Raw genomic sequence first — 72,089 nt, forward strand, 5'->3', positions numbered from 1 at the left:
ATTTTCCACTTTTGTCTCTGATATTGTTTTCTGTCATTAGCAGTGCTGTTCGTGACACAGATGTGTGATTTTATGAACCCATTGTACCATTACTTCTCTTTCCATGGTAGCAATTTAATTTATACTTACATATATAAGTATATATTTATCCTTACTAGACGTACTCTGCAATGAACTTGCTTCCTTAATGGACTAAGTTCACTAAAAGAACACAAGGTAATAATTTATGCTTTAAATGTAGCAGCAAAATGTAGTTCATAAATCTCACATTACAGGATATTTGTGAGAAATTGTTGGGAACTAATTCTGAGAAGGGAATACATTTTATTGAGTAGTTTCAAGCAGGCTGAACTTGATGTCTGTAAATGCATGCAGCAGAAAATTCAGGCCAGAGACTATCTGCGGGATATGTCTGCTTTAAAACTCATATTGTCGATTAAGTGGCCATGTTTTATGTTTCAATATCACGACGCTGACACTGACGTGAACTGGTCAGATATCAAGTGGCAGGTTTCTTTCATGCTGTCAAGTACTTCACGATGTCTTAATAGCAGGAAGTCAAATGGAAGTGTGATCTTGAATTCCTTCATTACTCTGAACAACTTTTTCGACTTTAGCATACTTGTATTTATTCCCTGATAACTGTGCTTAGTTTTCTGTTGCTGAATTGCCTCAGGAATTGGGATCTGCTCTGGAGAGCAGTGAAAGGACTGCCCTGCTAGCACTCCCCCCACCTCTCCAGAGCAGAGAACATCTCTTGTGGTGGAAATTATCAGAGCTAATGTGTGAAAAGGGGGAAAAATCATTTTAGAGCTGCGACATTGGTCTGGTCCAGATCACCAAAAAGGCCAGTTGGATTATTCTTGGTAATCACAAAAAAAAAAAAAAAAAAAAAAAACCAGCAGGGAGGACATGAAATCTTAAGATCCCAAGTTTAAGTGACCTCTGGTGTACCTTGCAGAGGGGCTGTCTGTAGTTCAATTTCTATTTTAATTCTTTAATTCTCTTTCTAATTCCCTCTTTACTCATTTATTCCATGACTTTGCTCATTGTTTGCGCCACCTAAAATTAAGCCACTTGAATCCACTGTGGGCCTCCACAAACATCTTAAAGTCAGACTGCATCCCTGCATCTTGATTTTACATTTCTCCTCTTCGATACCAGCTTTTACTAGCAGCCCAGTTTAAATTCTTAATTTTATCCAATTCCTCTAAATGCACAATGATTCTTCAACTGGAAAGGAAACAGAGTAGCTCTGAATGATCCATATGTTGAAGTACTGTATTTTCATCATTTAAATGATAAACTTCCCATCAAATATCCACAAACGTACATTCATGACTCCCATCCAATGATCTATTGGCCAGAGGCACATACATTGTTTTAATTTATTTTGGAGTAAAGGTGCTTTCCTGCCGAGTTTGAATAAGCTTGCTATGTACCAAACAGATGTTCAATAAAAGAGAGACTTTACTGAATATGACATATAAACACGGGGAAAGAGGATGAAGGAAGGAAAATTACAGGAAGTATGGATTCCTGGTTCATCAAACAACAGGCCACAGTTTGAATTGGGGTCCTTTTATAGATGGAGAAGTAATGAAACAGAAGGACTGGGGTTGTCTTGGGAGAAGGTAATATCTATGCTTTGCTTCTGGTGGAATTAGCTTTGGGGAACCCACTGAGATACCACACAGCTTCCTTTGCAGCAGCGGGATGGTTTCTGGCGTTGCTAAGCTGTTCCTCACGTCATGGAAAAAAATCAAATCCTAAAAAAATCAATTGCGTGGTCTGGGAGAATTACGGTGTCTGGAGGTGTGTGTGTGAGGGTTTCTTCCTGTGGCGTAAAATACCCGGTTTGGCTCTTGCCAGAGAGAAGTCTTGCATCTATCAGGCCTTTCCAGCACGGTGCTGCTTGGGGAGGTGTTCAGGAGCGCAGCCGGCCTGATTCATCCCCGCAGAGGGGAGATCAGAGAGGGAATGCTGCCTTTGAGATAAGGACGTCCTCGCTTTGAAAGGCTTCTCCTTTGTGCGGGAGCCTTGCGGTGGGATGTCCACACACCAGGGGACGTCTCTCTGCATGGGACACCTCCTCCCGAGAGGGACACGAGGGGGGAAAAGCACCTGCTGTGCCTTGGGGAAAAAAGTTTAACCTTGGGGAAAAAGATGAGTTTTTGGATGCAAGTGCCAACGTGAAACTTTGTGCCTGGCCTTCTCCAGATCCACCCTGGCTTTGAAGCTAGGTGCAAGCGGGGCAGCACAGCCATGTATACAATGTGCCAGAGCTTTCCTGATGGATTATCAGACCCAGTGCCACATCATTTGAAACAGTAACATGCTAAAGCCTCACTGGAAACTTTCTCATTTTCAAGTGCTTGCAAATGTGAACTCCGATGCAGATCTGGCAAGGAAGATTTTTTGTATTTTAAGCTTAGGATTTTGCCATGCTTGTCCAGGGGCAGTCTGTAAGTGGTTTTACCTCATTTTACCTTCCAATACTGATTTATCAGGGTAGTAAAAACCTGAAGTATTTAAATATCATTGTGGGCATTTTGGTAAAATCTGATGATACAGAAGGCGAACTGCTTTCTGCAAATCATCAGCACTCCCATCCACATCACTTAGTACAATCAAAATCAGTCCTAATAATAGTGGTAATGTCCTGGCATGCAGCGCAGGACAACCTACACAAATGTCTTTAAGCTGCTGATGGTTTCCAAGGAAGGAGAGCAGCCTCAGTTTATGCTGGGACTCCAAAACTCTTGGAGCAAACCCTGTGTTTATGTCATCCCTAAGTCAAAAGGAAAATTGCGATAAGGCATTGGTTTGTTTCTTTGTTTTCTGTTTAATGTAGTCTTTTTGAGAGTCTCGTTAGCTGTTTGAGCTACTGAATGTTTTGATGGTGTCCTAAGTGCATAGACAAACGCAATTTCCTGCAGGTGAGGGGAAGCGATGCGAATGGCACAGGCTGTGTTGGTGAGGTCTGTAAATGAGTCCTGGCAAAGGGAATCCCATCTGGGAGCAAAAATTTATACAAATTACACCGAAGAAGCCAATCAACTTCATCAAAGCTGCTGTTTTAATTGCACCTTAGATGATAATGTCTGTTTAACACAGCCAGGCAGAGGACCTGGTGGTGGAGGTCTCTACATGTGTGGAGGCTCTTCTGAGAGTCACCCGGTGCTCTCTGAGATGCTCACTGATGTTATTGAAGCTTGGGGGCTTGCTGCAGCTCCTTCTCAAAGGTCAGGTTCCTGTTCTGATCAAGAGCAAAACCCCTATTATCAATTGTGATTAAGGTAAATCCCCGTGTGTGTTATTCAGATGGGAGCCATCAGCCATATTCAATGGCAAACTTTCTTTCAGCAAGTTCTCAGTTATAAAAGGAAACTTGCTATCTCTCCCACAGGCAGAGTATTCTGAGCCCTGCTTAAAACTCCCACATTCATTAAAAAAAAAAAAAAAAAAATCTTCCTTTCTACTACTGTGCATTTTCATTTTGATGTGTGCAAAATGGTTATCAGGTATCTCTAAGCTCTCAGCTTCAGGTGTAAAAGTCCAGATGTATAGTTTGCGAGGAACAGCTGAGCATAAAAAGAAAAGGCTTTCCTTCTGAACAGACTAAATACATTTGCTTCTTTCCCCTCTAACTCACTTACCTCTCAAGGTTAAAAAAAAAAGAAAAAGAGTAATTCCAGGCCAACTGCTGCTGCACATGCACAAGTCAGGCCCAGCCGCCTTCACATAGAGCTGTGGCCTGGTTGCCGCAGAGCAAAAATGTCTGCTGGTGTAACGTGGCTGGCTAAAGTAGTGGGAAAGGGGTATGGAGGCATCCAGGACAAACTTGAAGTTCAGTTTTGAAAAAAAAAAAAAAGTGATGAGAAAGTAACTCAGCCATGGAGCTGTGGTTGGTGGTTGCGGGGGTGGGAGCAATATTGTCCCTTTAATGATGGGTTATTTTATTGCCCAGTCCTCAGCACAACCTCCAGCCGTGCAGAACCAAGCTGCAGGAGCCTGCAGCACGAAGCAGCACAGAATTGCTTAGACAGCCAAGAGAACCAGGGCACCGTGGTCACCTCAAGGCTGATGCTGAAGTTTCAAGGCACCAAACCTGGCCAATTTTTTGAACAAGACGGACTGGTGTTTTTTGTAATTCCCCTATTTCAAACACATATGAAATGAGCCCTCGATGAGAAAGGTCTGATTACAAATAACCTGCAGGGAGATGAAAGTTTGCTTTTAATATCTGTTTTTTAAAGTCTTCTTTAGACTTTCAAGAGGCTTCAAAAGAAGGCAAAGACTAGAAAACAGTTTGATTTAATACTGTTAGATGTGTGAAATAAAATGCTGGACAATAAGACATGTGAAACAGGCAACAAGTGCAAATGACTTAAATCAAATTAAAGAGCTAATTTAAAATAATGGAATTAAAACCTTTTTTGGTTGTTTTTATTCATCTGCTTTTCATCGCTGTTTGCAACAGCATTTTTTTTTTAATCTTTTTTTTTTACTTTGAAGAAAAAATTTTCCTCACCATAAAAGACAATGATTTTAATCAGTATCTGAAATGTCATTCCATGGGGATGGAGATGCTAAATGCCAGCCAGGAGGAGAAGCACCACCAGCACAAACCAGCAGGACGGTCAGACTGCTATATGGCCTTTGCCTACGAAGCCCTCTGGTCCAGCATCGTGATACCAGGTTATTTTATCTCCCAGTGCAGCAGGCCTGACTGGCATCACTTTACTTCCATTCTCTGTGCTACCCGAAGGAAATAGTTTTATATCATATGTGGGATATGTGCTCCTACAGCTTCAGCGTGCAGTGAGCAGCAAAGAGGTACGGGCAAACTGGAGCCTGTTTTGAGACCAGGTTTTGCTCAGATCACCCAATATGTAGCTCTGATTTACAAAAAGGCTGTAAAGACTTTCAGCACAGCCTTCCACTGAGAAGAATGTGAAAAGCCAATGGAGAAACCATGAGGACAATTCCCCTGCCAACGAGAACACTACTTTTTAAATGAAATTATTTCCCCGGTGCACTGCCTCGTTGCCGCAGGGAGAAGAGAAGCGTGTGCGCCTGCCCAGCGCCTGGCTCTCATGGTATGCGGAGACGGCGTAAAGAAATCATTTACAGGACTGAAAACCAAACCGTCACCACTCACAGCTCCTTAAGTTTGGTGCAATATCCAATCAGTCTCAGTGGGGTTTTTCAGGAAAAGGAATTAACAAAAAAAAAAAAAAAAAAAAAGGAAAAAGGACGAGACAAAATGCACCAAGCCCAGCGCATTCCCATAATGAAGGGTCTAAAAATGCCCCGCTCATTGATGCAAAATTACAGTTATTGTTTATCCTCCGTCTACTTCACACAGCTTTATACAATACGCACCAGGAAAAATACAAGCAAACAACCGCCACATTAGTTAAGAGACCTTCCATTTTACTTTGGCAGTTCACGATAATGGAATTTAATTGTGGAAAAAGCTGAATAATTTTAGCTGAATGTCATTTGGTTCATTCAAACTGGGAATCAGGGACATTTTTAACAAAGGTTTTCAAACTTCTTTTGAAATCAGGAAGCTGCTGTGCACAGATAAGGGGAGAGGTTTGAGGATTCTCTATCAGAAATTTCAAGGTTTTTTCCATCTGCTTTTTCACATTAACTGGTAATTATCCAGAAAGGCACATAATAGTGCAGAAATGACAGAAGCTGACAAAGGTTTTCCTAAGATATGTAAATTGTCAGTGATAGGCAAGGTGCAACAGAAAGGCTTTCTACAGCACAATTATTTATGCCAGTTTCATTTGCTTTTAGGTAGCACTGATGGCATACTGCACGGCCGCGCTTATCGCAGGCGCTGCACATTCCCTTCGCCACCAGCCACCCCAGACACCGCACACACGCAGCTTTAGGGCTGGTGGTCTCCTCTGGCTCGGCGTTGCACGCTGAATGCCTGTGTGTGTGCCCGCCTGGGTGCGCAGATACTGCTGAGCCCTCTCTTGTTCGTTGCCATGCCCCTCGTCGTCCCTCGCGCCGCGTCAATAAATAAATAGGTGAAACCCTTCCCATTGGAACAGCCTCCGCACGTGGGTCGCGCTGCTCGAAGGAGGCTGGCTCAGGAGAGGCGCTCGGCTGTTTGCTCAAGACGCTCACCAGCCGTGTTTTCAGCAGGTAGGGAAGCCCCTGGAAGATGCCACGACTGGCTCCAGCTAAGGGCATCTCTCCTTGCTGGGCTGGCAGGGTGCTGGTGACACCCTGTTGGCCACTGCTGTCATGCACGGGGGCCTGTGCCAGCCACATGTGGCACGACGGCTGTCCCTGCAGGTCACCGCAGGGCTTGAGCAGGGCTTTCTTGGGGTAGGTTGTGTCTGTGCCATCCAAGCAGAGGGAGGAGGCTTGATAAGCGCCCCCTTTCAAAATGAGAGCTCCAGTTCTGTGCCCTCCTGGGGGGTTAATCCTTTAAGGATGCGCAGAGCTGTGCATGGGAGAAATTCCTGCCTGACCCCCGCCACGCAGCTCACACCAGAATTATGGGCTTTAATTAACCTTTTCTGGGAACAGGACTTCATATGTAACTGCACATGTAAGGAGAGGTTAGAAGTTCTTTAATGGATGAAAGGACTTTACCTATCAGTCCCTGATGGAGTGGTACCAGAGGTATTCCGGGGGTATAATTGCTTTACATAACCATGTGAGTGATAGCAATTTACTCTGATGGGGGGTGCTGCTATGTGTGGGGAGGTGGAATTAATTTCCCTTACGGTAATATTAACTTAAGTTAATGGGGGCTGTAAGAAAGTAAACAGGGAAGCAGCACAATAGAGTTATATATATTAAAAAAGGAAAGCAGATTGCATTTGAAAGTCAATGGGCTTAGCTATTAGCTATAAGGAGCTCATCTCCTAGCTCAAGCTTTGTTTGCCCAAATCAGGAGGCCAGTGCTCAAGTTCATCACCAATCAGCCAGAGCAGGGTCAGGTGCAGCCTCCCAGTGGTGAAGGGCTTCTCCTCTTCATCACAGGTTTGGGCTCGGCACTCACACCGACACAAACAAAACACGTCTGTTTTTGAAGGAGAAGCTGATACAGCAATTAGTTGTCTAGTGCGTTAGGGAGGAGAAGTTTAGACACACACCTGCCAGTAAAAAAAGAAATTGAAAATGGCCAGCATGAATCCATAACTGAAGAGTTTGGTACTGATGGACAGGTGTCATTTTGGGGTTTGTCTTGTGATCAGCCATCATCCGACCAGCTCCAGTGCTGAGGCTGCTGCATCCCTCTTTTCTCATCGGACACCAGCCCCAGTGATTCTGCTCATGGGGCTTTTCCCCAGATTTAGCAAACCCTCAAGTCTCTCAGGGCTATGAAGAGGATTTTTGGTGTTCTGCACATGGTGGAGTTGAAGGCCTGGTGATGTCCTCATGCATAAACACAAGGTAAAGCTGGCAAAAAGCCATGTAAATGCATGATGGCACAGGTGCAGGAAAAGGTGCCTCAAGGAACTGGGCTAAACTTCTGGATGGAGGTGTGCACATGCTCTGTGATGCACAGGTTGCATGCCTTTTACGTACCTTCTGGTGCTCTCTGGTAGAGAGGAGAGCCTATTTCCTAGTCAGAGCCTGGAGAGCATCTCCTCATGCGCTCTGAGAAGGAGCCGTAAGGACACAGGAGAGTTTGGCTCAGCTACATCAGTTTTCTTTGCAATGAGACCAAAAATGTCCATGGTGTGGTGGCGTGGCTGCTATGGGATTTCAGTCCTGCAGACCAGTTTTATATATCTGATGAGCTTCATATGGAAAGAGGATGAGTTTAAAAACACTAAAAGCTTTGATGAAGTAATATGCTAGTGAATCAACCCCGCCTTGCTAATAACAGTGTCCCAGTGCCCAAGGACAGGCACCTTTAAATACCTCCTCAGCTTTCCTTGTTGCTGCTGTAATCAGAGACTCTGAATTTCAGAAGTGCTTCTGATTTATCCAGTGGGACAGTGAAAGGTTCAAAGTCAGAGGGGATTTCTGGTGCTGTATTTTGCCTAAAGGCCCTTTGCTGCAAAAAATTTTGGATGTGCTCTGAGCAAGTAGTGCCCGTCCTGATACATCTCTCTGAGGGATGCTGAAAATCACGATGTAAAAGGTCACTCAGGATGGCAGGAGTGCCACATCTTTCCAGGTCATAAAAGGATGAAAAAGAGCAATGTAGAAAAAAAAAAATCTTTAAATAGATTTTCACTGACCAAAACATTTCAGGTTAAGTGATGACAGAGCTCCCAGATGTGATGCCTGGCTTTTTTTTGGTGGGAATCTGATCAGGCAGCTGTGGAGGTGAGGGGAAGGGAGGTCTAAATGCACAGAAGCAGCCTGACTGCACTGTCCAGATTATTTGGGTTTTTCCGCAGCCTCTTGCTACAATTTGAAAGGAAAAAAAAAATTAAACATATTTCAGAGTCATTGAACTGTGCTCACATTAACTTACACTAAAATTATTTTTAATTAAATGAACTTCCCCTGTTTGTAGCTGGAAGGTACTTATGCGAGATAAAAACTCCATTCTAATAAGGCTGAGCCTCATCGCCACTTAATTAGCGTCACAACTGATGGCAGAGGGAGTGGGGTGCTGGACTCGTGCTGCTGCCAGGTTTGGGGGAGCTGCCATCCTCCCCCCCCAAATGCACCAGTCCCAGCCCCATGCCCGCCCTGTGCCGTGGGGCACACCAGGAGGGGAGCGCACGCCCACTGTTTGACACAGTTTATGGCAAAGGCAATTATAATTAACATTATATTAAATATTAAGTCAAGATCATAAAATGTTGATTGGTGCTGATTAGCTGTATAATCCATAATTAGAAATCACTGCACCCTTCACCAGGTACTGTAGTGCTCGGCTTATGATTCCGCTGCTAAATTAAATGAGTGATTCAGCTTTTGCCCTGAGTTTTGCCTTAATTTAGGTCAGAGCCACATTGCGGGGAAGCAAGGCACAAGCCCTCTTCTTGCTGAGGACGCTCCTGAATGCTCCATCCCAAGCTCAGCTCCCTGTTTTATGTCTTTGCTGCTGTTTTTCAGTGACTGCTTTGGCTGGAGACTCCTCCACAGCTTTCCATAGCATTTTTGTGTGTGAGAATCCTGCTGTAGCCCAGCCAGCAGGAGTGAACCCACCGTGTGTGAAGCACGGCAGCTCCCCGCAGTGCTGCAGGTACAGATTTTCCAGTGGGACCTTCACAGCTGCACTCCTGCTGCCAAACCCTGGCAGGGAGGAAAAAACCTCCTAAGAACCCCGTGGAAGAAATCTTTCTAGTCTTCCTCCAATGAAAGCACGCGCTTTTATCTTTTGGTTAACGTTGCCCAGCTTGGAGGTGAGGCTGGGCCGAGCCTGATGCTCACAATCAATTAAATCGATGCGGTCGTGTCGCTCCACTGATTCATGCTACACAAGGGCTTGGCCTGGCCTGCAGAGCACGGAGCCCTGCAGAGGACACGGGGAGTCAGAAGATAACGAGGCTGGCAGCGCGGCCAGGAGACGCAGGACTGCGGCACTGCAGGTCCTTGTCCCCTGCAGTCAGCACCGTGGGGTGCAGCACAGGGCCAGGTCAGGGACTGCACCCTGTGATGCTCACACACAGGCCCTCGCACACTTTGAAGTGTCTTATTATTATACCAGTGGCTATATTTTGATGTAAGTCATGGCTTTGAGCTTGCATGGCTTGTCTCTTCTTAGGGGCTGCTTTGGGATAGGAGGGGGCAGCTCTGCTCTGGCTGCATCACAGAATAAAACTGCGTTTGCACCCACAGTACAGCCCACATCTCCTGCCTGCAATGTACAAGGATCTTCCATCCAGCAGGCAGTTTTTATCTTGTGTAAGAGCAAAACTGTCTATTTTTGCTGGCAGAACCAATGCATTAGCTGGGAGGAGTGGCACCAGCAGGAAAAGCTGGAGCAGCTGCCCACCACCCACTCCCCAATTTCTCCTTCATTTTTTTTCCCCCCAATTAAATTAATTTTAAATGAATGAAAAATGCTTCATGCCCTAAGATCCTGAAACCTCTGGTGTCAGCTGAAACCAGCACTTCTGCTCCCAGCTGCAGCCCTAGCTGCAGGCACCTCTGCTTTGAAGCCTTTGAAGTGGTTGTGGTGCAGGCAAGGCTCTCTGCAGAGAAAGCCAGTCATTTTATATATATTTAATGTATAAAGTGTGTCTTTGTGTTAGCATAACACAGATTTTTCACAATGCACAGGGAATGGCATGGAAGAGTTATTGGCCTGCAGAACAAAATTGCAGGAAAAAAATGGGGAGTCGTCCCAGGAATGGCTCTTCCTACCCCAAATCAGGCAGGTGAAGCCAGACAGCTGCAGAGGAGATGAAAGCATGAAAACTGCTTCTTCGCTGTTCATTTTATGAATGAATTTACTGTTTCTAAGAGCGAGAGATTGAAACATTTCTCCCGTCATCGGGATTTACCCTTTTAAAGCTTAGAGGAAACAATGCTGCTGGGATGTGATGCAAAAGCTATGCCATAAATTTGATTAACGGTTGGGTTGTGGAGCTAATTACTGGGCTCACTTGGTAATGACCTTGGTTCTGGGAGCACTGTGTGTGGTTTGAGATGCAGAACCTCAGTATGATCTGATGTATTGTGGTCTGTAAGAGAAGGATCCACCTCAGCAATCACTAGGACAAATTCAGTGGCTGATTTGTCTAGACTGATACATTTCCATACTTTTTTTTTTTTGGCTGGGAGAGATTCAAAATTGATGTCTGTTTCAGAATGAGCCACGTTTATTCACCTTGCTCCACAATTATTCTAGCTTGTAGCAGAGGAAGTTTAAGCTTCAGATCCTCAAACAGCCAGCTCATTGCATGCTACCCGAGCAGCATTTCCAAGTGGTTTCATGAATGACTTCTCCCACAGAGCAGCTTTTAAACCACAGAAAAAATACAAAAGATTTCTAAAAGCATCTGAAATGGAGAAACAATTGCATTCTGTGACTCTGCAAAAATATTTCTGAGGAGACGTAATATATTTTGCCAGGGTAATGGCCTTTTTCAGGGGGTGGTTCTTTTTTCTCAGCATTTGTTGCTTTGTCAGTGCAAGCCACACAGGGAAATGTTGGAAAATGGGTAGGGAAAATATAATTAACCCTGTGTTTTTCACACAGTTGCCCTTTATGCTCTTTTATTTTTATTTTTTTCCTTGCTTTTATGAAGCCATCATTAATCTAGTCAGTCAAGGTCAGGCAAGATTTTTTTTCTTCTTTGCAGACCTTAAAGCTTATAAAACTTCAATCTCCTCTCGCATAACCGAATGTTTAGTACCTACCGTTTGGGTTAATTAGAGTGCATTCTTTACAGCTCTGATAATAATCACTATTACACCATCAGAGCAGTGGTGGTAGAATATTTTTTCATTTGTTATTTCTTTTTCATAGCAAACATCTGTGTACTCATACTGCTTAAACAACTGGTTCTTTTGGGTTCTGTCAAGGGTTCATGCCTAGAAATACCAAGCTCTAGAAGATAAGAACATTGCATACACTCATCAAAACTCCCAAACTAAAAGCAGCACCTTGAAAATACCTCAAAACTAGGTAATTCTTTTGAAGAATTCACAGGAAAGAGATGAGAATAAAGAGAGAAGATCCTCTGAATAGCCAGCATTAAGACAGGCTTAGCCAAGCAGGGTGAAAAGAAGCCTTCTCCAATCTCTTCAGTGCATGGTTATTAGTACTGGTAACAGGGCTCTCTGTCCCAAGAGAAAGAGTGGAGAGTGAATGAGGAAACAAAAACATTTCTGTAAATAAAGGTGTTTTTTTTTCAAGTCAGATGTTTTTCAGGAAGTCGGAAAAAAAAAAATCTACTTCTCAAATGTCAAGTACTTGAAAGACTAAAAATAGATCACCAGAATAAATAAATTAACCCAGAAGACAGGACAGATGCTCTGCAGGCACCACGGATTAAATAAATTCACTAAATTCAAAGTGGTATTCCAGATAAGAGCTCTTTGTGCTGCAGCATGTACAGCTTATTGATTATAGGATTGAGGTGCTGTGCACTCTTGTAAAATGTACTGCGGCTGATACGACTTAATCCTGCAGTAATGTACAGCCCAGTGCACAAAGCATGGAGCTAGCTTATATTTTCTTGTTTATTTTAATTTCTTTTCTGCCTTAATTTGCTGTACCCCATCTGTGCCCTCTTCCACCTGCGCCATATCAACGCATCCCCGGGCAGCATGTGCTCGGGGCGAGAGACAAGAGGCCCTCCACACCGTGCTGACTCAGCAGGATGAAGGTGAAAACACCACCTGTCCAGAGAAGCTGGATTCTTCTGGATATACAGAAAAGTTTTGTAAGTCCTGCTGGGTGAAAGCAAGCCATCCCAGGGGATAATTGTACACTTAACTGGAGTTAATTTTGGTTGCCTTTCAGTTAACGGCCTCCATCTCCATCATTACTGAAGAGCAAAGCCAACTCCTGGCCTAAGTTAGTATGTACAGGTAGGCCACAGGCATGATGAATGTCCATCCTCAGCCTCCTGCATGGGTGTCAAGGGACTCTGCTGGTCTCATCCTGCATGTGCTCAGCACCAGACGCCTTGCTGTGTCCACAGACCTCAACCTTGGCTGTTGGGCTAAGGCAGGGAGGGGAAGGAAGGATCCAACATGGCATCATCCATGATCGGCCCTGAATATCACAGGTCACCTCACAGCAGCACAGAAGAAAATTTCTTTCCTCCTTTGGAAGCTCTCTTCCCTGTGCTGCTAAACCCAGATTTCCTCTGCAGGTTGCTCTAAAGAGCTAGCAGATACCTCTAAATGTGGAGTTTTAGCACAAAATTTACCAAGAAAAATTAAATTAAAGCACCAGTCTGCCAGTGCTGTGAGAAAGCAGCAGAGCACAGCAGTGTGTCCATCTCCTCTTCAACACTCTTCGGTGCTGCTGCCCAGCACCCAGCACTGCCCCAGGCCTTAGGGCATCCCAGGTGCTAGTTTGCCAAATCACCAGTGAAAGAGGTGAACAGACCAAGGGAAAAGGTTTTATCATTAATTTTTGCCTCCCTTTGAAGTAATTAATATGAAGGAACATATGAACAAAGAAGCTGCAGGGGCTTGATCCTTGGGTAACCTCCCCAAAGCTCCGTATCTCCCACCTATTTGACAAACCTCCTGATATCTTACTTCACCAAAATCAAGCCTCTTAATCTCAAGACATACAGTGTCTGCTGTGTAACGTTGCCTCACGAGCATGATCCACAGGGCCTGTAGTTTAACACCCAAGATTCATTAATATTTCCTGCAGAGCGCTCAGTAAGTAGCAAATAAAGCAGGAAGTGTCCCAGATGTTGGAAAGAAAAAATGGAATTATTCATTGCTTACTAACGTCAAATGCTAATGTGAGAAAAGCATCCTTGAAGAAATCCTTGACTAAAATTCATCAGTGATGTGAAATCACAGTTTTAATTATGCATTTTTGAATGTATTTATTAGTCCCAGTTCTGATCTGACTTACAGATGTTTAACAGTGATAAGAGTCTACTGCAGTCTCTGGAATTACTCATGATTTATAATGACAAAACTTGGATCAGAATTAGGTCCTTGTCACTACTCTATAATATCCTTTCATCAGACTTCTTCACATTCAACAGATGAAAGAGTCCTTGGTTTCCACATTTTTAAACCTTACCACTGAGTCCATTAGCTTATTTTTTAATATTTTCAGAAACAATGATTTTCATACAAAATTTTATCCACGTAAGGTATAATTGCCACAGGAGGCCAAAGGAGTTGGACTCCTTAGTCCACCAACATAACATGTTTGGTTCACACTTGCGCTGACTATAAATGTTGCATTTTTATATAAGTGGTAATTAATTGAATTGTACTAGTCCATAATCACATTTTCTATATACTTATTGCCATGATTATTAAAGTATGCTCAATACCAAAGTTTAAAAATATATATATCCATTCAAGAATGATTCAAAGTCATGTTTTTGAAAAGAATGATAGAGTTTTAAACGATTGCTCGTTCTAGAGCTGATCCAGAAGGAGCAAGTCTCCAGGGATGGTTTACTCCCTAAGGCATGAATGCATGATTAAGCTAAATGTATTCCATAAATGCCTTGATGACATTAAACTAAATTTTTTAAAGAACAGATGGAGAAAGTTAATAAATATTTCATTCTATAATATAAAACTCACTTCTATATTCACAACTTCAGGGATCCTCTGCTTCACAGATATCAATAAGTCTGATGGATTTCTTGCTGCATTCTCATACTTCTGCCCTGGTGTCTCTTATGGGATCATCATTTCTGCATGCTTGGATTGTTTTATGGGATCAGTGAAAGGCAAGTGACTGTAAATCTTGACCTCTTCTGCTCCTGGATTATATACTTTTATTCTTTGTGACCATAAGTGTTCATCTCTACACTGAATAGATAATTAAATGACAAAAATTATTCAAAGTGAATTTATAGTGAGAAATTATCACTTGAAGAACTGATGGGGCACAGGCATAATCCAAAGAGATATAATGGGGGGGAAAAAAAAAAAAAAAAAAAAAAGTTTAAATTTGCCAAATAAAACAATGCAATACCTGTGTGTTTGTAAATGTCATGAAACAGCTACTCACTGGGGAAAAATAAATAAATAAATGAAATAAGGCATGATTTTTACCTGTAGATAGCAATTCTATTCAAACAACATTTCTATTAATGGAAATCAGTGTGAATTTTACTTAAGAACTGTAGACCAAGCCTGTTATTCATATGAAAGAACTGAGCTTTACATGTGGGAATTACAATTTCTCACTCTATGTATGCCATGAATCTTGTAAAAGAGTAATTAGAACTTGCTCCATAAAGGAAAGAAATGCCAGGCACAAATAATATTTTAGGAAGAGCATTAACAAACATTTTTATACTGCCAACAATCTTCTCTGCTTTCTAGAAGAGATTTACATTACATTATTAATTAACTATATTGAGTCAATAGTATGACATTAAGCTTGGGAAATGTATGTTTAGCACAAACTATGACATCCATGAGAAAAGCATATATTTCTAGTAAGTTTTATTTACAATTTATGCAGATGAGTTCAGCAAGCAAGGGCCCAACAAACTACTTCAAAGCAGCAAGATCCAGCCTGAAAAACACAGCAAGATCAAATCTTTGACATTCCTTGAGTGTCTCTACAAACCTCCACATACACAGAATAAATGACTTCACCTTCCTTACCTAGACGGTTTTGTATAGAATTAGCATGCATTACTCTTAGTGGGACTACTGTAACCTGTCAGACAACGTACACTTGAGCAATTGCAAGAATTTTAATATATATAAATTGTATATGTATATTTGGAACTGACTTGTTCTATGCCGGCTGACAGGTTCTACCATAACAAACAAACAAAAATCATAGTATTATTGTTCCCATTCCCTTTCCCCCAAGTCCATCTTTCAGTTTTTGGATTGTGAATCCCCACAACCCTATGTCCAGGAAAATATTAACTGCACAGTAGCATGGTGCTCTAAAGAAAGACTAATTAATACATTTTGTGATGCCACAAAAATTGCTTTAGTCACTTGTTGCAAGTTAGGTTAGGCCCAGTTACATTTGTATCTTCAGTATCAGGGCTTTTAACGAAAAACTTTCTCATGTTTCCTGACATTCCATTAAAACAGTTGTCCTTTGATGTCAATTAGAGCCAGCTAAAAAAAAAATCGTCCTTAATTGCTTTTTCAGAAATAGACATTAGAGCGTACACCCTCACAGCCAGATTCGATTACCTCTTACAAGAAACAAGGATGCTGGGAACACTGTAAACCTCTGGCTCTGCTGAATACGGATGGGTCGTGGTAGCTGCCTAGCACAGCGAAGGCTGTTCCTCTGACCTAAAAGTGCTGCACAGTCCATGGATATGTCTACATTTCTCCAGAGCGTAATAGTGGTTTAGGACTGAGAGCATCTGCATGCTCAGTGCTCCACCCCTGCCTCCACGCACCAGTGACTTTAATCATGCACCTACTCCGACAATTAGAGCTACAAAAATGACCGAGTCCTCAAAACTTGTGTACATTTCATTACAAGGGGTATCACCAGTTTTCTCTGAGGCTTGCCCAGCATCACCCATTTTCTTACTCCAGGGATTTCATAATGTCTCTGCCGACAAGAAAGAAGAGGAGTCCGGAGAGCAGCACCAGGGGCACCCCTGCGGCAGCGAACATGAAGGACCAGCCGTAGTACACGCGCACAGGCGTTTCCTCCAGGCACATTTCACTCCTCTCCAGGAGGATGTACTTCTGAAAATCAGCCACAAACTCCTTCCACATCACGAAGAGGAAAATGAGCAAGAGAAATAAGCCTCCTGGAAAGAGAGACAAAGTTATTCTCTGATTACAACCAGCCTATAAGATACAGAAAAGCGAGAAAAGACTGCAACAGGTTCCCATCTATTCTTGCAGACCCTTTGCATTAAAGGTCCATGGTGCAGAATGCCATTACTTGTTGAGTTTTTCCTTTAGAGAAGAAAAATCTGCCTTCCAATGTCAGATCCCTTTTCCACAAGAAACACAAAGCCACGGGGACTGGTCCTGCTGGCACTGAACATACTGCACACAGTGCTGCTGCCCCGACACGGGGACAAACAGAGCCCCATGGACACCCAGGGGGCTGGCCCGGCTTGCAGGAGTCCCCTTTCACATCCAAGTGGCCATGATACATCAACCTCAGCTGGACTACTAAATAACAGTATCAAACAGCTCATACTGTGAGGCTGTATAAATTTTTATGGCCCAACACTGGCATGTGAGACCTTATTCGCCCTCCTTAGAGCCAGGGTGAAGGACTGAGGACACTTGAGCTGTGAATTCAAAGTCAGCATCATCCTTGGAGCTCATAAGGGGCCTCCCAGGTCTTGTGAGGTGCCTGTGACCCAACTAGCAGCTGTCCATCAGGCTGAGCATCTCGTGTTTCCGTACTCATCCACACAGAAGGCCTCACGAGGGCAGCCTTCACAGGGAGAGCGTGGCCACGTCTGAATTGGAGTGCAGGCACTTCCCAGACCCACGTGGGATAAAGTGGATTCTTGTGTTGGGTGACCCTCTAGGAACCTCCTTCCCCAGAACTCAGAGTCATAGGTCTCTGCACAAAACAGATGACAAAACCTAGCATGGTCCCAGTATTATTTACTGCATCACATTAAAGAATACATGCAGTGCATTTAAAAGTCAGCATACATTAACACCAAATAGTGGCAGTGTGATGACAGGCTGAAGCTACTTCAGTAATATCTGGTCTCGACACTTCACAGCTAGAAGCTTACGACGTTTAAATGGTTCCATATACATACCCACACATGTGTGTACAGATATGAAAGACACATCACAGATTATGGTATTTTCATAGTAGAAATGAAGCAAACAGTTCAGAATCACTGTAGTTGACAAGTCACCACACAGTTCTGCTGATGCATTCTGGCTTCTGCTGGATTTCATTTCTCCCCTTGCAAATTTTAAACCAAAGGTAGCTTGCAGTATATTTAATTATTCTTCCTGGCAGCTTATGCACTACAAAATCCAGCTTCCATGCTAGGCACAGGCTGCGGGTATGGCTTGACATTGATCTATCTGCTTAGCAATGGAGCTTACCGAGCCCTCGCTCGGAGGACACACAGCAGCGTTGAGCTGTGTTCCTGCTCACAAGGGATATAAGCACATTTGCTGCTTTAAAACCCTGCTCCACATCTTGTAGCCTAGAATGAGTCTCGTGTGTAGGGTCCAAAATGTTTCTCAGTCCTCACTAGGTGTTATAGAGAAGTTGAAGCTACCCATCCCAAGCTGTCATGTTTATTAAACTGCCTTCTGCACCCAGGGACTGGGAATTGAACCTTAATAATGAGAAATGCGTGTAACTGTATGAACACACTTCACATCACCACGTTGTGCTGCCTCAGACCGTTCTCCCTTCCACAGACAAGTCCGCATGGTTGCTGGAAAGGCAGGCTAGGAGTTAAACAGCAGCTGCTGTAACATTTGCATGTTCATTGAGATTGTGATACCACTTGAAATTACGTGCACAAATAAATATTTTACACTTAGTATGATAGTTGTATGCTTAAAATACCAATTATTCTTCTATAAGAAAATGATTGAATGTTTAAATAGTCGCATGTTCTTTACAAAATACAATATATTGATAAGAAGGCAATTAAGTCTTTATTACTGATGTAATTTAAAATTAAATTAATTAGATAGCAACTGAACCTTGAAAAGTGCTCTTTTAAAGATCAATTTATATTTCATTAGCTTATAATACCTACCGTAAGAGACACAAATATAAAAGTAGTCCCAGAGGGGCAGAGGACATGGGTACAGTGGTGTTTTTTTCCAGAGCTTTCCTATTTTTCTTTAAATAAAAAGTGTTGTTTTTTTCCTGTATGTTTGTTTGGTTTTTTTGTTTGTTTGTTTGTTTGTTTTCGAGTTGAATTGTCCCAGGAAAATTCAGGTTGCCTGAGGCTCATTTACTGGGGAAAGCAGACCAAAACCTACCTGCCCCTGTGCTGCTCCTGGGGAGCCCGGGAGGAGCAGTGTGTTTATCGATGAACAGGTGCTGGAGGTGATGGCACGGCCACAGCCTCCACACCTAAATTAAGAATGCTTTCACACTCCAGTAAAATGACAAGAAAATGCGAAGTAAGCAATTTCTTCCCTAAAATAATTACATTGGGGTGGCAAGGAGTCCCTGGGACACATTGACACAGCCTCCACGGTGAAAAAAGGAAACCAAAAGCCACCTCCTTCTGGATGCTCTTTGTGCAGCCATAGCAGAAAGGCATCTTCATATCCCACTGGCCCCAAGTGGCTTTGAATATACAGAGACAGAATTCTTGCGGCTTTGGTCAGAAAGCTGAAAAAAAAAAAGCTTTTTTCTGTACTGCTCTGCCAAGAAGTGAACCCAGCATCCCTCTTTGGCACTGTTCATTAGGCAGGAACAGAAAAAATTAACCCTGGAACTCAGTCTCCAAGCTGATGAGGTCAATGGCATCTTCTGGGGAGGGGCTAATTGTAGGAAAATTGAAGTGGGGTGTTAAATCTCCTCCATCCAGGGGCTAACCATGAGCACACAAACCCCTGGCACTCCCTGCACCTTAATTGTGGGTAAATTGGAGTCTGCCTTCTACTTTCTCTCACTTTTTATCCCAGTGACACCTTTATAGCTGTTAATTGTAGGGACAGGTGAGTGAACTCAATCTTTAACTCTTATTCTGTGGAAGCTCCTGAACTTTCATGCAATCTGCTAATTACAAGAAAAATGAACTTTGACCGTCAGCGACTCGTTCGCCTTTCTCACCGGTCACCTCTTCGGGATGCTCATAATAAGGGAACGGAGGGGTGACCTTCAGCTGCCTTTCCCCAGCCGTCAACTTCTGCTATACATGCAGAGCCTGAGACTTGCCAAAATGATGTGGGAGGAGGAATTTTGGCATAAAATCCAATGGAGATGTGTGGAGATGCCCCACAGCCACAGCATCCCTCCAGTACAGGCAGTGATGGTGCCACATGGGTCGGGATGTTCAAGAACCAGCACAGGGAGCACAGTGGCTGGAGGAAGTTAGTGCACATTTAACAAGGTATTCGTGCTGCCCAGTGCAAGGATAGCTGGTAATGACTCCTGTTTGTGTTGTTTAACATCATGTAGGATGCAGCAGGACAATTCCTCCCTCCAGAAGAGCCTCCTCAGTCCTGAGCAAGCCAACAGCTTGATCTTGTGTCATTGTCTTCACTTAAACCTGCTGCTATACCAGTCTGAACACCGCACAGCAGCACTGCAGGTTCAGAGCAGCCCCAGGGCTGGATGAAGTGTTTTCTCACTTCTAAGCTTGGCTGCTAAAATGCCCAAAGGAAATAGAAATGAAGGAGCACGAGCGAAATCATCTCAGGAATTTCAACACAGCTTCCAGAAGGTGCGATGCAGCCTTCACCCGGCTCGGTGACACCGTGATGATAATTAATCATATTGTCATCCGACTATCGAAACAAGTGGAAATTAGTCAGCAGACAGTGTCTGCCTTTCCCCTGCAAGCACTGAGGCTGAGTTTGAGAAGGGAAAAAAAGGCAGGAAAGCAACACACTGGCTGTTTGCTCAGGCATCTCAGGCACTCCTGGGAGCAGGCTGGCAGGGACGAAGGCTCACCGAGGTGCCACTGCAGGTAGCTGTGGATGTCAGAGGGACCTGGCTGTATTTCCTGAGTTGTCCAGCAGAGGAACCCAGGGGGATGGCTCCAGTCTTCTGAACAACCTCTCAGAAACATCACCACCAAGCTTTCAGACTGTCTGGTTTGTCCTCTGAAAGCACAGGAAGCAGAAGGCATCTTGGAGAGAAGACCCAAAGAACCTAACTGGACAATAAAAATCTTCGCCTTAATCCGTTGACATCCTTCTGCCTGGAGGGGCACACTAAGACCCTGGAGATGATGGAGAGGTTACCAGAACAGGTTGCAGCAGCTTTCATAGAGTCCCCAAATGGCCGAGGTGGGCAGGAACCTCTGGGTCCAACTCCAGGTCAAGCAGGGGCACCTACAGCAGGTTGCCCCAGACCACATCCAGGTAGCTTACAGAATGTTTAGAGCCTTTTGGTGTCCAACGCCTCATTGCTTTACAACAATTCATGATGGTTTAAAGGTTGCCTGGGCAGAGGGAGGCTGAGGACAGGGCAGGGCTGGGCCACGGGACATCCCGAGGGGTCAGCACCCCATGGATTTGGTGCTGGTCTGGCTGTCCCAGGGCCAGAGCGTGTTCCCACTCTGTGCATCACAGATTTCACACCTCCTCAAGGACAGATTGTTTCTGCAGGGGAGGTTAATTAGCACCGACCTGCAGGCCATGATTAGAAGACAATATGCAATTTCTCCTGCATCATTGCTCGCATCCTGCTACCTGAAGGAAAGGCACGGCGAGGGAGTTGATGCTGTGTTAAATCCGTTGCTCCTACCACTGAGAGCAGTTACACAAAATAGCTTTAGAAGGGATGGCGAGAAAATAACCCTTGAGGGAGGCATCCTGTGTCCATCGGGATGCCAGCATCAAGCAGAATCCAGAAGTTTGAGTTCAGGATCCAAAAACACAGCGATCAGCTGAAATTGTAAGCGAACTATGCTGAAAATGTTGAAATAATATTTCATTCCTCTTTTGTTTAGATTGAAAATGTAACAGTAAGACTCTTTCAGCTGAGCTGGTTCCTTTTAACGACAGTTAATAATGATTGCTATTCAGGTTGAAACTGATACAAACTTCTATTTAAGCCACAGCATCTCTGTCTAACACCAAGAGGTTTAGGTGATAAATAATCAGCTTTTCTAAAAGCATCAAATTCTATGTCCAGGCCTTTTAATCCAGAAGGAGACAAATAAAGTCTAAAAACAATTTAAAAAAAAAAAAAAAAAGGAATATGGTGATTCAACTTTACTCAACACCCTTCTCTCCGTGATATTACATTGTGATATTACATTTATCTGGCTGTGTCAGAACGTGACCATCCCCCATTTTCCACCAAAAGCTGTGGGTTTTGGCAAACCAGGGCATTAACTGAGGTAGGCAGTGTCTCCCTCGGAGAGAATTCAGGTGCTTGGCCCCAGTCTCAAGTCTCCAGCACTATGCAGTGGAAGGTGTTGGTACCCAACAGCTGTCTGAGAGCAAGACATCTTGCATTCCCAAATGAAATTCACATGTGTAAAACTACATAAAATTTACCTTTGGAAAAAGAATTAAACCCAACCAAGCATTTATTAAATCATATAAGAGAGAGATAAGCAGATACCCACAGGCTTGCCGGCCTTATTTCAATATCTGAAGGCCTGGAGGCAAATGGAAAATTGGACAAAATGCAGAGCGAATTAGCAGAGGCAGGTAGGGCCATGTTGATTTAGTGCCTTCCAGATTTTTTAGACAAATAGATAGATGTCATCTAGCTCCATTTTAACAAGCAGCTCAGCTGCTGTCACATGGTTAATTATTAGTACATCTGGAGAAGATGAAGATTAGGAAAGGACCTATGAAATGGGTAAGGAGGTAAAGAACAGGGAAAAAAGAGCGAAAGGTAATAATAGGAGGGTATGACAAGATTGGGAGGAGTTTAGGTGGAGTTCCTCCAGGGTTAGTTTGGGACCTCTCCTGTAAATAGTTTCATAAATGTTTTGGGGCCCCAAAAGCTTAGGTACACACACTTACACACACAAAATGGAGCATAGACCCTAGCTTATGTTTGATTGATGCAGTGCTTGAGGAAGAAGGACCTAGTGCAGGGTCCATAATTAAGCATAATTAATTTTAGAGAAAGGCCTGACTTCATTATAGAGTTCTTCACTTGGCATGACTTACCAGAGCTCCAAGCTTTAACTGCTTGCATTGCAAAAAAAAAAGCTCTATTTCCAAGTTTGAGTCATAGTTACAAATCAAGTACTTCTCCTAGTTAAGCTAGTTATTCCCTCTCAAATACAGAAAAAGAAAAAAACCCAAGTGATAATTCAGTGGAATAATTAGTAATGGTAGTGGGAATAATGAATAAATGACTCTTTTTAATTCATTTTTCTGCTGCGACACTGCTTTATCTTTTCAGATTTTATTAAAGCAAGCCCTCCAGTTTTGTGGCGCGGGGTATGCCTGTCCCCGCGTGGTGGCTTTCCAGTTCTACCAGATGTAGAGCAAAGACAGGAGCCACTCACACTATATGAAGAAAGGCTGACAGGAGCAGAGCAGGGCTAATCAGTGCCCAGGGTTGTTGCAGCTACAGGCTGTACTAAAATAAAAGGCTCTCTGGATTGCACAGAAGGACGAAAAAGAAAAACTATGTTGCCCAATTCCCAGACTCCTTAGGACTAAGGACCTTCTTTGTAATGCTTGGCTAAGAATAGACATTTATTTCCACATGAGGAAGGGAGAGATCATTTATTCCAAGTCAGTGCTGCTTCCATCAGAGCCCCCATCCCTCCCCAGCACCACCCTACCCCTGGGTGCCTCCCCATCCCCTTGCACACCGTGGGCCACAGCCACTGCATTCCTGCCCCGTGTATCCGATTACTGCTGCTTGAGAGCTTACCCGAGGCCAGCAGGAACCCACCGCCGACTTTGTAGGACCTGGCGCTGACGAAGGGAACACCACACACCAGCAGCAGGCCTCCCACCAGGCCGCCAGCCACAGCCAGCATGATGAATGCTGTCCAGAAGCCTCTGTATACTGCACAGCCAAAAAGAAGAGAGTCAGAGGAGAAGGGGGTTTGCAAGGAAACCATGTCACAGAGCTTGTGAGAGCATAGGACACAGTCCTTAGATGTACCTGTGGGGATGGAAGGGCTGGGCAAGAAAGGAAAGGAAATAGCAAAATTTGAAGAGATGGAATCTGATTATATCTATGTGCTGTTTTAACTTACACTTACGGAAGGTGCCAGGACCCTAGTTTAAAATAAAGTCAATTGCTGTTGACTGCAGAGCAGGACTGCAGTGAAAACAGGAGCTTGTCATTTTCCCACTGTGGCCTTCCTTGACTCCAAGCCAGAGAACAGAGCAAGAGAGCAACTGCCTTTTTGTCCTCAGGATTTGGGGATTTTTGCTGTGACTTCACACAACCACGCCAGCCAGAGGCAAGCAAATTCGCATCCATCATGTCCCTGTCACTTTGGATGGGACAAGTGAGCAGCCAAAGGTGGGGGTCCTCTGGCAGAAACTCTCCAATACCCACTTCCAATTCCCCCAATTTATCTGGTCCTCTCAGACCACTGCCTCTCACTGCCTTTTGTTTCTCAGAAGTATGAGTTAGAGAGATTTGAGCTGAGTGTGAGCAAATGGGCAATGCTGAAATGACTCACACTTGAAAGAAAAATGATACAGAGAAGATGCGTTTTGCTCATTTTAAACCATTTTGTCAGGAGAGCCACTTAGGGAGAGATAAGTATCTTGAACTCTCCAAAACCACAGAATTCATTTTAATGTTTAACCTCCCGTCACCCGTTTCTCTCAGGGAGCCTAAGAGGATGCAGATAAGGCAAAATTATCTCTGGAGCAGGTAATAGCTGGAGGACCCTCTTCTTGGACGGCCTCCTGTTTTGTCATAATTTGCATCTGAGTGCAGACTGGTTGGAAATAAAATAAAATGTGCACGGCAGAAGTGCCTGCTCCCCTCAGATTTCCAGATGCTTTGCAGTGGGGTTGGTGCAGCTCCATCTGTCCTAAACATGGGTACTGAGACATCCCCATCTCTATGTCACAATATCCCCATCTCTGTGCCGACACATCCCCGGCTCCCCAGGGATGACAGCACTGAGGCCAATTCGGCAGCGGGGCCACAGCAGCCTCGGCACTGAGCCCATCCCAGGGCCGTCCCCAAAAGGCATTTTGGGAGGCAGCTGCAGAGGGCTGCCGAGTGCAGGCTGACAGGCAGCGACAGATGGCTCAATGGCCCTTTATTTAGTATGGAAAAATCAGTGTGTTTATCATTGAGATCATTCAGAAGCTGGACGTCATACCACTCTCTCCTAAGCAGAAAAAATAAGCCAGCGATAACCTGCGTGCTTGCCATACACAGCCTGCACCGGGCTACTCCTTTCACCACTGCTTGCATCGCATCCGTTCTACATCGAGGCTTGTGCCCCGAGGCAGGGATCCGACACGGCACAGCAAAAGAAACTAGCTGCTCTCCTTCACATGCTCCTACTGACAAATATATTTTTTTTAATTAATTCCTCATAAAAAAAAATAAATAAAAAAATTAAAAAGGTACTGCTAAAGGCTAAGGAAAAGGTCAAGATGTTTGTTTGTGCAGTATGCCTGCCCCGGATCCCCAGAGGCAACGCAGAGTGATGCACACTATTTAAAGAAATCAATTCATTTCAAAAAAGATCATGGAATTAATTCTAGCTGCTGCCACCAATTTAGCAAATTAAAATTCCTAACAGCAGCTGATTCATTAAAGAACTCTGAAAATACAGAGAAACATAAATAAAAAGGGAACCAGTTGAAAGGAGAGCTCTCCAACTGTGTCGTATTCGGTGTATTAAAAATAAGCCAGCCACTTGCGTGGATCTTTTGACAATTTGGTCTTTAACTGATTTTTCCAGCGTTTGTTTATTTTGTCTTGCAATGAATCAACACGGGAGCTCCCCTGGGGAGCCAGGCCCTGGGAACGCCTCGGGGCCACACGAGGCCACTTTGTCAGGAGCTGCCCAAAAATCCTGGCTGTGCTCGGACCCGCAGCTCTGCAGGAGGGGACAGCGTTACGGCACACCCCACACACCGTCCTTCCCAGCCCTGCTGCTGGGCCAAGGAGCTGCTGGGAGCAGGGGGGAACCCACCTGCAGTCGTGTCGTAGGAGGGATGGGGAAAAGGTCCCAGAGTGACAGGCATTGGGAACAGGTAGCCGTGCATGCAGTGCTTGGGGTGTGCTTGGCTGGCTGCAAGAGAACAAGAAAAGGTTTGATTTTATGCAAAATCATAGTTATACCATATGCCATAATTTGGACGGCAATGCCCTGTTCTGGAAAACACGCATAACACGCAAGAAGGCTGGGGAGTAAAGAAAGATGCAAAATTGTGGCTAGACAGAAGAAAACAGAAGAGTGATGAGAGAAGGGAGATGTAACAGGATCTGAGACTGCCGCCCCCACGACATCATATCTTCATAACATCAGTCTGAGATGGACATAAATCACAAAAGATGGAGCAACTCAAATTAATGTCAATATTCCTCTTGCTATTTCCCTCCTGGAAGGGGCGAAGGGGTTTGGGTGCTAGAGCAAGCCCCCTTACGAGACCTCCAGTTGGTGAGAGAGGAAAGCACAATTAGAACGGATGTGCCCCATCAATATTAATACCACTGAGGCTTATCGTGATTAACAGTAATAGAATGAATGTTAAATGAATTAATTAATGGTTGGCCACTTATTTAAATATGTTCCCCAGCTCAAAGGAACACTTTATAATAGGTGGACATTAGTTCATGCTAAATTGACTATGGAATACCTATTGAATTAATTATTACATCCACGAGAGCAGCAAATTAATTTGCCATGATCAATCCTATTATAATAAATACCTAAAGAAGTAATACAAATTTGCCAGTTATCAGGAAGAGTCATTTTACTGCAGGTAACATTATATTATATAACGTATTTCTGTATAATGTAATTAGATAGCAAACTCCCTCTCGCCAGCTTTTTTTTTTTCATATCAAAAAATTTCTGTGAGAAAAATCGTACGTTGTTCTGGTGAACAGTGGCAGTACCTCTTCCTACAAGATTTTACAGGATTCGGAGATCAGGGGCTGAGGGACAGCAAAGTCATCTGAAACTTTAATCACCAGGGAATAACCCGATTGAGGGAACCGACCTTAAAAAGCAAAACAGGAGCTTAAAAAGCAAAATAGGCAAGATCTTCAAACAGAGGTCTTGTGTGCCCAAGAGCACCAGCCCGTGGGCTAGGGTTTGGTCTGGACCCCACTGCTGGAGGCCCTGAGCACCCAGGAGGCCACGTGTACGTGTGTGGAGGTGGAATTGCTCAGCACACGGTGACCAAAACATGGATTTTAGAGCAGCACTATGGGCCCGACAGGCACCATCAGCAGGCCTGGGCTGGACACAGACATTAAGGGGCATGGGGAGAGCTGTGCTTGCTGGTGGAGGACACCACCCCATAGGCTTCATAGGTGATACTTTAGTTGGCACCAAGGGGTTCCTAAATGACTGCGAACAGCCCTCCAACAGCAAAATCCAAGTCAATAAAAGAGCCTAGAAAAAGTGATCCAAGTTAGCTCTTGACAGAGAGGGGACGAAAATGAAGAATGAAACCAAACACGGAGCAGTGGCGCTGGGGCAGGCCGCGGGTACTCACTGTACCAGAAGGTCCAGATGGTCTCCGGCTGGCCCTCGCCGAAAAACCAGCACCGCCAGAAGAAGCCCTCATGGTGGAAAGTGAGGATCTCCTTCCCGGCCTCGGTCAGCGTTTCAGCCTGCAGGGAACGAAAGCCTGAGCTGATGTGGGGATGATCACAGCAAAGGTGGAAAGTGTGTATTTAGCTGGATGGTTTGCTTCCATTGTTTGGTGGGGCTTTGATTCGCTGTTGTTTGAGTTGGTTTTGAGGGGTCAGGGAACACGTTGCCAGTTTGGGAAAGGGCAGGTAAGGTAAAAACACAGCCCATTTACACAACTGGTACCTGAACTAGAGATCATGAAAACAGGGTCTGAAATAGAAATCAACTAGCTCAGAGGAAAGAACAAGAGCAGTGCCTGTGTCTTCCAGGCACTTCTGCAGTCACCCAGCCTCAGTGACAGACAAACTAACATGTGGCCTGGAGCGTAACTCACAGGTCTGAGATGGTTGGGCAGTGCACAGTGCCATCCCTGGCCTCTCCACTCAGACAGACAGCAGCACGAACAAAAATCTGAAACATTTAATATTGCCTTTCCCATGCATGCAAAACCAGAGCTGCACTCCTTCGGCCCCTTCAGCCGTGGCCCTGTCTTCTTTGGGACTCTATCGCACTGCTTAAAACAAAGAAGACAGCATCTTCTGCTGGAAGTTTCTTCTATCAGATATTTTTTTTTTCACTAGAGAAAGTCATTTGGAAACATGACTCAAGCAAACAGTGTCCTACGTTTGATTACGGGATTGTGAAATGAAAGGAAGTATTTCTTGCTGGCATCATGATGTTTACCCAGCGTGACTCACCACACCAGAAAAAAAATCAAATCTAATTGGATTGAACTTTGAAGTAACAAAAAGGCTGCACAAAACAAGGACCTTCCTGTCATTTTTTAATTGAAGCTACGCATTGATCAGCACAAAAATATTTTTGAAGAGTGGAAGGCTGAGGGAACCGGGCTGGCTGTTACTTCCTCGAGCAGCCAAACAATAGCAAGTACGGCTAAAATCACACATTCAAAAGGATCCATGAACATATGATAACAGCACTTAGCACTAAAACACCTGTCATAAAAAAAGGAAACATTCAACATTGTCATCTCAAAACTGCATTTCCTGCTAACGAAAGTCCTATACAAATCTTAATTTTACACTAAAGAGGCCTCTTCGTGTTAAATGGGCAGGAATCCGTGTCTGCTCTGCGCTGCCCCTGATGCTCGTTGTTGTTTTCTGTCTGTACGGCAGTCGTATCACTTCAGATGTAAATGATTGCCAAGTTCTACACTTTAAAATATGTACCGGTTTTAAATGAGCAAACTAGGGGTAGAAATCTTTCAACGGCAAATATCAGGAGAAATCTTTTGTCTTTTGAGGCAAATGCTGTCAACAAGTAAAGCTCTTACATTTTCGCCTTTCATTCCCTAACATCCGTATCTGTCAGAGTACAGAAGCAACATTTTAATGTTTTCTAGACATTCTTACTTCAGTCACAATTTTAAAGTTAGCTCAGGCTGACTTTTTACATGAACAGGTCACTTTAAATAAGCATAAATATTATCACATCTAAAACTGCCAGTGCCTGAATTGAAAGTAGCTCTGTCGCCTTTCAACATTTTCAGAGCATATTATTTAAATGAGTCAGTTTTTCTCCTCCCCAGTAAGACATGGTTTCAGGCTTTACCTCGCCGGGCTGGAGCGTGCTGTTTCCATCGGGGACCATCCCGCAGGTGTCCGAAGCCAGCAGCCAGTAATCCGTCCCGAAGGCGACAAGGAAGAGCAGCACGCCAGTGCCGCCCAGGATGCCCGCGGCCAGCCCCGCGATGCCAGCCTTCATGGTGGAGCAGAATTTGGGGGAAAAAAAAGGAAATGCTGCAGTTTTCCGTTCCCTGAAAGAAGAGGACGGAGAGACGTGCTATTCTGGGACACAGATACGGATCTTCTGGTGGCCGGTGTGAGTTTCAGGGGGTGGTGGGAAAGGGGCTAATAAAAGCAGATGACCTGGCGTAGCCAAACAGCTGTGGCATTAAAGAAACATGACAAATAGCTATTGAGGCAGAGCAGGAAGATTTCCAAATAAACACATGGCTGTTCATTTCAACACGGTAGGCAGCGTCCAGAGGTCACGAGCACTTGTTATGCAGAAGTACCCAGGAAACTGGAGAGCTTAAGCCCGGCTTGTGCATGAACTTAGCAGGGAGGCTGTGTGCTGCAGCAGCAGATCTGAGCCCGCAGATTTTTATCATTCCTCTGTTCCCAAAGCCCTCACCACGAGGTGTCTTCAGGAGTGTCCCCAGAGCACAGAACCCAAGTGCTCTCCTGCCTCTGAACTAAAAGCTGATGCCGCTGTCGCACAAAATAACCCCAGGGCTAAAAGCGAGGGCATTAAAATATTGGTGCCCCTCTTGGTGCTCTGGGGAGTGGTGCAATCGTCCCCTGCACACACAGTTACATCAGACAGGTCCGCATCCAGCTAGACACAGAGCATTTAGCTCACGTGTAGCTGCCAGCATAGCTGAAGAGCCTTGCTACACACTTGGAGCATGGGGATCTCTCTCCTGCCATGGGATATGGACATTGTGTGGTGTTTGTTCCCCTCCCTCTGCCCAGCCCCGCTCTGGAAGCAGTGTCTCACGGGGAACGAGGACAATCCTGCACGGAATTTCATTGCCATTTGGTCCCTAACGTTTTTGTCTTCTGCTGGAGCATCTGCTGTAGATCACTGCCAGGAACAGGATGCCAGACCAGGAAAATTGTAATTTCTGGAGGGCAATAACTATATTCGTGTGGCATGCCAGGAGTCTGGCGGAGGAAATCTAAATTACACTGAAAATTTGGGTTCTGATTTTCTAACCTTAGCCTAAGTTGTGACCTGGTCTAAAAGGAGGATAAATGAAGATGTTGACTTCCTCGACCTAACAGATTTTGCATTGCCAAATTAATTTCCAAATCAATGCAATAGTTAAAGTTAGCTGCGCACATATGGGTATAGCAGAGAAACTGCCCACCGCTTAGGGAAACTGGAGAGAGTTGGATAAAATGTTGACTACACTTCTAGCCAACTGCTGGTGCATATGGACTGATGAATATGCTCGCTTTTCAATGAGTACAATAGACTTTAAACTGTAATAATTGATTGCATCCTTTGCATTGTTCTTTCTTAAATATTGCAGGTTGGGCCAGTCTTAAACAATGCCACAGGTCTCTCTTCCTCTCAGTCCCAGTGGAAGAGCCGTTCTTTGTTTAACCTCACCATGAGAGCACACAAGGCAGCCGATAGACTCCAGAAAAGAGGTCCCTGCCCAGAAGACAACCGAAGAAGGAAAGGGAGGGCCAGGTATGGGCTTACCAGGGCAGATGTGCAAGACAAGCAGAAGGTGCTGCTGCTGGGCACAGTGGGGCAGACGGTGGGTGAGCAGGTCTGAGACAACCTACAGGCCCCCTCACAGACTCGATATATGTCTTGGTTGGTTGTTAAAATGGAAAAATGCTTTTTGGAAATGGAGAAATCCCCAGGGCAGGGCTGAATGCTGTTCTCAGCAGGGAAAGGGGTCATTGTGTGGCCTTCAAATGGATGGGAGAACTGCAGTTCAAGGGCCATCTTCAGGGATGTGAAACTATATGGCATGTCTTGGCCCTTCTTAAGCATTTTTTTTTTTTCAAGCAAACTATTGAGTTTTTGGTTGAATTGGTTGCCGTCTATCCTTGAGGTCTGTAGCTCAAGGCTGGACGTGACCGGTGGAGAAGCTCTGGCAACACCTGAAGAGCTCGGTGCAGGCAAGGTTTGCACACCAGAAGTGAGGACTTTTTTACATTTTGCAGTGCAATCTCATAAAATTAAAATGCAAAGTGGGCACTTGTGCATGTAAAAAAAGGGATTAATGCACACTTCTACATTTATGTGTGTGCTTTTTAGTCAGCTGTATTTGGCAGTGCTGCATTTATGCTAATGCCTATTTGCAAGTTAGCGCTGTTTGCCATTTGGAAGGTGTCCTTAGCAATTCTCAGTCCCATTGGCAGCAAAACCTTGTGTGGCTGAGGCAGAGCGTTGCTGCTGCCCAGCCTTGGCTCCTTCTGGGCCGTTTTGTGCCCAGCCAAACATTTCCCAAATTCTTAGGCTGTGGAATAGGAACTGAGTTTGCAAGGTCAGAACGCCCCTCCAGCAAGCTCCCCGTCCTGCTCAGCTCCCCACCATGCACATGCTCCTCACCTCTGGGATCTGAAAAACTCCTGGACGTGGTGGACAACAAAACCCTGCCTGGGGCACAGGCAGGTACAGCCGGGGTACGAGCACGGGGATGGAGCAGCTGCTTCAGAGCACATGATGGGGACACCCAGACTGGTCACAGACCCCTAACACAGCCCCCTGCCTGTATTCCTCTGTGCTGTGCAGTGCCAAGGGAGCTTTGTTCTCACAGCATTGCTTTCTGCTCAGCTTGATTTTTATTTTTTGTTAGACATCAACCCCATTGTGTCCAACCAGCCCAGGAGCTGCTGGCTCCTCACCCCTGCAGGGGCGACCGAAGAAGGAGACACTGTGGCCAGGACTCACCGAACCTCTGTGGTGCTTCCCATGCCTCTCTGCTCCCCCAGTGCTGGCTTTCTCTGCACACCAGGGTCTGGTTGCTCTGCAGAAGCTCTGGAGGCAGCTCTGATCTGGGGCAGTGCTGGCTGATGATGCTGAGCACCATGGTCCTGTCCTGGGGCTGTGCAGGTGCTTGCCTCCTCCTCCTGCCCTTGGAGGCAAATCCCCCCTGCTTTGTACCAATGACCACCCATGTGCATGTCTGTAGTAGTTTCTCTTGATATCAAAGACATTTCCTATAGCTAGTGAGCAGGAACAAAGAAGATAAAATTGAAATTCTTATAATAGGAATGCTTTTTCACAAGACTTTTTAGTCTTACAAACTAGACTAATAGAAAAAATAGTGCCTTCACTCTTCAGAAAAAAAAAAAAAAAAAAAAAAAAAAGCATCTTTATTAATTATAAGATTCAGGCCTATTCTGGTTTTGAAGGTTACATTAGCTTTTTTGGTTTCCTTTTGTAGAAGCATTTTGTTCATATAGATTGTATACAATGCAAAAGACAGCCTTGTTAATAGACCGGACACACGTACACGAAGAGAAGAAGAAGGGAGAAAAGAAAGAAGAAATGGCAAGAAAACCACCCATAAATCATTCCAGCCCCCCTCCTTTCCTCTGCAGTTAGAAAGGGCCAGGATTTTCCGATGAACTAATCAGAAAAAATGTGAGTTTTAAAACCAAACCAGTTTGAAATCAATTTTAAAACCAAACCAGAGGAAAATAAATGAATGTCTGGCCACGCTTTGCATGGCTGGGAAAACCGCAGCGATGCTGGCCAGCCTTCCTAGCTTGCCCTGGGGTCTCTGGAGGAGAAGTGCTGCACCACAGCCATGGAAATGGGCTAACCAAGCATCACCACGTGTGCGAGCCAGCCACCATTACCTGCTCCAGGGAAAAGGATGCATCTCCTCAAACATCAGAGGAGCAGGAGCATCGCCATCCAGCTACTGCCCGAGGCACGTGTGCCACCCACCACACGCCAGCAGGCACCTGGAGAATTAACGGGACTGGTAGTGCTAGGAGCAGCCCCTGGTATGAGCTGTGAAGAAAGGGGGAGGAACAGAGGCTTACATTGGCATTGGCCCCTTTAATCCTGCACTGAGATCATAAGCAGTGGTTTGCCTCCACCTCATGCTTCTTTTTCAGCTCTCCCGTCTACATTTCTCTTGGAAGAAGCACGTAAGCCTGGACGTTGAAAGATCCGTAGTGTTGCTGGAGAGGCTGGATACCCGTGGTGCTTGATGGCAAGAGAGGAAAAAGCTCAGCTTGCCCCACCTGCTTCCCGAGAAGCACCAGCACTCTCCAGGATTAAGCCATTATAATCACCTTAAGCAGTCATGGAATAAAATAAACACAGGTGTGATTTTCTGAGCCAAGTCAAAAAAAAAAAAAAAAAAAGAAAAAAAAAAAAAGAAAAAAAAAAAAAAAGAGCCCACATATTGAGCACAAATTCCTCCTGGAGTTGTGAGTGCAAAGCAAATCTACAGCCTGATTTCTGGATGTGGCTCCTTGATCTGTGTGCCCAGACCTTCCTGATGCCAGTTTCAGCTCTCACTTTGCCATTGAGCTACTCTGCATCTTCAGCAACTTTTGTCTGTTTTAACCTTAACTTTCAAAAGGCTCCTGCAAACTTCCAAAGTAAGCGCAGAGCCCTAACTCTCTGAACCACTAAAGGAATCAAACTGATGCAATTTATTTCCACGGAAGCATGCAATATTCAATGATACAGCGAATCCATGTTTTAAACACTTTTTAAAGGAATAAAACCCTGCAAAGAATTAATTAGGCATGCTCCGAAGCCCGAGCATTTAACAGTTTTCCACTCAGTTGTAGAATTTTAAGACCACCAACACTGGATACTGGCACAGATTATCAAATGTATTCAAGGCTGAAATACATACTAGTCAGAGGGCTTGGCCACTAAGCAGCTGGAAAAGCTTCATGAAAGGTTTAGCTGTGCTATTATATTTTGTAAAGAAACTTTAAAAAAAAAATATATCATAGCATCTAGGAGGTTAAATGTGGGGCATAGTGACTCATTGGGAAAGTATGTACAGCACAGAATATTGTCTTCTCTGCAGATCAAGCAAATTGTTAATACAGCAGAGAGGTATTTACGGTCCCAGCACTGCAAAGCAGGGTTGAAAGGGATTAAAGGGTTGGGATCTGAGCAGGATCAGGCCAGTGCACGTGTGAAGGCACGCGGGGCTGGCTGGAGCCAGGACCATGGCAGGAGCAGGCCCTGAACTCTGCTCTGCTCCCAGGCACAGAGCTCAGGAGCTGGAAAGGTTTTAGGGCCAGGGGGCATCTGCCTGGGATGTGATGGGGATGGTTGGTCCTCAGCCTCCTTCCATGGGTGCAGTGTGTTTCAGCTGCTTGGGGAATGTTTGGCCAACATGCCAGCAGAAACAGGCATCTTTGGTTCATCTGAATGAGACAAGACATTCACATCATTGGGGGAAACAAAATGATGAAAATTACTTTTTTTTTTTCTCCACATCATAGAATTTCAGTGCTGCAAAGAGCCCATTTTCTGGAAGAGTCCTGCTTTTCCAACCTTTTCTGTTGCCTACTACAGTATTACAAAGAAATCCACACCTGCCAAAGCAGCTACCATTGGATAAGAGCCCTGGAAACCCATAAGAGTGTTGCAGTGAACTCGTTTTATATGATGGGAAGCTCAAATGAAAAGAGATCATTAAGTGCCCAATGCCTGGAAGTACGATGGATGCTGTACAAGGCAAAGATGGTACGGAGATTTGTCCAGCTATGCTGGAGAAAAGACAGACAGTTTAAAAGCCAAAAAATAAAAATTGGACAAGAGATTCACAAAGTTTCTACCTTTGATTAAAAAAACTTGATTAAAAACTCTTTGGATCGACACTTGGTTTCTTTTCAGTTTTGCTCTATAGCTACAGACAAAAAAGGACCTTCAAGTTCAGTATTTTGTTCCTCTCCCTTGCAGGCAATTTCTTATGCCAATAACCAGGCCATTTTTTCCTTACTGTTGCTGGTTGTCCTGCGATCACTTGACACAGGTGGCACAGGGCAGGGCTGAGCAGTTCGCTGTTCAAAGGGGGCCTGCCAGGTGTGCTGCATCACCGTCCCTTGGACCGACGACAGATGGAGCTTCAGAGACCCCTCCAGTGGCACCAGCTACTGCTGACATCAGGGGGTTGGACACAAGGAGGTAACGACTCTGAGATGATCTCGTAACACAAGGTATTTAATTGAGATAGAAATGCAGTACATGTTGTATTTGCGTCATGCTGAAGGATGGTGTGGATTAGTTTTCTAACTAAAGCATAGAAAAGGCATGACTCCTATAAAAATATGGATTGAACTACAAACCAAACCAAAACTACCATTGAAGTTGTCAGTAGAATTGTACTAAAATCAGTAAATATGCACACACATGCACCTGCATGCACAAAATAGTATAAGGCTACAAGGTCTGATTTTCAGTGTTGGGGCAGCGAGGAGTGGCCTTCACGTAAAACTGAAGTGTATCAGCTTATTCCAGGACATTGTAAAGGAGCTTGTCAAATAATAACCGAGACCCACGTGTCTTTGTAAAGCAAACACATACAATTTTGTGTCTTTAATTTAAAATGAAAGCTGCAGCGTACCGGGCAGCGATCTCCTAATGGAGTATTTCTGCACACAGGAGATTGGCTCCTAAAGTCCAAGAATATCAAGGAGGAAAGTACACGAATTCCTATAACTTCTTTTATTTTTAATTCAGAAAGAGTCTCTTTGGCCACTTGTTCCAATTAGATGCTCTTGAATTCTTCAATGTAGAGGAAGGAGAAGAGAAAGAAAACTGCCAATGCTTGCAGTACTGGAACTGAGCCCTTGGGGTTCAGCTAAGGACAAGAATTCAGAGGCTTGAACACTTACCTGGAGTTTCAGACAAAATTATCCAGGCATGGAGCGTCTCATCCTCGGGTGCTGTCCTTGCAGTTCACCTCTTGCAAAATGGGACTGTGGCTTTCCTGACAGCAGAGGGGCTGGGGGCCCCCTCTCTATTTACTAGTGAGGAGACTGCCTCAAACCTCCTCCAATGCTGCAGTCTCAGTAGTGGCAGCAGAAATCCTGACACAGGATCAGACACACTACCTGATTCAACAACGCGATTTAACCCCAGAATTCACAGGGTTAATGTTCATTTTCAGGACCCACCAGTTCCTTAGAAGCAGGAGAGGTCTTTTGGTGTTTTTGCTGCCTTTCCTGGTAGCATGCTCCATTGCCTAATAAAACTCTCCTTGAAATTATAAAGTTTCTCTTAACATATAATCTAAATGCTCCCTGCTGTTTATTCTATCCCTGCTGACTAATGAGAAGGCCCAATATCTCATCTTATTAAAACATCTTTTCTTTTACTTGCAGGCAGTTTCAGCAATTTTCCCAGACTGAGCAAACTTATTTTTCTTAGCTCCCCTCTCAGGCATTACCTTGCATTGCTGGTGCTTGTCTGTGCATCTATTCCCTTTTTCTTGGTTCCCTTTAAAAGTACAGTGCAGCGCAATGAGAGCACATTTTGATGTCGATCACTCAGGATTTTTTTGCCCACTCCGTGCTGTCCTTTTCAATATGCATCTTATTTACATTACCATCATGTTGCTGGCCTCCATTACAGGAAAAAAAAAAAAAAAAGCAGATTGTATTGTAGACATCCATGAAACAGCCTTCCATGCTGAGAAGCCAGCAGCACCACTTGTGCTTTTACATATCCAAAGTTAGCTCTTTCTCTGCTTCTTCCTTCTCACCCCAGGCGGTGCCACCAGGCTGTGGTGGTGGGATGACACACACGGACTGCGATCGGTTCTGCTTCACAGCCTGAACCTTTTCTGCATTCCCAACTGCGAGAAGAGAAAAACAGAGGCTGGTATGAGAGATGTTCTCCTTTGTGGGTCAGCAGTAATGAAGCAATAGCAAGAGCTATTGAGATGACCACTGGCTCATTGGGGATGAGCTATTCCACTGCAAAGATCACTTTTCAATTTTAAAGCAGCAGACAAAGATCAGTGCCTGGATGAAAAAAAAATAATAATAAAAAGGCGATTTCAGCCCCACTTTGTACTTTGAAATGTGTTATGTGTCTGGTTCAATATAACCATTCTTTTGTCAGTGCCCACCAGCCACTTTGCAGAACAACAAGTCACCTCAGTGACTACCTTAGAGCAGCTTCTCGAGAAGCCGTGGCACCACCCAGGTGTCCTGGTGGAGCACCTGCAACTCCAGGAGGCCACAGGAGAGACTGCCTGGGTGCACACAGTCACGACAGAGGAGCTGCAGCCCCTTCACCCAGTGCCCAGGTATGTAGGGGGCCGCTGTGCTCACATCTTCCCTGCAGCACAGCCTTAATGAGAGAGAACATTAAAAAAAAAAAAAAAAAAAAAAAAAGGAAAGAAAAGAAAAACCCAGCAATGCTGCTTTCTGTCACTTTGCTCTGGCTACACTCATGTTCTTCTTCAGGAACAACACAGTTTAAACATTTATAATAAAATGTGGATTAAAATAGCTACATCCACAGCAGACGTCCAAGCTATGAACACACGAACACCACAGAATCCCTTTTACCTGTTCTTGTAAGATGCCTCTCTACAGATAAAGTGCCAGCTATTCTACAGTTCTCTTCTTAGTAAGTTTTTTGTTAATTTTTAAAAGAAAACATCAGATTTGGAAGGACACAAAAATAGTGAAAGGAAACAAAAATACTTTCTCACTTAAACATTTTTCCAGAATACACATAATAAAGAAATTCTCTGGATGCTCATGCTAGATCCAGCCTCTTAACCCAACTCAGCCTGTATTGGAGGCAGTATTACTTGCAGGATCAACACTGAACCTTTTCAATCATCACTTTTACAGATGCAATTGTGCTAAAAGGCATTTGCCACGTACTGTAAAAACTCAGTGCTTGGTTTCCTACATGCTGCATCTCCAGTATGGCTGGAGGCTGAACAACTCTTTGCGGTTCCAAGCTAAAATGAAACCATCCTCTGCATTTTGAAAGATGCATTTTACAGTTTTGACCAGCTAAACTTTCTGTGAGGCTTCACTGGTATTAAAAACTTTTTTTAAGTGTGAAAATTAAGCTTTCAATCATCTAAAAACTGAGCTTGTTCTTATGAAAACACCTGAGGTTTTAAGCCATTGTAACAGATATTCAAAACAAACAGTGCTGGTAATGGTGCACTTCAATAACAGTCAAAATACAACCAAGCAAAAAAATCTTAATTTTTGGAAGGCATTTCTGCACAAACTTCATGTTTCAGAATACCATTCACTTCTATAAGGTTTTAGTTTATGCATTAGCTTCACCACAGGTAAAATGATCTGCAGGTACTGTCAAATATCTTGGTGCTTGGTGGGATACAAAGAAAGGTACCAGCGTCAAATGAAATGCCTGGCTGGACATGCATGGACATCTCCGTGCAAATCGAAGCCATCCCTTGCAGCACACAAGTAGCAAGGAGGCCAAACATCTGGACAGGGATTCACATCCCACTGCTATCATGCCAGCATCGCTGCCCGGAGCACCTTTGCTGCCAGCAGTGCATCCCAGCACGCGATGCATCCCCTCTGCTCCACACACCAGCAGTGGGGTGGGATGGGCTGCCCCCAGTGAGTATTTGCTCCTCTCCTGGGCTGCACAGCACGCTACGTGCCCGCCTGGAGAGCTGGGACAGGGCACCAGGGCTGGAAGGGCTGCCTCACAAATCCCAGCCATGCAGGCGACATGGAACAGACCACCTAAACATCCTCCCCACCACCTTATTGAATGTCCCCCCGTGGTGGGGAAGGGGGCTCGGTGCCCTCCAGGCCCCCCCAGCTTACCAGTGAGGGAGCGGCACAGCCTGGGCTGCACGTCGGGGCTGCCCTGCGCCGGGGAGGAGTCCTCCTTCTGTGATTAAGGAAGAAAAGTACTTTAATGCATTTATGAAGATTGCTAGCAAGTCTGTTAATGACACTCATGCTTCATAAACAAGCCATTTGCAATCCCCAAGGACTCCGTTTCCATTTGTTTTCCTTTTGCCAAGAAAAACAAAAAGAACTATTTCTAAAAATAGACCGAATACATGGCAGGCATCGCTGAGGGGAAATATTTACAGACGCCGATGTGGTTCAGGTTGGTGGGAGAGGCCTGAGCTCTCCACAAGCACAATGCAGTGGGTGCCAGCGGAAAAAAGCCGACCTGGGGCAAGGGGGCTGCAGGCAAGGACAGGGAAATGTCCCTGCCCATGGCCAGGACAGGGACATTTCCCACCCTGGCTGCAGAGCCAGGAGGCAGGTAGCGAGCTTGCCGATCCCCACCCTTCAGAAAAAAATCAGGGAGCATAATGCTGCCCAAATTCAACCCTCCTCTAAACAGGGAGTAAGTCTCTTACGCAGCTGTGATTTGGCACCCAGGTCCAGAAAGCCAGACTGCCAAATAACTCTGGACACCTCCCAACCTGATTTTCTGTTTTGTTTCCTTTCGCTTTCCTCCCTCCCTTAACGAGGGACCGGATGCCCTCCATCCATTGTGTGCAGTTTTATTGACCATTTTAATAACAATGCCTCCCAGGCTCCGCAGCAGCAGCCTGGCTCCCTGGAAAGCCATTCCCAGGGGCATTTAATGCTTCTCAGAGCATGCTCCATGAAAGGGCTCCGACATAATTACCAAAGGCAGTATGTCATTTACGCACACGGCTCACGGGCAGCTCCAAATAAGCTCTTTCTGGGGGAGTGCACTTGCGTTTTGGCAGAAGAAAAGAGAGCGAAGTTGCCTGGCTACAGGTGCAAGGATTTTCTGGGTCCTCCATGGTAAATAAAAGCTATCCTGGGTCTCAGAAACCACAGTGCCAGGGTACTTTATGTTGGATCCTTGCCTAAAACAAGGCAAGCCCAAAATACACGCAGCGTTTAGAGCCAACATGATGCACAGCCACAGGAAGCAGTAGCCTTCAGGAGGAATTTTGTCCTTAGGCGGAGGAAAGCGAACTTTCTGCTGGAAATAGATAGTCTTGGAGTTAATCCTCTGGGCTGCGATTCAGATCTGAAGTCACCTCTTAGCCTTGCCAACATTTTTGTGCCTGGTGTAAAGCATCTGATCTGCGCCCGTGGCCCAGGAGGGATACGGGCTGTGTGTTTCTGCTTTCTTGTCCCTGCCTAACCTATTATTCCCTGAGCAAACCCTCCTGGGCAGGGGTTCCCAACACAGCCCAGGGCCACCCTGCACGCCTGTGGAACCGCAAGGCAGATGCCTACAGCACAGCAGCCACCCAGGCTACAAACAGAGGGGATTTGAGCTGGCTGCAGCCAGCACTGATGCTGGTGAGCCCTCCAAAACTGGGCATGAGACAGGATGGATGTCTCCTCTCCTCTGGTTCCTCCACGGTCTGGCAGAGCCACAGGCCTATGAAAGGATTCACTTCCCTATACACCTTATTTTTTTGATGACTGGTACAGGAGGAAGACAAACCAGGATCTAATAAACTATGAGATTAATCTAATTGAGTTACAACAGCTTCATAATTTAATAGCAAAAGACCAATCAACTCCACTAAAAGAGGAAAAGCCCAACATGCTGACAGCCACCGAGCAGGAAAAGCAGTGCTTCTATTGAGCCAAAGGCATTTTTTAATTATTCACTCTGCTCCTGACATGTAACTGACTGAACACATCGCAAAAGCTTTTTATTTCGTGTAGGCTGGGAAGGAAAGACGGCTCCCACGTTTCACCAGCACCGGAGGCTTGCAGTGGTCCTTTGCTTGGAGTTCGGTTCCTGATTTCCAGGTCGGTTTGCAAACACAGTTGTAATGCTCCCATCTTGTGGTCAAATGCAGAACAGAAAAACGCGTGGCGTGAGGGTGGGTATTTTTTCTTGCTGACTCAAAGCCTGTAAGGCCAAACCCTTCCCTCTGGGATTACAAAAGATGGAGCATGAGACAGTGAGAGCCTCTCAAACACTAAGCACCTAGATTTTGCACTCACAGCTATTTTAAACAGGAAAGTGCCACTTGCTCATCAGCTTGGCATGAAACACTAAATCTGAGTGGCTTAATTTTTTCCAATATAAAATGTAAAATACTTAGCTGCTTTTAATGGGCTAGAATTTACTTGTTATCATAGCGTTCCTTCATCCTGCTGGCAAAATCCAGCGTGGCAATCTCTTCTCCTGCAGTGGGAAGCAGCAGCATTCACACACCTCCCCACTTCGTGTTGATATTCTGAGGCTCTGAATATTTTCCCTTCACTTTGGGGGACGGTCTTGCTTCTATCCACTTGCATATTGCCCCGGGGAGCAGCCAGTGAAAGGCCAGTTCCAAGCATCCAGAGAAACAGGACAAAGTCTTCCCAAAGGTGCTGGATGTCCCACCAAATGCACTGTGTTACTGCTGGGAGCAGCAGACGGCAGGAGTGCAGGAGCACAAGGGTTAACAATCAAATGTCCTTAAAGAATGAAACGTGCTCAAAATCAGCGCGAGTTTGATGTTGTTCTTTTGAAGTTTAATTATACCAAATGTTCTACAGGAACATGCCATGTTCTTCCCTATCTATTTTGAATTGTAAGTACCAATCAGCATGTAAATGATCAAATTAAATCTTTTAAGTTGTTTGCAAGAGCCGGAACACCTTTCTGTGAATGAAGGGCTGAGAAGCAGCAGCATTTGGTGCAGTACAGCAGCTCTCGGTGGGCTCCTCAGTGACTGGCATTTGAATAAAGAAATCAGAATGGAATAAAGCCTGCGGCAGCCCCGAGTTCTTGTGCTGTCGTGGAAAATTACTATCTAAATAAAGAAAGATAAAGTACCTCTTTTTAAAAGGTCATTCTGCTCTCCTTAGTGATGGAGTCCCAGAGAAGTCAGTGAAATTTAGGGATGGCTCAGCAGCTACTGCTGCTGATCTGGGGAGCTGGGGGCAAGTTACAGGGAGATTAGGTGTGCTTCCTCCAGAGTAAGAGTTGCAGAGGGATGGAGCAAGCCAGAGACTGAGTCTACTCCTTGTGTGCCATTCGTGGACCATTCTGTCTTTCCACAGGGAAATCCTTGCCCAGTTTCTTCCACCAATTTCCAGAGAAACCAGCAGAGAAACCATGAGCAGCCCTCACCACTCACAGACATTGCATTTACCTCGTTTCTCCATGAACTGACAGGGACCTGTGCCAGTGAATTTGGACTGCAAATGGTTCTCCCAGGAATCCAGCATGCCACACTTTCTTCTATTTTACTTTCTTCAAATCTGCCCAGAACCCAGAGCTGCTTTTAAAAACAAAAACCTCACCTCCAAAATAAATAAAAAAGCTCACAATAATGTTTCTGTCCTTTCAAAAGAGTTGTGGGGGGAATAAAAACACCAAAGAGTTTCAAATGTTTGCAGAACATCTGGACCTCTGACAATGGGTGCTCCGAGCTGGAATTGGTATGTTTCTTTTTCCCTACTCACAGGAATTGAATTTAGGATTGAGATGAACTTTTTGGTATTTTTTAAAGATGGGATTTTTCTTGGAAAGGAAATATTTCCAGCAAGAAAGAGTGCTCTTTCTAGCACTTGTGATACCTGCTGTCCCCGTTCCCACTGGAGAAAACAGCCTGTGCATTGCCCCATGGCCACGGGTGTCCCCACTCTCTCTTACCTCCCTCCTGGAGCTGGCCCCATCACTTCCAACCGTGTCTGCCCGCAGGCTCCTGCGCTGCAGGATCAGGATCTCCTTGGCCTGCTCCGTGGGCTCTGTCTCTCCAGGCAGCCTGTGCCTGCTGTACGCTGGGCCCTGCATCACACCAGAGACCGCCTGTGAGCACGGGATGCCCTGAAACAGCACCCAGCAGAGGCTGGCCATGCAGGAATAAGTGCAAACAGCGGGTGGGTGTTCATCTTTCATAAAATCATAGAATCATTAAGGTTGGAAAGACCTCTAAGATCATCTATTTCAACCTACCACCAATATTGCCCACTAAACCATGTCCTAAGTACCACATCTACTTTAAACACCCCTCCTCCGGGGGACTCCCAGCCTGTAGGGAGCCAGAAGCTGTTGAGGCAGCTGGATGTGCTAACCTGCTGCCTGAAGATCCCCATGCTCCTCCTTTCGTGCTTTTGGTGCTGGGTACTGATGCCTAAAATACTTCATGAAATTATAGGCTGACTGGGTGAACCTTTCAAGAGCTGTCATGCTGCAAACAGAAATGTGCCACTGACTTGGAAACTGGATCTGGCTTCATACAGCCAACTATTCTCTGCTCACAAAGACACATCATTAGTAATTATGTAAATATTCATAACATCTGCGCGGGCTGTTCGGATAACTGAGATAACTTTTGTTATTGGACATCTAAAATACAGATGGAGGGAAGAGTTATACCGTTCTCCTTATTCGGTACAGGTTCCTTGCCAATATCTCCTGTATATTTTCCAGGACATCCGGATTCAGGGCATCCTCTGACTTTTTGTCTGTTATGACAGTCCTGTCGCTGTTGCTGCAAAGAAACCCAGAGCACCTTATTTCAGAAGATGCACAGCAGTGCAGCCCCAAAGCCCAGCAGCTCTGTCAGAGCCCTCATAAGAAAAAAAAAAATAAAATAAGATTTCTTCTTTTGAGAAACCTCAATAATTCTTAGTTCTGATTCTTGCCCCGAGAGCCAGCATACGGCAGGAGGAGGATAAATCCTGCCTGCTGGCTTTCCCAAGCAGGGGCACGGCCTTACTGTAAACTTTGTGACTCGTGCAGCTGGCCAGGGAGCACTTACAGCAAGGACGGGTGAGACGGTGCGTGACCCAGCTGCCCGGCTTCTGCCAGCTCGATGGCATGCTTCCGCTCCAGCTTTTCGTAGAGAAGCACGATACTGGATTTTGGCTGGTCATACTCTCGAAGCAGGATCTTCTGCAGGTATTTGCTGTTGAGATACTCGAGCCTGTTTGAGGACAAAGCAAGACATTCTTAGCCTTGTCCCCCCTACTCCCCAGAACTGCTATGCCTCTGAGCAAGCCAGCATGCTCAGGGTCCCTGATTGCCCCATATTCTATTATATTTCATTACCTGCTTTCCAGAAACCAATGGCCCAAGAGGCCAGGACCTATTTATTTCTGTACATGAGCTAAGATATTAAAACATCTTCAAATAATGTAAGAACTCCCCAAAGTGCCAAATTTATTATGAAGGCTAGTAAGGGCTATAAGTACACGCAGTAGCCCCAAGGGATACGGCAGGACTTAGTGTTTTAAACACTTCCAGATTCCCTCTTGAGCTGTTTCCTCTCACTTTCTGCTCAAATGCAGCATGAGGTTTGGAAAAGACCTAGCTGTTATCAAACATGGTCTGGCTGCTGTTAGCTGCACACAAACCTATGTGCAAGGAGCCAGTACACTCAGCAGCAGCAGCGCTTCCCATACCCTCTAGTGGCACTTCCAAGAAAATACCTGTCAGCTGCCTTGATCTGAACCCGTATCATCATGAAGTTTGCTGCATCTGTGTGTCTGCACAGCCAGGAATTCAACCAGGTATATTGTTATTAGCATATTTTAAGCTATTCATATTTTTATAAATAATAACAATTTCTCCTATGCGGACAACCTACCAGAACTCAATGAAAACTGCTACAGAAAGCAGCAGAGATGGTCTGTAATTTGTCAGCTTGCAACAAGCAGCTGCCTCTCCAAGTGCTGCAAGCTCCTACCCGTGCTGCTAAGAGTGCAGGCACTGGGCCGACAGGAGTCTTTTCAGGGCAAAGAACAACATGCAACCTGCAAGCAAGGGGAGAGGCTTTGCTCTGCTCAGCACTGGTGCCCTGACAGCCTGCTCTCACCTTGCTGCAGATGGAAAAGCTGCCCCCTTCCATCTGTGTTGTGCCACGAGGATGAACGAGGCTCAGCTGCCCACAGAGCAAGCTTACGGAATGGGAACCAGACTCATTTTTTTCTACGCATGTACCCAGTTGTATTTTGGCAAATCCTTACTTGTCTTTCCAGTAATACTGTCCCCAGTGTCCAGATATATCTTCTATGCCAGCCAGCAAATGATCCAGGAACTAAACAGAAGAGAGGATTTTGCTGTACACAGCTTGCATGTATTGCATACGTGATGAACTCAGTCAGCAAACATCAAAAGCCAGCAGACAAAACGGGGGACGGTTTTAGCTAGGTACACAGCTCTGGCAAACAAGAAGAGGGGCTGTCGGCTCAATTCCCCATTCAGCCCTACACGTGTATCCCTTGGTTCTGGAGTACAATGAGTAATTTGGCTGCTTTCTTTCAGGCCTGTGCAAGCAAAGACTAATCGCTGAGGGACATGGATCTGTTCTTTATGATACATACAGGTTGGCTAATGGCTGGCATGTCCCGCCTAGTGGGCCTTGATAAGCAGGAGATGTTCACGCCGCATGTTTTGAGGACAATTTGTCTCAGGAGAACAGTGTCTTCAGGATATAGATGTAGATAACACACAAATGAATGCTCCACTTGAATAACAAACACTGCCTTCTCCCAAGCACTTCCCACTAAATAAAGTCATTGACCACATCGTGCCTTACAGAAAAACATTATTTTATTTTTAATTATATTAAAAATCCCAAGCAGGCTGATTTTCCACCATGAAGTTAAATCTCTAACTTCTCAAATTGTCCTCCCTCCTACTGGCATCTGTAACCTGCAAGAGTTCACCACTGCTCAAAGCCCCTTCACTTGGGTACCAATGCTCCCAGAACTTCCTTCACCTCTAATTCTTAGAAATTGATTTTTTTTTTGTGGGGTTAGAGGCAGAACAGTTCTCTTGTCTGCTGTGGTAGAGTGCTGCACAGGTTTACAGCCCTCACTATCCGTGGCTATACGGTTGGAGGAGTGATGGACAAAGCCCCCACCCACCAGGGCTCCTGCCAGCGCTGGATGGTAGCTCCTGGGCAGGCTGGTGGGAAGGGGCCCTGACCGTCTGGGCTGAGAAATTTGAGGACAAAAGCTGCTTCTGGCTCCCTGCATGCCTGCTTTCCAACTATCGGTATTGTTACCTTGTCTGCTTAGCTTAATTGGTACATAGCCATTTTCTGCTCACATTTCCCAATAAACACATTTTCAGAGATGATTTACTATTCAGTCACTAACAAAAGAAGAAAGTATTCTCTGTTCATTATAGGAACAGCCTCTTCAGCCTATTGAACTATTCTGTTCACCTCAGACAAAGCCCTGTAATACAATCTAATTGTGATGATGGCAAACATTTTATAAATGTCCTCAGACCTAATATCTTTACTTCTAGCTACCCAAAAAAAAGAAGACAAAAACATTCCTAAAGGAGCCGTGCTTATGGAAGTGTGACTGGGCATAAACAACCAGATTCAGAAGCTCTCTGTAACTAGAAAGGCCAACGCCTGGATGGCAAGAGCAAGGTGAACCAAACAGCACCTTTAGGCTTTGGTGACTTCAGATTTCAGCCCTGAAAGCACCCAAATCTCATTTTTCCTTTCCCCTTTTCTGAACAAGGTTAGAGCACAAGTTTTTGGCAAGTGATCATCTTTTCCTGTCAAGTTTGTGCATCACCTAGTACAATGCCTGACCGAGTCCGTCAGTGCTTGCTATTCCAATGCAAATAATAGCAACCCATGGCAAGAAAGCTGCATAGGACTTCAAACCTGGAAAGGGACTGACCTGCAGAGGATTCAGGTAAAATCAACAGGAGTGTGCAGAGCTGTAGAGCCCCAGGAGCTGCATTTCAGAAGGACCACGTGCTGTCAGCAAAGCATGCAGGAAAGCCCTAGCCGTGTGCTGACGGATGCCTCACTTACCCGGATGTGGATCTGCTCTCCCACCGTGGGAGCACTCTCTCTTTTCCTCTTGACATGCAACAGGTCAACGAGAGGGCGGATGGTCATCCCCTGCAGCAAAACCACAAAACCAAAAATCAGGCTGTCTTCACACAGTGCTTGCTCTGCTTCTTTTGGAGCAAATTCACAGGCATGGACGTGAACCACAGCTACCCCAGCCACTGCAGCAGGAATAACTTGGTTGTCAGACCAAGGCCCGCTGCTCAAGCTAGCACCTCTCCTCTGCTCTGCTTTACAGGCAGGATACTACCTGTGATACTTTGACAACACTGGAAACTCTTACCCCAACTGCAAGCCACACAGCTGGCTTGCTTGCAGAGAGCTCTAGAGGTAGCTCGTCAACGGGAACTCGTGTGCAGGCTTTGGGATGTGTAGGCAGAGAGGGGAAGCGCTCCCCACTCCTCATCTGGCCTCTGGCATCTCAAAGACACAAAGACTCGACCAGTAATTTCAAGGTCAAGCCTGCAGACTTCCAGATGGAAAGCCAGAAACGGTGATAGCCCTGGGTACCTCACAGCACACAGCCTCCACCAGCGTTTGCCCAGCCCGGAGGGGGTGATGTCTGCTAACTTTCTGAGCATTACATGTCACAGATCGTTACTCCAATGATCTTTGACTGTCAGCCAGTGGCTAAGTCTACTAATCAAAGTATCCACCTGGTGGGAAGGGTCAAGGGAAGAGTCTTAATGTCCTTTCAGCCTCGTGAGAGAATTTCTAAAATGCTGCTGTGATGCATTTCTTAGTCTGGCTTCCATACGAAATTACTTTTCTAGGACATGTTTACAGCAAAAATGATGGAGTGGTTGATGTTTATGACTTCTGAATGTCACAAATGTTGGCACAGAGGAGAGTTGAACACATTTTTAATTGCAAAAACAATTAATGTGTCATTTTAATAGCTAATAGCAATAAAAAATGCATAATTATTCAGAGTAAATAACATAAAACTCACAAATTCAGAAACAAAAGATATTAAAAAAATTAAGTAGAGCCTATGCAGTTTGGTCTCTTGCCTTCAGTGGATAATTAGCTGCATTTGCATTCATCTTAAAGTAGCACTTCAGAGATTTATGCCCAGGACTCCCAGATTCAGAAACACCTACACACCTGCATTCCTTTGGCCCTTCCTCGCCTTGGCAGAATTACAGGAATCTCGCATGTCACTGCAAGCCACCAGACCATGACATGCCCATAGGTCCCCTGTGACCTCCTCCACCCACTGGGGGTAATTCGCCTAGAGTGCATCCCACGATGCTGACAGCTCTATCACAGCTCACACAAAGTTTTTCTATCAGCAGTGATCCAGTAGCTAATGAGTAAGCACGGTCAGCAAAAAAAAAAAAGGGGAAAAAATAAATAATAATAATAATAATAATAATAATAATAAAAAAAAAAAACAGACTTCCCAGTTATCATATTTGCTAACAATTTCACCAAAGAGGTCAGAGGCCAATAGGCTGAGAGAGTGAGCTTTAAATGGAGAACACAGTATTTAATCTTTAAACCACGCTGAAAGGCAGAACAACGAGGGCCTCCTGTGACATTCCAGATGAGCCCACAGCTCCTAGGAGGACTTTCGGGTCCAAGCAGCGCACATCCAGGCCTGCCTGGAAGCACTGAGGAACTGACAACTGCTCAGTCAGCCTTCCCAAAATCATTAACCAGGCCTGTGGTGGGAAGAACCTCATGCAACTGAGCTAGAAAGACCAAAATAGCCATGTTTCCTGGGCTATATAAAGCACCGACAGACCCATGTATGGACAAGCCCAAGCACTGGCTGTTGGTCTGTACGGCACAAGGCTTTTCAGACAGCATGGTCAGCATTTCCAAGAAAATGAAGTGGCTTCTGAAGCTGCAGGACTCATTTATAAATCTGCCTTTCTGGTGGTTCACCATAATACCTGCATCTGTATTTTTTGCTTATGTTTTCTATGCTGGGCTGCAGCAATATCTTTCTGGCTCGGCTTTTGAGCAGGTTTACTCCCCCGTCCTGTAATTCTTGTGGTGGCCTCGGCGGCCCAACACTGCGGGTACCTGGAGCCCGCGCCGAGCCTGCCTTAGCAGGGGCTGTGCCCCCGCTGAATGGCTGCGGGTCAAGGGGTCGCCCCGCTGCCACGAACCCGCGGGGGACCCTGTTTAACTCTCACCCTTTAGCACGGAGATGACATCACCAGTCGAGCTTTGAGGTTACACAAAGGCCCTTTCCCGGTCCTGGGAAGGATTTTCCGAGGGCTCTGCAGAATGGAGCTGCTGCCTTAGAACAACCTTTGTCTGAGGCTCAAGAGCGTCTCTGCATGAGCGGACGTGCCTAGTGACCGTATCTTTTCAATTTCTGACCCACATTTGCATCTTAAAACTTGTCACCCTCCACCTAACCGCGCTCCCCCCACCCCCTGGCCCCTGCTCTCCCCTTTCAGCCCGCAGCGGAGCCCTGCGAGCCGGGCCCAGTGCAGCTGCCCTGCGGCACCCTGCTCCCAGCCCATGGGCACGTCACACTTGTGAGGATTTTTTTGGCTCGTGATGTGGATTAGGAGGACGTGGGGAAGCCCTGAGACAACCCCAGCACAAACACGACCCCCTCTGCATTGCTCAGGAGCCCAACACCCACGCTCAGGGGGCCGAGCAGAAGGGGCTCGGTGCGGCGGGGCGATGCTCGGCAGCTGTCGCCCTGACCCGACACCTCCTGCAGGCCCAGCAGCTGCTCCAGGGCAGGCGAAGGGGCTCGGGGTGTGAGGGGGGCGGCAGGAGGGCGGCCCCGCTCAGCACCCTGCTCAGCATCACATGCCTGACCCCGCTCGCTTCGGGACCAGACGACCCCAATTTTTTCCGCTGCATCCTCATTTGGACATGACGGCATTTAAGTGGTGAAGTGAAAGAGGTTATTTCAGGGAAACCCTTGCAGCAGCCTGGGAGTTGGAGGCCTGCTCCTGGGCTCAGGCCAGCGGGAGGCCCCGCGGAGCTGTGCCACCGCCAGGTGTCAGGGTGATGCCGAGCGCAGCCCCAAGGAGAGCACAACACCCACCGCCTTCCACCGGGACCCAACGGGATCCGCCAAACAAAGCCACCACAGCACTGCTGGCAGAGCCGCAGAAATGCATTCACAGGGTAATCCCAGCACAGAGGAGTTTTGATAGGAACTTCTGCACGCTTGCGTTGGGACCCCGTTAGCAAGATGAGGTTCCCTCGTTAGCAAAACTTGTTCCCTCTTCGAGATCCAGCAGACCCAAAGCAGCAACTGCTGTGCAAAAACGTTGGTGCAAGAGGGAGGTTTCTGTGCGAGAATCACTGCTGTGATTCTGCAATATGACTGAAGAATTGCTACAGCCAAAAGAGAAAGCAGAAAGCAACATGGCTTAATGCTCAGTTAAAAAAAAAAAAAAAAAAAAAAAAAAAAAAGAGAGAGAGAGAGAGGCAAATAAATCATATGTGTTATGACTTCATTTACTTTTGATTTTCCTGGCTTTTATAACAAGAAACACACCCAAATTTTTTTTCCAGTGGAAGAGATAGCACAATCCCCTTCCTGCTGAATCATCATAAAATAACTACAGATTATCCATTAGCTTGTGCATCAGATCTAATAGCTTAGTACTGGTTATTCATCTGAAAAAAAAAAAAAATATATATATATATATATCATGCTCATTCTCTACATCTGCAAAGAAATCTCTCATTCCTTTGGACTGAACATTTTTACCTGTACAAACACGGTGAAGAGGATGACAACAGTAGTTGCTGCAATGAAGAGCTTCTTTCTGTGAAAGTCAGGAAGCAAGAAAACCAAAGAGAAACAAATGGCTCCGCGGAGACCCCCATACGCTATAATGAATTGGTCTTTGCTGGTGACAGTGTTCACATGAAACCTGTTCACGAAGAAGGTCAGTACAAGAACCCCTGAAAAACAGGAAAGAAGACGGCAACACATCAAACGAAAAGAGCAAACAGATATCTATCTCATAAATATATCTAATATATTGATTATCTCAAACTCACAATTGTAAGATATATTCTGCAGTGGAACATCACTGAACTGGTAAACACTGATGGCTGGGACTTGGCCAGGGCCAAGGGGGTGTATTCCCAAGAATTCCACAAAGCCCCTGGAGCAGGGCTTTTCTTCCAGCCCCAGACATTTTTGATTTGGGGGAATACAACAGATACCAGTGACTGGTGACAGGTTGGGGGACTATAAAATTTAATCAGGTCATCTTGTAGTAAATTTTCTTTTTCCCCCTCAGCCTCGTGCTTATCACAGTCCACCTGGAAAACTGGAGTTTCCTTCAGGAGGACTCTGAACTCTGCAAAGGATTTTTAGTATTATCCTAGTGACTGCGGATGCCCAGAGCATACCATTTACTGACAAAAATAAAAAATACATATACAAAAAAAAAATTAAGCCTGCATTAATGTTCTTTCTTCACAAATTTTTCTCTCAAAGACTTATGCTGTTCAATTTTAAACTGTGTAAGGTGACACAGCGATTGATGTAATTCAAAGTCGCTTGCAAATACACAAACAGATTCATAAAGGTACAAAAAGTCTGGCCTTAAATCTATAAGCCGTGATCTTAATACAAACTGGTATGACAAACATTTTATTTCCTGAAGATTAATAGCCATTTTGAGAACTGGTGACACAGACTGTCATTGCCTGTTGCTAGGAATTAGCAGGACCCACATCACTATTGCTCCTCTAGAGGGTGTTTGTAAAGCATCCTTGAAGAAATAAACTTCAAAAGTAGCGTACGCACAATGTACTAATCAAACATCTTCCCACACATGTTCAACTAAAAATAACCAACATGATTGCAGAAGAAAACAAAAACCTGTGGATGTTCAGAAATAGTGAGCTCAATGAAGTGAGCCTCACAGCACCTTCCTGCACCCAGAGCACCATGGCATGGGTGCCCAAAGAGCTCCTGGGGACAGATTTGGTTACAAGGGGTTTTGCAGCTTCTAGCTCAAGCAAATGCTCTACTCTGCACCAAAAAGCTCTGAACTAAATCCAGAGGGACTACAGCACAACTTACACCCTCAGCCCAGTACTGTCAACCCCAAAGTACCGGATTCCTGTGGGAGGAATCTGTAGGGTCTGGGCCTGCGCCATGAGCACATCCAGATCTGCTGCAGCTCAGATGGGCTGAGCAGGTCCCACCTCGGCCACCACCTCCAAGGCAGGAGCTTCAAGCCCAGCCCCAACCACTTCTGCCCAGCTCTCACCCACCCCATGCACTGATGCCCCTCACGCAGAGCACGACATTGCTGTGGGGACCCACATTCTGGGTCAGATATGCAGGATGATTGTGCAATGAGAAAAAAAAAAATCAAAATAATTCAGAACTTCTTTTCATCTAAGCCATCTAGTTTAAAAAAAAAAATCATAAAAGATTTGAATGTATGCACATTTCCAAGTGCATTTACAGTGCACAGTTATTAAAACAAACCTTGGCATGTATTAACAGCTAGTAAAACACATTCTGCTGTGTCTTGCTAATCATGGTTTATCCTATTTAAGCAATTTCTTGAAGTGTCTATCAAATTTGAGTTCAAGTAAATTGCCATTCTGCTTGACTCAGTGGTTTGTAAACATAAATCCCATTGAATGCTTTGTAGATATTGAATTCTTTGCCAAAATTCTTTTGCTCTGTTGTATCTGCAGATATTGTTAATATATAAAAACATTCATAAATGAGGATAGAAAAGGAAGAAGATGGCAACATATTGGTGTCATGGAGTTCATCTCTATCATCTTTTCCTTTCAAAAAAACATTTGTACAATATTAAACGGTATTATATTTCATTACATTACATTATAAAATGAGATCCCAGAGTACTCTGGCACCAGGACTCATGTTTTCACTGTAACTGATCTCAAGAAGATATCTTTAGCCACAATTATCAGTGAAGTGGTATTGCCTTCTGTGGATATGTCCACACTCTTCCTTCTATTATCTGTTGGCTATCTATCTACTATTAAAAACCAGATGAGACACGGTCCTGGGCATCCTGCTCTAGCTGACCCTGGTTGAGCAGGGGGAGAGAACCAAAGAGGGACAATGGTAATTGCTGAGTCTGTAGCACACCTTGGAAAGCTCAGTTTAAATGCTTTGGAGCCCAGCTCCAAAACTGTTTCACGGTATAATTATCCTGCTAACAGTTTTTCCCACAGAGGAACAAGCAGGCACTGAGGTGTTGGGTCTTGGCATTTTCTTCCCATGTCACAACATGCAGATTTGTTCTTATAAGTAATCACTGCCAGCACCACTCAAAAAAAAAAAAAAATCTGGATGGGTGTTATGACAACTCACTATAGCTACTTATATTCCTAAACATGGCATCTAAAATTGTATTTACACAAGTATCCTCACGTTTTCTCCTATTACCTCCATTTTAGGTCCCAGCTCTTATCTAAGCAGAAATAAGCTATGTAAAGCAGAATAGCATCTCCAGGGACAGCTGTCTGATGGCTCCAACAGTTTTCCATTTAAGGACACTGCTGTACACAGAAGTTGTTATGAATTAAATCCCTTAAATCCCTGCAATTCGGAATATGCAGTCAGAGGCCCCAGGGTTTTACACAGCTCTTTGATCCCAGGCTCTGCACTTACACCCTTTCTCCTATTGTGAAGATACCAAGGGACTAAGCCACACTGAAATGGAAGAGGAGATCGTGGTAATCAAAGAAGGGTCTAGGACAGATGTATCAATAAACTAGATATGATAATTTCTTTTTAGCACCAGTGCTGTCTGTGGTGGTTGCACAGGGTAGGAAATTGCTGTAAGGGGCATGGCTTGCTTTTGAGCCAGACAGCAGTTCTGGAGGAGGAGAAACGTCAGCTGGGGCAGCCCTTTCCAGTCCTTGGATTCACATCTGTAATAACCATACACACAGGGAAACAGCAGAGGATGATGTTGGGAGCAGAAGCACTCTCCCATTTCACAGAATTATATGTTTCACTCAAACAACCACCAAAAAAAGCATGATTTCACCATACCTAGTGCTCTCCAAACGAGACAGAAAATGACAGTGAAGCAAATATATGGCCAGTTCCACTCATGATTTTCTCCAATGGTGGAAACTCCAAGAAAGATGAAGATGAGGGTGTCACTAACGCTGCTCCACATCTTCATGAAGTACTTGACTGTGGTGTGGGACTTCAGAGAGATGTTGGCCTCCACGTAACGTTTCATGCCCATGGCGCAAGCAATGATGCTGAGAAAATGAAACAAATTTTTCTTCATCAGTGCAGAAAACTGACACGTTGACATTTAAGAAAAAAATAAAAATGGCTTATCCAGTGTCAGATGTTTGCATCAGTAGTGATCCACTTCCTACATCAGCCCACTGATGTCAGCAGGACCACCAGGACAGCAGGATACTAGATGGGTTGACCAGACTGCCTGAATCTGGTTTTTAACAGATAAACAACTCAATCTGCATTTATCATAGCCACACTGCAATACTTCCAGTTCAGTACACCCAACACTTCCCACCACCACACAGCTTTAGCGCTCTGACTGTGCCAGTCTCTCACCACCTGGGCCGAAGAGTTTCATTCATAGGAGCTATTTCTCCTGGATGGGAAAAAGATGTCTGAGGGGAAGGGAGACTGTTTTTTCTTGGTATGAGAAATGCGTAAATAGGACTCCTTTGAGTTTGTTTGCTGTCTGGTCACTACAGCAGACTCTTCTAGGATTCAGAATCACAGAGCAGCTCGAATGCTGCACTCCTGCACCCAGGGGAAAAAAACTAGCCTAAAGCTGGAGAAACTCAAGCACAAGACATACCTCACGCTGCCTAATCCCAAACCCATCCGGAGCTGCAATGCACATTCTATGGGCACAGCAAGCCATCCCCTCCATCCAAACAAAACCCAACAAAATGCTCAAGCAGTAAAAATAAAAATCTTAATGAACACTCATCAGGCTGCACAATGAGCCAAGAAACGGCTTCCAAGAGCACTGCTGTGTTTCTGAGCAAATTAGAGAGTGTCGCTATAGTGGGAACATTCAACTTCCTCGTGTATCGCATAGCCAAGGTCACTTCAGAAGTGTGCTCCACCAATTAAAACTTCTGCCTTGCAATTTTTCATGGTTAATTGGTTCTTCAAGTTACAGGGTACATGTGGTTAGCCTAATTCATCAGCTTTTCAAATCAATACGTATTCAGGCCAGCAGTCTTGGAAGGTCAGAACAATTGAGTGCTGAGAGAGTCAAAGCTCCATTTTTTATATTTTAGCCCCGACAGAAACATTTTGTTTCAAATGTTGGACCGACAATGGCAAGATGGATTTACATCTCTGAGATCTGATTTCTGCTGGTGTTTGGAAGGTCATCCACAGAGTTTTACTGACTGAAACCTCCTTTCACAGGGGATTTCATGGTAACTGCTGTCCTGCTTCAGCTCAGGTATCAAAATGAACTAATCAAAGTCTCCACGTCTTTGCTGATGAGGAAAGTTTTCATCTGGTTGTGGTTTTGTAACCTGCATGAAATCACAGACCCTGATTGCCTTCTCCACAGCTCTTTATTTCAGGAAGACAGAGCCGGCCACCGTGTTGCTGCTCCCAATTTGCACGGCTGCTAACAAGAGCAGAATAAGGGACACTTTCTTCTGGCTCATCGGTGAATCACTAATGCAGCACCACTGCCATAACCGCATATATTGTTGGAGCAAGGCAAAAGGAATGAACAACAGCTACATTCACTTCTGCTCTACTTAAACCACTAAGAAAATCAGTGATAATATTATGGAAAAACACTTATCTGATATTTGGTTGGAAAAACAAACAAGACATTACAATTAAAAAAAAAGACTTTTTCAAATGAAGATGGACTTCCACCCACTGTGAGTTACTGATTCCTTGGCTTGGCATTCAAACAAATGAAAACAACAAACACATAAACATTTCTGTTTACTCATCTTAAAATAATTATTTGTTTTTCCTCATTGCCATTAAAAAAAAGATACATTTTTCAAAGGAGAAAGAAATATTTGTTTTTTTCCACGAACAACACTGGTGTTGATGGAAAGGACTTGCAGTAAAGACACAGGATACAAAAGGTCAGCTTCAGAAAAGCCACGATGTTTTTACTGGGGAAAAGATCCCATTTTACTCAGCAGCCTGACAAAACATTCAAATCCCTGTTTCAACTAGTGTTTAAGTTCCTTCATCTATTAAGAAAATGTACCAATACTTAAAAATATTCTGAAATCGGTCTTTTTGATTTCAGACTGACCCACTTTGCCTCAAGCACAAGTTAAATAAAAGAATTCTTCAGTTCCAGTAACTGCCTCAATAAATAGCGAATAAAATAGTTCCAACTAGGAACTAAGAAGTCCAACAAGTATTTATGGCCACCAACTTCCAGAGCCGTGTTTTGAAAGTGTTTTACGGAGGAAAAAAAAAAAAAAAAAAAAGGAAGAAAAAAAAAAAGATATGGGTCCAGATTAGATTCACAAAGAAAGAAGAAATTTGACCTATTCTCTCACAGCTTCAAAGGTGGACACTGCCACTAGGATGAGGAGAAAAAATATATATATTTCAAACTAAAAAACATTTGCAGAACTGCTTAGCAGATTGGGTTACATTCACTTTTCTTCTTTTTTTCTTTTTTTTTTTTTTTTAGACTATGTAGAATTTATTATTTTTGGCAATCAAATTATTGTCAAAGAAACATTTGGTTTCTTTGAAAGGTCTGTTTCTTATAATACAGAATTCCCTGGTCAGAAATGAATGTATTGTTTAAAAATCAAGATATATAAAAGAGGCATTTATAATTTGCCAATTATAAGAGCAGTAGTGCAGGTATCGGCTGCCTTTGCAATTGCTTTGCTTTAGAAACAATACATTATTCAAAAGAATAGAAAATGGGTTCCATAATGGGTACAGAAGATTGTGATTGATAGGAGGAGACACCATTAGGATTGAATGTTTTCTGCTCCACGATGATTATGCAGCATTATATTTATTTCACTGTTCTGTCTTTTGCTCCTATAAATAGGCTTTCTCTTACCTATTCCCAGAGCTAGACTTGTTGTCAGTAATGCCAGAATATTGCTCACATCAACTATTCAAGGAAACAAAATCTGCAAGGTATAGGAATAGTTTAAATCCAAAGGAGCATCATTGGTTTTAAAATAGATCTCCCAGATACTCCTGTCTCTATTTTTTAGCCTTTTTTTTTTTTTTAATCTTATCATCAGATTTACAGTTGTTTACAACGTAGCTATCAGTGGAGTCTAAGTGCACTTTATACTCTTTAGGGAAATATTAAATGGTTGGTTGTGATCCTCAGCAGCAGCTAACTTAGTTTAGGCAGTAGAACCAAATGCAACAAATATCAGCCCACAGGTATCAGGACTGAATCACTTGTGCTGTATTTTTCATCTGTCTCTGCTTTCCAAGGTGGGATTTCTTCAACCATTAGGACTAGTAGATCCATTTTTTCTCAGCACCAGCTCTGCAGGTGAAATTCACAGCGAGACAGTAAGCACAGCGTTCAATTATCAGTGTATGGAACTGACTGTGCTATAATACATTGCAAGCAGTTTTGGTTTAGCACCTTTGAAACGCTGATCTCTGCCAAATTTGGCTGAAATTGGTCAGAGGATTTCAAACATTACTAGAGACAGAGAGGTGATGGACAGGCCCAACTGAACTTTCTGTTCGCTGTCACAGACAGATTTCCAGCTAAGCAAACTTACTTTAAAAATTTCTGATGCTTTTCAGCAAGTATAACCAAAAAACTTCCCTGGAGAAACGAGGTGCTAGGACATACTTACGCCACGATTCCAGAGAGGTGAAACATTTCCGCAGTGAGATAGGAGAGATAACTGTACAGGAAGACAAAGAGCGGCTCAATTACACGGATGTCCTTGGTAAATCGTGTGGTAAAGGCGGCCGTCATCCCGAAGGTAAGACCTACTAAAACTCCTCCAATCCCAACCACAAAGAATTTTCCAACTCCAGCAAAAACATCCACAGTCTTGATGGCTGGCATTTCACAGAACGAGCGAAATAACTTGTAGAGCACCTGGGTGAGAAAGGAAAGAGAAAAACATCCATTAGCAAAGTGTTCAACAGCCCGACAGGATGGTGCCGTAGCACTTGCATGCATTTCTGCCTGCAGACACGAGCCAGGTGCTCAGCTCTGCTGCACTGAAGGGTGCCAACAACCACCCAACAACCTGAGGCCAGAGAATAGGACCATGTCTTCTGCTAGAAGAGGTTGTTGAAGCCTTTTCCCCTCGTGGAGGAAGGCTTACCACGGTCACTGCATCATTCAGGAGCGACTCGCCGAAGACCAAAATATGCAGCTTTTCGTTGACGTGTATCTCCTCAAACACAGCCAGCACTGCCACCGGGTCCACCGCAGCGATCAGGCTGCCGAACAGGAGGTTATGGAGCAAGGAGACGTCCTGCAGGTGGAAGGCCCTCACTTGGCAGATGCCATAGAGCGAGAAGCCAATCCCAAACACGTTCCATATCGTCCCCACCACCGCGTACAGGAGGATGGTGCCGATGTTCTCAAAAAAGGGACGGCTGGGCATGAAGTACCCTGCGTCCAGGACGATGGGTGGCAGCAGGTAGAGGAAGAAGATGTCACTGTCCATAACGGGTGGCGACTTGTCATTTAAGCCGTAGATGATGCCTCCCATGATGAGTCCTACAAATATCAGTAAACAGCTCTCTGGGACGACGGAAGGCAGCTTGCTGTAGAGATGAAAGCCTGCAAGGGGATGAAGAGAAAAATTCCATATTATCTCAGCAGCCAAACTGGCCAAAGAGCACCAGCTCCTCAGTGGGGTGAGGAAGCTTCCTAACTTCCCTCCTTCTGCAGGCTGCACTTTGGAATCATAACAAAAGATGTGCATAATTACGGTAAAATTGCCCAATCAGAAACTGGCTCAAAAATCTGAAAGATTGCTGGAAATACCGAACTTTCTGAATTTATTATTGGTTCAGACTGCAGTTCAACATAGCATAACATTAGAGATGTATTTTTGGTAACACACAAACATTAAAAAAAAATCTGCATAAAAAAAGTCTGAGATAATTTATGATGTAATCTAGCTAGCATGCCAACTAAGCACGAAGAACAGAAATAGTAACTGCTAATTTTAAACACAATACAGATCCCATACATCCAAAAAGATCAAAAAAAGGAATCTCATAAATTATAAATAGTACCAGTTTTCACATCGCATAATAATTAGCACAGATCTAATGGTAACATTGGTTTATTATTTTTTTTTTTTTTTTTTTTCCAATCAGGCCAGCCTTGTGCAACACCCAGTGTTAGAGAGAAATCCTGACAAACACCAGAAATACTCAAGGTGGGTTTATATTAAAAGAAAGAAATCAAACAAACCAAACTAGAATAGAAATAAATAAATAAGTAAATATCTGTGATTATTGCTATTTCTTCACATGTATTGACAGAATTGAAACCTCATCACATAATGTGCAGAATAGCAAAGGGAAGAGACCGTTTCCATCTGAAAGTAATTCTGATCTAAACAAATCTCAGAGATATTTTCTTTCTGAGGAAAAAATAAAAGGAAAAGGTGGTAAAATAACCTATATACTGGTAATTTCACAGAAGCAATCACAATTTCGGGGGGGGGGGGGGGGGGGGGGATAAAAGGTATATAAATTCCCCTTTCCTATGGCAAGTTCTGCAGATGAATGCAGGTCTGCTTGCCTTATGCATTTCATTTGACTTTATCTGGCTCATGGAAATATTACAGCAGCTAAAAGTGTTCCCTGAAGGGCACAGTGGCTGCTTCCAAGTCAGATTATCACCACGCACATAGGTACATTTGTACAACTTAGGTCTCAGCAAAAGTCTGACGTACAAGATGTGCCTCCTTAGGACTTGGCGTGTTACCTCCAGCTCCAAGATCACCTGTTTCTCTCCCATTCCAGACAGCCTTGAGCTCAGGAGATGAAGCACAGCTGGTCCCTTTTCCTCCTGGTCCTACTCACTGAGGGGATTTGAGGAAGGACCGACACGTCCCTGCCCCACTGCTGTCCCCAGGCCACCCCGCAGAGCAGGTGAGGCACCGCTCCTCACCCTCCCGAGATGCCTTACCTATTTTGGCCAAGGATGCAAGCATGATCCAGAGCGTGATTTCAAAGGGGACTTGGACATGTTGGTAATCCAGAGAGAAGAAGGCGTGCTCCGAGGATTCATTGCCCTGGGCTTCCTCAGCAGCCCAGCTCCCATTCTCCGCTGCTAGAGAGCCCTGCTGGGCTCTGACCCGGGCGGCCTGCAGGAAGGAGGAGAGCAAGGGCCCGGCCAGGACAGCAGCTGCAGCTCTGCACCCTGGCCTCTGCCTCTCCATTTGCCCTTGAAGCCGCCCGCTGCGTGGGTTTGGCCACAGACTGCTGCTCCCGGCCGCTGGCTCCCGCTCTTGATGCTGCATGCGTCCTCCGGAGCCAGCCAGCGCGGGTGGCTGTGGAAAAGAGTGACGGCTCAGCCTCTCACCACCCCTCTGCCCTGCTGGGAGCCCCCCTGAGGATCGCACCCCCCGATACCACGTGCCCACACGGGCAAAGGCTCCCCCTCCGGATGCCTCGCGTACCAGATGCATTCCTACGTGTGTTTGAGGGGCGTCGCGTCGTAGTGCTAACCCCTGACGTAGTTTGGCTCCCCGTGTCTCAGATAACCACCCTGGAGGAGGAAAAAAATAAAGTAAAACCAAAACTACCAGCAGAACAGCCAAGCCTTGGCAGAAAATGTCCCACATAAAACAACACCGTCCAGAAAGGGACCCACTGGACAGTGGATTTCACTGGGGACTTCTCATCCCTAGCCTGCTGCCCACAGTGCCCAAAGTAGCGATGCTACTGATAATCAGTTCCCATTTGGTAAATCAAGCAACACAACTGGCTTTCCTGTGCTGAACACAGAGCTGCAAGCTGGGCTGGAGAAGACCCCCTGAACAGAGGAATAAATTTTAACAGTTGCTTAAAGCTTCATCTTATGGTAAAAGAAAACAGGAAATATTATCTTATTTCACTGCTTGGAAATGGCACTGAAAACTGAGTGAGGTTGCTTGCAAAAGCTGGACAGACGGACAGACAGAGCCAACAGCAGAATCTGCCGGGCTCCTCTCAGCTGGAGCGGCTGGGGACCGTGCCACGGGGCATACGATGGCCTGGTCTGAGAGCTTCTTTGCAACCCCAACCTCCAACTTGTAGAGAAACCCGAATGCCTGCTGTGGGAAAGATGTATTTTGAACAGAATTAGATGTACAAATACCACAGAGGGGGGAAAAAAAAGAGAGAGAGAGAAAAAAAAAACATATTGGGTCAAATTCCTCTATTGTGGAGTTTCATTTAAGTTAATGATGTTTCAACAGGCATGAATTCAGACCAAAGAACAGATGTAATTAAAACACAGAGGCCCCAGGCTGTTGCTAGACTAATCGATGGCCTCTTTGTTTCTCTGCAGCTGCCTGAATGACACCAAAATCGAGCTGCCAATACCATGCTGGTGACCCACTTTTCTGCAATAAAGCCAGAACCCAACAACCAAGTGGTGCTAGACACAAACTTTCTTACACTGACAAACCGAGGCAGGGAAAATGAAAAGTGCACAGGGCACTGGTGTCAGAGCTGAGTGATGGAAGCAGCTCTGAGCCTGGGCTCACATGCCCCACCATCGTATTCCCTCTCTCTGCTGAAATGCTTGGTGCTGAACTTGGGAGTCTGAAGATTTGTTCAAGAATTTTGCAAGCCTCCTCTTCTCCCCCATCCCAGACAATCCAGTTTGATTTTTTTTTCTGTTTTGAGGTAAAAAGCAAGAAACTTAACATTCACTTGCATTTTTTCTAAGCCAGAAATGAAGTGTTTGCACCTTAGAAGGAAAAAGGCCTGCAGCATGGAGCTGTGCTACTGGAAAATGTTTTTGTTTGCGGAATCGTTATCTGCTTGATAATGGAATCAGAAAAATTTACAAACTTAGGACCATATCTAAGGAAGAGCGCAGCAAGGATAAAATTAAAATATGCTGTTTTTCTGATAAGGAAAACTTCATAGATTAGGACGTTAAGAAGGAAGTGAAAATGACGGGTGAAGTGACAAACCACATGTGCATACACTTATTTACCTTAACTGCTCACCAAAGCTCTGTCTGAACAGAGCAGAGCACACCCTGGTTCTACAAAAAAGATATAAAATCCAACAGATAGGAAAGGAGCCTGTGCCTGTGCTCTCTGCAGAGTTTCATTGAGCCTGCTTCACTTGTATTGCTCTCTGTTCCTTTCTGTGCTGCTGTTGCATCCCTGCAACCAACTCCATGCAATGGATTTGCATTCCTGCAGCCATGGAGCCTCCCTCTGCAACTGGCCTTCCTCCCTCGAAGACTCACACATCTGCCTCAAAGAGCCGTTGTCCTTCTCAGTCTAACTACTGCTTTCCATAAGGAATAACCATGCAGGAATAACCAACGGCTCTTAGCAAATATTTTGGACACCATATTTCATCACAGAGAGAACTTTCAAGTTTGCTCCTGGCACTTTAAAACTCCTCATATTTATGTTTTGTATCATTTCACCCTCAAGTTCTGTATAAATAAACTCATTACTTCCCTTGCATTCTTACACTTTTCATTATGTATGTTATGAATAAACCAAACACAAACAGCAAAATGTTTTTCCAAAGCGCTGAGAACACCATCCTTGTTGTTCCTCTCGTAATGGCTATTGATATTATTGAACCACTTTTTAATGTGAATACAATTTAATCATATGCTTATTGACATGCTTTCATTTTTTTCTAATGTACTGTGCTTTCCCACATTTTTAGGTTTCAGGGCTAGATTTGGATCCCCATAAATTTATCGACCGGCACCTCTTTCCTGATGAACTGAATGGGATTATGAGAAGAACTCATAATGCTGTGTAGTACGGTAACAGCGATCAGAATTCAGGATCCTGTAATGAAAATACCATGTTAGATTAATTCTTGTAGCTGTTGCTATTATACTCCTTAATCAGTGGCAACAAATTTATTTTTCTTTTATTTACTTTGAGAGTGAAATTAAAGATGTGATTTTTTTTTACCTTCCTGACTTGTAATTACTTCTAAGTATACTCTAACTTATGCCTCCTTTTTTTATATATATATATGAATGAATCGTTTAATGAAATAAATGCAGTAAATTAAATCTCAAGTTCCATCACTTCCTGAAATTCTTATTATCTACCACTGATATTTATAAAAGAGAACTTTGAGTATGCTCATGCCCTACAGGGATGGGGGGAAGGAAAGTAATTTGTAACACACCTTTCAGCTATAGCACTGCAAAGACTTTCCATATTATTTGGGTCTCAAATGAGGAAATCGTTTAAGCATTTACTTAACTATAAGTACTTAAAGTTCCATAGCTTATAGTTAATAACACGGGAAAATCCTATGTTGGACTGGGGCCTCCCAGAAACACCCAGCACAGCAGATCACATAATATAATCTTCTTAAGTAATTTGCCAGGCTCAGAACTCACTGGACGCCTTCCCCTCACCGCTGTGCGAAGGGTATTGCAGCATTTCCCACCATCGGGAGTTCCACTAATTTCCAGTCTTCGGTGTAGTTCAGGTAATCCTGGTAGAATTATTCCTGCTTTTAAAAGCTCTCGGTTATTACTCTTTTGTAGTCTCTGTAGTGAGAACCGTTCTCACTTTTCCACAATGAAGTCCCATTTCCCAAAACCAAAGACTGACTTTTTTTTTCTTCCATTAAATAATTATTTTGATAGCGTATAGCACGCTACCCTACACACAACCGGGCTTTTTCTCCTTCCAAAGCAATTTTCTTAATTGAGTGAGTGAGGTCTGCTTGGAAAGAGAGCTTACACACACTCTTTCCCTTCGTGTGCTTTCTTCTCCATGTAGGATGCTGGTGAAAATCTGAGCCTGCAGCATCCCACAGGAGCACAAACTGCAGGACAAGGCTACCCGTGGCCACAGCAGTTCTACCCAGTAGTTCTACCTGCAGTCCTCTGATCCGTGGCAAGAAGAAAGAGTTTACTAATAAATACTGGTGGTGGTTACTGACCTCAGGTAGCCCAGCTCCTGCAGGAACGGTGCCCGGCCAACGGAGGAGCTCTAATACCAAAGCTGTGGCACACACACAGTAAAGCTGCTAAGAAGTTACCTGTACGCTCCATCTGATCAGCTCACAGATAATACAAATACGTTACAGAAATCTTACTGATATTGACCCTGATATGCAAACACTACGTCAGACGTCAGAAAAGTGGCCATTTGCTTACATGCACTGTCTAAAGTTTGAAGAAAGTCATTCCAATTCATGAATGTGCAAAATCTTTTCCACCATCAGAACAGAAACTGCTCGTATTTTCACAAGGTCTTTTATTTTATTTTATTTTATTTTTAAAGGAAAGAAGGAAAGAAAAAGCTTCTCCTCCTCATTGCCTGCATTTTCCACTGCATTTTAATATGTGCAATGAAGACTATGCATAAAATACCGATCTTCTTCCTGAAGAAGCAGGGATGGGAAGAGTACATATTTTCATACATATGCAAGCCTGCAAGCAAACACAGAAAATACATACAGCAGACAAGCAGTTTAACAGGATTTAATCAAAACTGAAATTAAGACCAAACCCCTCATCACACTTCCCTTGCTGGGAAGGATCACACTTGCAGCTTTTCTGAGAAGCAGAAGCATAAACCCCCTCAAAATGTAAAGTCATAACATGTGGTTTGGTTTTTTGTTTTGTTTTGTTTTGTTTTTCCCCTTGATGTACCACAGGCCACGAAGCTATTGGGAAACTAACTGTGTTGCAGGGATCCAGATGAGTTGTGCTGCTGAATCTCACGGCACTCAAGGAAGAGCACGCACTTAACAAGTGGTTTCATTCAAAGAACTGGTTTTAAGAAGAATTTGAACAAAAATACTCATTTGTAATAAATATTTCATTTGCTCAACATGAAGAAGAATAAATTGAAAGAATGAAGATCTTTACCTGATCTCCCTCTCGTGATTAGGAAGCTGTAGTGTACACAATGCCAGAGGTAAAACTTGTTGCTTATTCCTAAACATTTAGCCGACTTAATGAACACAGATTTATCACTGAGAGTTTTACCTTGCCTAAAAAGAGAGAGTCCAACAAGTAATTGCTCCCACATCAATATTAGGAAGGTCCAAACGAGAAGGACTTACCTACTTGGATGTAATGTCCTTGCCCAGCCCCTGCTGCTTTTCCCCACAGCAGGCTGACTGCAAGGTGGCCTCACGTTTAGCTACTGACTAATTAACGTGGCCTGAAACAATTCCTGCAGGGTAATTGCATGCTGAGTACACGTTAATCGTTTTGGTACCGACTTCTGTTTGGATTCCACTTCTGTCAATAACAGCTCAAGCATTTTGAGAAATTGCTTAAATGACTTGCAAACCAAAGAGCCTTTAATATCTTTATTCATCATTATAACTGGAGAAGTTTGTAACTCTCTTGAGCCTGGGGTCTCAATAAAATAAATAATACTTATCCATTCCAGTTACCTAAAAACAATTTTTTTTAATTTAAATTACAAAGTTTTAATTCCCTGAAACACATCCAGAATTCACACAATTGCAGATGAGATTCAGTTCCAAGAGACAGTATGACATTTCTCCCATTAAATAATACTTTCATTGCTCGTAATCTTTTACACGATCAAGTTGGAGAGAAATTCTTAAACTTGTGGAAAAAAATCTCCAGTTGACGTCTAATAAGACTGGAGACTGGTAAAAGTCCACCTGAACCAGTCAAAAGCTAGCTGTGATTTCACCTGGTAATTTGTTTTCTTTGATATGTTTGCAAAAAAAAAAGAAGAGCAGAAGATCACTGCTGCTTTAATACTGTAATCTTTGTTGTTGGGTAGGAAAATACACAAGTCTGGACAAACCCAACACTGAAAATCACTGTTGTCGTGGTTCATAGCCATGACATTTTGGTAACCACACAATGAAGAGCCAAAGAGGAAAATGAACTGTGGAAGTTAGCACAAGAGGTTACAGCAGAGAGCTGTGGTGTGAGGTGCAGTAAAGCTTAGGACAGTAAATGTCACCGTAGCTTCTTTGGGGGAATAAAAATCAGCAGATGGCTACTTCCTAGGATCTATCTGTTACACAAAACCATTCGGTAAACCTGTTTGAAGGCTGTTTCAATGCTTTCAATGTGTTGCCTGTGATCGATGACCTGTACTATGTTTAATAGCTGAGTTTGAGTGGAGAATGGTTAGAAAAGGGAAACGGTGTTGTGTCAGCTTCCTTTCTGAGCAAGCACGACCACTGCAAATACTCGGGGACGTTATTTTCCTGCCCAACTTGCACAGCTTTTGCGTATGTAACATTACAGCTTTCACTTTGCGTTCCAAGAAGAGTTATTTTTCTTTAATTCAACTAACACAAAAGAGGAATAAGAATGAACAAAATCTGTTCACTTAAAACTTGAGGCCAAGATTTTTTGGGAAGTTAGTTTGCAGTTCTGTTCATGGTTCCATTAAGTTTACAAATTTTATTCATTTGAAACAAAGCAGTAATATGCAGCTCGCACGTACAAAAAGGGTGCGAGTGGGCAAGTCTAGGCTTTCTCTCACTCTTCCCTTCCCACACGAGACAGAATCCAGGGTCTCTGCATAAAGAAAAGTTACTTCATGATAAACGAACAATTCCAACAAAGAACGACAGTGAGCAAAGCACACAATAAAACAGAGAGCATCTGCCCGAGAAGCCCACAAACACACTCCTCCTACCAAGACTCAGCAGATTGTCAGGCAACCATTTGTCAGCCCTGTGTCTCCCCTACTGCTCGCCAGACAAGCAGGAATTGGTTACTCTTCTATAACTATGCGTGCAAGCCAAATAAAGAAACAATATATATATATATATATACATATATATGTATGTTATCTATGTAGTACTATCTTAGTATCTTCATCAATCGCCCATTTGGGGACACGGCATCATGTGCTTACCCACAGGGACACCCTTAATCCAACAAAATTTAACAATACATAATTACATAAGTACATAATTACATAAAACCTTTCCTCTGATACTCTCAGCCTGCCTGCCCAGAGCTCTGTTAATTTTTGTATTAAGTAACAATTGAAACATCAATTTTACAGGTTTGAGCAACAGGCAGAGCCATTAAATAAACTGGTCAGCATCACAGCATGCATTAGAAATTTGGTGATGAAAAGCAGAAGTGTGTTGCCAGTACGGATGGGGAATGAGGAAAAACTAGCAGCACAGCATATTAAGAAATTACATTATTGCACAAAACAAGAAATTTTTTGAGGACCGTCAAGGGTCCCTAAAATAAGTCAGAGCTTACACAGCAGCAAGGCTGCATGGGTGTATTTCCAAAGCATGGAGACATTTATCCTCTGACATCAAATATGTTTGCATATGTAATATCATCAATATAACCAATACAACCAGTTTTCTATTAGAAAAATAAAGTAGAAAACTTCAGCTTCAGCTAATAAAACCTCACATTGACAGCAGAGCTAGTGTTTCCAGGCCCACGCAAACACCAGAGGGAAATTAAAGCCAGCAGCCTTCTCCGTGGTTAGTTGAACTGCAGCGACACGACCAAACGAAACACACCAGGCAGCTTTGGTACCTCTCCAGCACCGCTGACTGCTGGAGCACACAGAGCTCTGCACAACTCGGAGCGGCACATCAAAAAATGCACCCTTGCCTTGCCCCAACAGCATCAGGTATTCCCCCAGCCTTGTTGCTGGGGTTTTTGCACCAGGCTTATGTTGTGAAGGGCAGAGACCCTCGCTTTTCTGTCACAGGGGTAATATCTGCCATCCTCTCAGGACACTGTGACGCTGGGAGAGCGTCAAGGAGAATGGTCTTCAACCCTTCAGGATTCATAGGTCAATACTAAACACTTTTGTTTGCCGCTTCAAAGCTCACTGGAAGCCAGGACCCTGTATGTAGCAGAGGCAGTGTGTCAGCAGCTGGGCACTCATTTATCAAGCAGCTGCTGAGCTACACAGTTGATTTATATACCCGGTAGATTGATGGGGTTATCACAAATAAATTAACTCAAAGGAGACAGGCAGGAATTAGCTGATGAGGTTCTTCTGGTAAAGAAAAAGTAAATGAGATAATTATAAACAACTATCTAAATTTTGGAAAACTGTATGTAAAATGAGAACACCGTGAAAAATAGATCAGAATTGCAAATTTGTGTAGAAACTAGTGGTGAGAAAACTGGATTACCACCTTTCTAGGTGTTAATCTGCAGAATATGAGAACTGACCCAAACTGTTACTCTGCTCACCTGGGCATCCTCTCTTCTGGGAAATAATCTTCCTTCTGTAGGGGCTCATTCCCACCACGGGCAGCAGAGAACAGGCTGGGGAATAACACGCTAGCTGTATGTCTCAGGTAATTGGGTAGGTTTAACTCAAGGAACACAGCTTTCTTTGGGGTCCTGGTCCCAGGACTTGATGACCATTTCCCTGGGGGAATGCAGAATGAGAACTGGAAATAAGAGCAGAAAATTCCCTGCCAGTATTTCGCCTTCAATTTCAGGTTTTCTGGCATGTGTGTAAACAAAACTGCCAGCCAGAATTTGGCCCCATATGTGTGACCTCTAAAACATGGCACTGCTTTCATTTGTAATAAAATACATCTGCTGTCCTTCACCAATCTGGAAAAGCACACCTTTTAAGTGATTTTCCTATGTAATTTGAGTTCACTGACTCATTTTTCCTGCTAGTGAAAACAGGCACAGCTCCAGTGCAGCTGATGGAGTTTTCCTCAATTAAATCCAGAATGCGATTTGATATCTTTCAAACATAAAAAAATCGAAAAAAAAAAATATCAAAGCATGTCATGAATTGAAACATATCAATGAAAATAAAATGGAACTAAATATGGTACCTAAGTGAATAAATCTGTATTTGTCTCATTCTTCTAGAAATTACCAGATTTTGCTCCTAAATGTATTCTGCAGGAACACCACAGATATCTTTCTTCCTACAGTGAGAGGTAAATTTTAAGAAGTTATTTAAATTTCTAAATCCAAGTAGCAAAAACTACATAGAGAATACTTTTCCATGGCCACAATTGCATAACATCAATAACAAAATATAGTCCCTGGTACTACACATTAACAATGTGCATTTATCTACAACTTTACTTGTAATGCTAAAATGCGTTATTACACTAACAAAAATTAGCTGAAAATGCATTTTCCCTTTCCTTCCTCTAAACTGTGTGTTTGAGTCTTAAAAAACAAGCCATCTTATATTTTTCTATTAGGAAAACAAAACTCCAAAGCACATATGTTATAAAGTCATGTATGCTACACATAACCTCGATTCCTCTGCATCCACAGTGGGGCCAGTTTCAGCGTAGCTGCTGCCATGAATTATAACAGGCTCCTCGCCCCCATCAGGTTATAATTAAGCCTATAACTATAGTAAAGGCTACAGATAACAAGCTTTTCTCATAACATTGCTTGTTGTGTTGTGTTTTCTTTTCATTCAAACATTTATAGTATAGATAAAATTGAAAAACAACTCAAGAAAGGGTTCTGAAAACAGTCCTGAAAAGGTACGGGACTGACACAGCTTCATGGCAACCTTGGATTCTGCCAAATACAGAATATTCATTTCCATTTCTCTTCCATCTCTTTGTGATGATGGGAGAAGCGGGTCCATTGCAGTGTCTCCCACTGAAGCAGTCCCAACACTCGGCAGCTCCTGCTGCGTGCATTAACCTCGGCGATCAATCTGCAGCCAACTTTAAGATCTGGGGTTATGATTCTGGGGCTGGCAGGAGAGAAGTACACATTTCCTCTAACTTGTCTCTCTAAGGCTGGGAAGAAGGACAGGAAAAAAAAAAAAAAAAAAAGCAGAATCTGGACCTTGGCTTTAAACTCTTGACTTCCAAATTTCCTGAGTAAAAACCTTGCGCAATTAACTTCTTTCAAGACGTTGGTTTGAACTATAAATACGTCCCAGGGGAAATAAAAGGCTAGGCCAAGGCAGCACAAATGCCACAGAGCACTATTTTTTCTACGGTTAATTGCAAACCCTTTGGTTACTGATGCCCTTCTGAATATTTTTCCTCTCACCTTCAGATAACTTATTCCCTGCACCTCTCCTGAGGAACAAGTTAGGGTGCTGCCCGTTCTGGACTCCTTCAGAATTTAATGAAGACATTTGGCCTCTTCCAAAGGACTTGACTTGATCCTGAGTGCTGAGAAGGTGATTAATGAGACACACAGAATTAGTGTGGTGCACAATAAAAGCAGAGCATCCTTTCCTATCATCGTGCAAGAAAACACGAACTAGTTTCAGTATTACTTATACTTCTTGCATTGACTAAGGTCAATGAGAATTTTCAGTCGGGCAAGGAAAGGTAACATACTTCTTTTCACATATAAATCTGATTGTATTTAATTATTTGCCACGTACTCTGTAGGAATTGTCTTTACCTGTCACTTTCATTAGGAGAGCAGGGATCTTACTTTGGTCACCCAGATCACTTTTCCCACAGGAGCAAACCGTTCTCAATCTTGCCAGTTAGCCAACTACAGCAGTCTCTCTGTTCCTTTACACCTGTGAAAATATTCACCCCGCCACAACACTGCTGTGGAAGAGTCTACCTCATATTGAAGACTGCCTGAAAAAGTGACATAAAAGACTAAAAATAAAATTAAAAACAAAAAAAAAATAGGCATTCAAGATGAGAAACAAGGAGCAGGAAGGGGATTTTCAAATGAAACAAATATCCAGCTTTGAAGGCAGTTCGAGAGAAGCAAAACATCAAATTTCCTGTAATTCCAGAGTTGAAACACCTTAAAACCACATGGATTCATGCCACTCAGATCCCGGGCGGGCTTGATGCTTAGTCTTATTCAGACACTGATTGAGCAGCCGTGACTGCTGACAGTCATGTGTTTCGTTTTGCAGCTTTGAGGTCTGGTCTTAAATTTGAATGCACAAAACTTATTAAATCCACGTGTTCCCATCTGAATGTGTATTAGATATTACACCCATAAATTCACCAAGGCATACACTTCAATTAAGTTCCACCAATCCTAAAACAGACTGAAAGGCGTCAGAAAGGGTTAAAATCTCGAGACACATGAAAGTTTTGCAGTTCCCTTTCCATAACACAGCCTGCTATATTTAGCAGACTGTTTGACATCATATACAATGACTGCACAGAGTGGCATTTGCATCTTCCTCCTACAAAAGAAGCCCCATGCCACGAAAGTGCAGTCTTTATTTAGGTAGTGCTTACTAAGAATCCAATACATTTTTTTTTTCCCTGCAAATGTCCTTCTTTGTATAGGCCAAAACAGGTACAATTTTAACTCTAAGCCCCGTCACGCAGTTTCTATTACAGTAAATGCAAGCACTTGAGCTAAATTAGTTGAATTAAGAGCTTCAAGGTGAATCCCTTGTGAATTCAAATCTTCTCAATGTCCTGAGATGTTCTTTCAAGCCTACTGATACTTTTGTTATAAGTTCCAGCACTCTATGATGATTTTAAAGAAGCCCAACAACTGCAGATGCTGGATTAAAAACAACTTTGATGTCTTCAAAGGACTGATCAGATGTCAAGGGCCTTGATTTACAAGCATAAATATGTTTGCATTTGATGTATTATTACCTAGAGATCATAGATCCTTTGCATTCTCTCGGAGGGTTGACAAAGATTTAAAAAATGCATACTATGCATCAGAGTTTAAGAGGTGTGCCTCAAAGACGGAGGAGGTTTTGGTTTACATCCACGGTTTGATAGCAAGCTTCACTGAGAAGCTCTGCTTTATAACTCATCCCATAGCTGTCCACTGAGTGGCATCAGGATCTGGGTAAAGTGACTTAACTAGCACGTCAGCGTGCCTTTTCGAAGCTTACAATTGTATAAATGTAGTTTGTTGGTGTATTTTGGAATTGGATTTCAGGATTGCAAGCACAGATATGCAAAATCATACTTAGTCATTGTGCACGTAAAGAGGTTCCCTTATTAAAAGAAAATTTCCACAGACAAGTTAATAGCCTAATTCATTTATCATTTTATAACGGCGACACAGTGATTAATTTCCTGTTGAAATACTTAGTGACAAGAAGTAATAAAAAAGGAAGAAAATAGGCTTGAAAGTTAAGCAGTGAAATTTCTGTATCAAAATCTGCATTTAAATTTCCAAATGAAGATGAAGAAAGCTTGCACTATCATTTCAGGAATGCTGCAAGAGTCTTAGGTTGCTGAGGCTGCAGGAGCTTCATTTTCAAGGAAATAAAGGCAGAGTCTGCCCACTGAAAATGCAAATTGAACATATAATACAGTGGTGGAAAGCTAAGTGGATTTCATCATAGAGGTAAGGCAATATTTAAAAGGAAAACATTTTAATAGAAAATATTTTTACATTTGTGATCAACTATTTCACTTAGATTTTCATTGTAACATACTCTACCTACACAGTATAAACATATACATGCAATAAAAATGTGTCTTGATTGCTGTTTCAGATTGATACACTTCCTGTGCTTGATACTACAATCAAAAGAATCCAGAGTCCTCAATGTCTCCGTCTACCACCGAGGTTTTTCAAACCAAAGAAATATTTTCTTAGCCACTGTGATCAAGCTTTGCAGAAGCAAAATTTGAGCTTGAATGTCCAAAATTTAGGTTTCAACTATACAGCCTGATTCAAAGTTCAACAAAGACCATTTGATTTACTGGGTGGGTGCATCCGTCTCTTAGATCAAAGTTTTACCAGCAAATCTGCCTTGATTGATTATTCTTGCAG

The 72,089-nt window shown here is 44.0% G+C and overlaps 2 protein-coding genes across 2 annotated transcripts; both read right to left on the bottom strand.

The window, feature by feature from the left end:
• Positions 1–15,049: 15,049 nt before the first annotated feature.
• LOC311213768 (transmembrane protein 182-like) lies at positions 15,050–28,862 on the bottom strand. Its single transcript, XM_084293989.1, has 5 exons — positions 28,584–28,862; positions 26,872–26,989; positions 25,338–25,436; positions 23,090–23,227; positions 15,050–16,361 (listed from the first exon to the last, which is right to left on the bottom strand). The coding sequence occupies exons 1-5, from the start codon at positions 28,734–28,736 to the stop codon at positions 16,132–16,134; spliced, it is 738 nt and encodes a 245-aa protein (XP_084150115.1). The 5' UTR covers positions 28,737–28,862; the 3' UTR covers positions 15,050–16,131.
• A 7,346-nt stretch (positions 28,863–36,208) lies between these two features.
• Positions 36,209–59,631, bottom strand: LOC311213666 (sodium/hydrogen exchanger 2-like; the record flags this gene model as incomplete). The annotated part of the gene is made up of 12 exons (XM_084293814.1): positions 36,209–36,345; positions 38,327–38,393; positions 42,108–42,242; positions 42,834–42,948; positions 43,219–43,383; positions 44,426–44,496; positions 46,243–46,332; positions 49,979–50,175; positions 53,276–53,493; positions 57,067–57,317; positions 57,550–58,013; positions 59,379–59,631. 12 exons carry the CDS (start codon positions 59,629–59,631, stop codon positions 36,209–36,211), a joined length of 2,163 nt encoding a protein of 720 aa, XP_084149940.1.
• Positions 59,632–72,089: the final 12,458 nt, after the last annotated feature.

The sequence above is a fragment of the Netta rufina genome, assembly GCF_964035555.1.
Source record: "Netta rufina genome assembly, chromosome: 12".
NCBI lineage: Eukaryota > Metazoa > Chordata > Aves > Anseriformes > Anatidae > Netta > Netta rufina.

Bases quoted from the DNA above. Each gene is read 5' to 3' on its own strand.
- LOC311213768 (XM_084293989.1), bottom strand. From the start codon at position 28,736: ATGAAGGCTGGCATCGCGGGGCTGGCCGCGGGCATCCTGGGCGGCACT. The intron at 26,990-28,583 runs GTAAAGCCTGAA...CGTTCCCTGCAG, and splicing joins GCACGCTCCAGCCCGGCGAG to GCTGAAACGCTGACCGAGGC. The intron at 25,437-26,871 runs GTGAGTACCCGC...GTTCTCTTGCAG, and splicing joins CATCTGGACCTTCTGGTACA to CCAGCCAAGCACACCCCAAG.